Raw genomic sequence first — 72,089 nt, forward strand, 5'->3', positions numbered from 1 at the left:
CTAGAGAAAGTGATGGTTGAACTTGGACTTAAATGATCCTTAAATATATAAGTGATAAACAGCTACTGTTTTTCTGAGTAGATATTGTTGAGGTGTTAGATTGGGAGGTATTCTCTTCTATTACTGATTTCCGTTTTGTGAGCTCATATACTATATTTCTGTATTTCTAGAAAGCAACATAAAAAAATTTCCCCATGATAACAAGCATATCCTCAAATATTTTTCCTTGAAGTGGAACTTAAAATATCTATTTTTTGTCATCAGGTAGTTAAAATTTTACTGTTATTAGTGACCATTGTTTTCAGATATCATTACTGGCTCACAAAACATGATGTTAAAAAGAAACATATAACATACATACCCACATATAGCCACACACATGATGTGTATGTCTATGAGCAAGTGTACATATCACACACACACACAACACACACACACATACCATTTAGAAAAAGCTCTGCATGCAGAAATGAAATTAGTAACCAGCATTTCATGAGTATAATATTCGATTTAAAGCCTAAAAAAGAATGTAATTATCATTAAATGCTGGTTTGAGTTTCTAAAAATCAGCTAAAAATTATGTTTACAAAAGCAGTATTGATGCTTTTCAACTCTGACTTTATTAAAAATATTAATTTTGTTTCATTTTAACTCATCTTCTGTTAATTCAATAACGTGAAGCTTGTTCTCATTTACTCCTTTATTTCCCACTATAGTCTCTGTCCCAGTTCACTGCCTAACAAAAGCATATCATTTGACATAGGGACAGGCAAGAGAGAGTGAATAGCTCATTGAAAATCTATCACAGCTTGCAGGAACAGCTAATCCTCAGGCATGCCCTGCTTTAGGGGGAGGTGTGTCAAGCACTCCAAATATTAAGACTTAAACATAGAGCCAAAAATGACCCAGAAAAAAAAAAAAGCCATGAACCAAAACGTAACTGCAAGTGTTTTTGCAAGAAACAAGCAGGTGAATTAGGAGTGGAAGAAAAAGTCTTCATGACCAAACAGACACCACCATTGGTTTTGCAGCTCTCATCTCTCTTCTTGAGATAAATTTAGGAGTAAATTTGAAGACATTGATCAGAAACTAGATAATTTCTTGTCAGTGTTCAAGAGAGAAGTACCTTCTCCAATTGGCAGAGAGAGCCAATAGGAAAGGTGAGAAAGGCTCTGAAAGAACATTCAGCTCTGGCTTAACCAAGATGGGATTTGTCATTATCTTCAAGACCTGGCCAGTTTACAGTTCACATCTGTTAGGGAACAGACAGCTATACATTTTCTACATAAATTCCAACTGGCCACTGCTTATTTGCGTCCCCTCCTTCAAATCCAGCCATACCAGGTCCTCTGAGGCTAGTTGACCAGTAGCTGAGAAGAGACTTTTTCTCTATCAATGCATAATTGGTCATTGATGAACAAACAAGCAGTCACTCAGACTACTTGAGTCTACCTAGGAAAAAATTTCCTGACCATCTTTCCAGATGTTCATGTCAGTCACCACAATCTCCATATAATTTACAAGGTATTAAATGTCAAATAATGAATCTTTTCAGTTAGCATCTTGGCAGATGATAATAGCAGCACAGTTTATGTGAGAAGCCAGCACAGCCAGCACAGACTCCCACTAAAAGTGCAAACAGAAAACTGTGAGCACTGGCCCCAGATCCTCCTAGAAAAAGGCTGCCATTATACTCCATTACAGTTAAAGCTATGTATGCACTTCCTGGATGGCATCCAATCACATAGCACTTTTCCCTCTGTTACTTTTTTTTACTCTTTTTTAATAAAAACATGCCCTCTTAATGGCTAGGCAGCGGTTTCCAGTAAAGAAATAAACTGAAAGTCAACCAGGGGAATGTGTGCTGAAAGTAATTAGAGATTTTTTAAAATGACGATTAACAAGATAATTCTTTGTAGTCAACTTTATGTGCTATGTGGCATGCCATATGGATCAAAGACTCCAGTCTAATACATAATTCAGAAGTGCCAGAAAGTACAAATTAAATGAGGGGAAACTGCAAAGGAAAGGTGGAGTCATTTATTTAAGACTTGAATATAGCTTACAAATTTTAAACATGTTCAAGATTTGTCTCCTTTCTTTGAGTTCTTCCTTGAATACTTGGAAAGATATTTTGGAACACATAGGTTCTGCACAAACTCAAAAGAAGCAAAAGATAGAGTAATGAAAGGAGTCTCTTTAGGAAATTAGTTATGTACTTTTCCAATTATATTCTAAAATAAAGATGATTTGCTCTTCAATGTTCAAATTTGGAAGAAAGTCAACATAAAGCAATTGGAAAAGATGTTGAGCTTTAGGGAAAAGAGAAGGTTCAAGGAATAATGAAGAGACAGTATAAGAGCAAGAGCCTTGAAGTCAAGCAGACCTGGTTTCCTATCCCAGATCTACCACCTTAATTCATTCAATAATTATTACTTGAATGTCTACTATGTGCTAGATATTGTACTGATAAAAGCAACATGATTGCTGCCCTCATGGAACTTACATTATATGAAGAGTAATGTAGACAGGCACTGAACGAACTAATTAAAAAGAACATCAGTGAATTCTACGAAGAAAATTATAATAGGGTAAACCGACAGGAGTATCTGCAAATCTACTATAGATTGGATGATCAGGGAAGGCCTCTCTGAAGAGGTAACATTTGAACCTGAATGATGAGAAGGAGCCAGCATGTGAAGACCTAGTTAAAAAGTATTTTAAGCAGAGGGAAAAGCAAAGACAAAGGGTCTAAGACAAAAATGAGTTTCACTTATTAAATAATAGAAAGAAGATCAATGTATTTGGAGTTCAAGTATGAAGGATAGAGTAGAAAGATGAGGGTGGGCAATAGATATGAGCTTCATCTGGAGAGGGGCTACCACGGTTAGGTGCTGTATTTCATAAAGACTCATTTGTTATCTATGAGACTTTGGGGAAGTTCCTTATCTCTCTATCTCAGCTCCCTCACTCGTAAAAGAGAGGGATGATAAGAGCATTTACCTCAGAAGATTATTATGAAGATAAAAAGAGATATTTGTAAAGCATCCTAAGGGATTTGATTTAGGTCATACCAGAATAGTCCAGTGGTTTCCCCCACTTTCTTCAATTTAAGTCTGAATATGGCAATAAGGACTTCATGATCTGAGCCACAGTCAGCTCCTGGTCTTGTTTTTGTTGACTGTATAGAGCTTCCCCATCTTTGGCTGAAAAGAATATAATCAATCTGATTTCAGTATTGACTATCTGGTGATGTCCCTGTGTAGAGTCATCCTTTGTGTTGTTGGAAGAAGGTGTTTTCTATGACTGCTGTGTTTTCACGGCAAAACTCTGTCAGCCTTGGCCCTGCTTCATTGTGTACTCCAAGGCCAAACTTCCCTGTTACTCCAAGTATCTCTTAACTTCCCATTTTTGCATTCCAGTCCTCTACAATGAAAAGGACATCTTTTGGGGGTGTTAGTTCTAGAAGGTCTTGTAGGCCTTCAGATGGGTCCAGGGGATTATATCTGATAGACAGAGTGCCTGAAGAACTATGGGAAAAGGTTCATAGCATTGTACAGGAGGTGGTGAAAAAAAAACATCCCCAAGAAAAAGAAATGCAAAAAGGCAAAATGGCTGTCTGAGGAGGCTTTACAAATAGCTGGGAAAAGAAGAGAAGCAAAAGGTAAAGGAGAAAAAGAAAGATATATCCATCTGAATGCAGAATTCCAAAGAATAGCAAGGAGAGATAAGAAAGTCTTCCTCAGTGATCAATGCAAAGAAATAGAGGAGAACAATAGAATGGGAAAGACTAGAGATCTCTTCAAGAAAACTAGACATACCAAAGGAATATTTCTTACAAGATGAGCACAATAAAGGACAGAAATATTATGGACCTAAAAGAAGCTGAAGATATTAAGAAGAGGTGGCAAGCATACACAGAACTATACAAAATAGATCTTCATGACCCAGATAACCATGATGGTGTCATCACTCACCTAGAGCCAGACATCCTGAATGCAAAGTCAAGTGGGCCTTTAGAAACATCAATACAAACAAAGCTGGTGGAGGTGATGGAATTCCAATTGAACTATTTCAAATCCTAAAAGATGACGCTGTGAAAGTGCTGCACTCAATATTAAAGCAAACTTGGAAAACTCAGCAGTGGCCACAGGACTGGAACAAGTCAGTTTTCATTCCAGTCACAAAGAAAGACAATGCCAATGTTCAAACTACTGCACAATTGAACCCATCTCACACACTAGCAAAGTAATGCTCAAAATTCTCCAAGCTAGGTTTCAACAATACTTGAACTGAGAACTTCCAGTTGTTCAAGTTGGATTTAGAAAAGGCAGAGGAACCAGAGATAAAATTGCCATCATCTATTTTATCATAGAAAAAGCACAAGATTCCAAGAAAGCATCTACTTCTGCTTCATGACTATGCTAAAGCCTTTGACTGTATTCAGTTCAGTTCAGCTGCTCAGTCGTGTCCGACTCTTTGTGACCCCATGGACTGCAGCATGCCAGGCTTCCTTGTCTATCACCAACTCCTGGAGCTTACTCAAACTCATGTCTGTCAAGTTGGAGGTGCCATCCAAACATCTCATCCTCTGTTGTCCCCTTCTCCTCCTGCCTTCAACCTTTCCCAGCATCAGGGTCTTTTCCAATGAGTCAGTTCTTCACATCCAGTGGCCAAAGTATTGGAGTTTCAGCTTCAACTCACTCCTTCCAATCAATATTCAGGACTTTTGACTTTGTGGATCACAGAAAACTGGGGAAAATTCTTAAAGTGATGGGAATACCAGACCACCTTACCTCCCTCCTGAGAAATCTGTATGCAGGTCAAGAAGCAACAGTTAGAACCAGACATAGACTAGTTCAAAATTGGGAAAGGAGTATGTCAAGGCTTTACCTTATCACCCTGATTACTTAATATATGCAGAATATGTCATGCAAAATGCTGGGCTGAATGAAGCATAAGCTGGAATTAAGATTGCTGGGAGAAATATGAATAACCTCAGATTATTCATATTTCTCCCAGCAATCTTAATCAGATATACAGATGATACCATCCTTCTGGAAGAAAGTGAAGAACTAAAGAGTCTCTTGATTAAAATGAAAGAGAAGAGTGAAAAAGTTGGCTTAAAATTAACTGATGTATAGAACAGTCTTATGGACTCTGTGGGAGAAGGAGAGGGTGGGAAGATTTGGGAGAGTGACATTGAAACATGTAGAATATCATGTAAGAAACGAGTTGCCAGTCCAGGTTCGATGCGCGATACTGGATGCTTGGGGCTGGTGCACTGGGACGACACAGAGTGATGGTGTGGGGAGGGAGGAGGGAGGAGGGTTCAGGATGGGGAACACATGTATGCCTGTGGCAGATTCATTTTGATATTTGGCAAAACTAATACAATTATGTAAAGTTTTAAAAATAAAATAAAATTTAAAAAAAATCTGAAAAAAATGAATGAATAATAGTAAAAAAAAAAAAAATTCAACATTTAAAGAAAGAAGATAATGGCATCTGGTCCCATCACTACATGACAAATAGATGGAGAAACAGTGGAAACAGTGACAGACTTTATTTTCTTGGGCTCCAAAATTACTGTGGACTGTGACATGAAATTAAAAGATGCTTGCTCCTTGAAGAAAACCAATGACCCATCTAGACAGCATACTAAAAAGCAGAGACATTACTTTGCTGAAAGAGGTCCATATAGTCAAACCTATGGTTTTTCCAGTTGTCATGTATGGATGTGAGCTGGACATCCATAAGAAAGCTGAGCACTGAAGAATTGATGCTTTTGAACAGTGGTGTTGGAAAAGACTCTTGAGAGTCCCTTGGACTGCAAGGAGATCCAACCAGTGAATCTTAAAGGAAATAAATCCTGAATATTGATTGGAAGGACTGAAGCTGAAGCTTCAATACTTTGGGCACCTGATGCAAAGAGCTGACTCATTAGAAAAGACCCTGATGCTGGAAAAGGTTAAAGGCAGGAGGAGAAGGGGATGACAGAGGACAAGATGGTTGGATGGCATCACCAACTAGATGGGCATGAGTTTGAGCAAGCTCTGGGATTTGGTGATGGACAGGGAAGCCTGGCATGCTGCAGTCCATGTGGTCACAAAGAGGCAGACACAACTGAGAGACTGAACTTACAAAGCATAGTGTCTGGCACATAGTAAACATTTGATACTTAGTTATATATTAAAACAAGTTTCTGGAGAGGGTGTGGAGAAAAGGGAACCCTCTTACACTGTTGGTGGGAATGCAAACTAGTACAGCCACTATGGAGAACAGTGTGGAGATTCCTTAAAAAACTGGAAATAGAACTTATGATCCAGCAATCCCACTGCTAGGCATACACACTGAGGAAACCAGAAGGGAAAGAGACACGTGTACCCCAATGTTCATCGCAGCACTGTTTACAATAGCCAGGACATGGAAGCAACCTAGATGCCCATCAGCAGATGAATGGATAAGAAAGCTATGGTACATATACACAATGGAGTATTACTCAGCCATTAAAAAGAATGCGTTTGAATCAGTTCTAATGAGGTGGATGAAACTGGAACCTATTATACAGAGTGAAGTAAGCCAGAAAGAAAAACACCAATACAGTATACTAATGCATATATATGGAATTTAGAAAGATGGTAACAATAACCCTGTGTACGAGACAGCAAAAGAGACACTGATGTATAGATCAGTCTTATGGACTCTGTGGGAGAGGGAGAGGGTGGGGAGATTTGGGAAAATGGCATTGAAACATGTATAATATCATGTATGAAACGAGTTGCCAGTCCAGGTTCGATGCATGATACTGGATGCTTGGGGCTGGTGCACTGGGACGACCCAGAAGGAGGGTATGGGGAGGGAGGAGGGAGGAGGGTTCAGGATGGGGAGCATGGGTATACCTGTGGCGGATTCATTTCAATGTTGGGCAAAACTAATACAATATTGTAAAGTTTAAAAATAAAATAAAATTAAAAAAAAAAAAAGTTTCTCGTCTGCTGATTTTAACTAGCCTGTATAAATACGTAAGTCCTGGTTCTGCCTTTTATTGGCTGTATGACTTTGGGCATGTTAAGATTATGTGTGCTACTTCCTGACACTTATTGAGCATTTGAAATATGTCCATTAATATTGCTATTGTTATTATTTAAACTCATTCTGGCCTCACAGGGGAGTGGTGGTGGTTTATTCACTAAGTCGTGTCTGACTCTTGGGACCCCATGGACTGTAGCCCGCCAGGCTCCTCTGTCCATGTATTTCTCCAGGTGAGAATACTGTAATGGGTTGCCATTTCCTTCTCCAGGGGATCTTTCCCATCCAGGAATCGAACCCAAGTCTCCTGTATTGCAGGCAGAGTCTTTGCTGACTTGCTATGAGGGAACCCCTAAAGTGAAAGTGAAAGTTGCTCAGTCGTGTCTGACTCTTTGCCACTCCATGGACTATATAGTCCATGGAATTCTCCAGGCCAAAATACTGGAGTGGGTAGCCTTTCCCTTCTCCAGGGGATCTTCCCAGCCCAGAGGTCGAACCCAGGTCTCCCACACTGCAGGTGGGTTCTTTACCAGTTTTCCTGAAAAGAATGGTAGAGAGAGAGGGAGTCAGAGGAAGTGGCAGAAACAGAGAGAAAACAAGTGAGCCTCTTGCCCTAGGATGAAGCCTGAGGGAGAGGAGGCTGAGGCCATAACATTATCAGCTTTGATGACTGAAAGTTGCCTATGCCTGGGTTTTCAGTAGCCTTTTGAGGTCTTTGGCTTGGGCAAGAGCATAAACAGCTAAAGGTAGACAGACTAACCACAGAATTTGGACAATTCAGGGCTGCATAACCCCTTTAAAAACAAACATTAGTGATATAATGTTTTAAAGTCAGAACTTTTTTGCACTTCTTTAATTGCATTGCTATATATTGCAAAAATTTAATTAAAATAATTGATTTAGAGAGAGGCATCCTTTTCTTTGTAATGTTTATGATCTCTAACGTTTTAATCCAGTACTGCTGTGGAGCCCAAAATTTGGTTTCAGGCATGTGTTCTCCTTTACTTCACTTTATTCTCTCCATAACACTTATTATAATCTGTCATATTACTTTTTAGCTTTTTTTTGTTTTTAGCTCTCCATGCTCTGAGTCTAGAACATAAGATTTGAAATGCCTTTTTGTCTGTTATTTTCACCACTGCATTCTTAGTGTCTAGAAGAATGTTTGGCCCATGGTTGGTGTTCAAGGAATTTGTTGAAAAAGTAAATGAATGAATTATGAGTTGCTCCCCCAGCCAAACTTTCCCAAGAACCTCAAACTGCCTTGAATCAAGACTAGTCCAGAAGTCCCATAATCTCAACTGAGGAAGACAATGAACTTGAGTGAGGAAGGTAAAAAGCTGAGCAGACAGTTTATCCTAGACTATCAGCGGGAGCAATGAAGGCTCTTTGTAACAAGCTTTTCATCTTTTAGGGCAGAGCTCCACCATGATAAGAAGGAATACAAGGGATGCACAAGTCATCCCAATCTTAGGGCTTGCCTGGTTTCCCGCACTGACACATTTTAGGCTTCACACTGGCTCTACTCCTCTACCCTCCTGGATTCAGTACCTCTCTGGGTGTTTGGGACAGAAGAGCTTTATTCCCAGACACTCAGACAGAGAAAGAAGTGAAGCAGTGGGAAGTACATAGCTATTCAAAACTCTGAATACAGGCAAATTTTTACTCAGTCATCTGTGCTTTGGCTTCTTCATTGAAACAAACCGTTTCATATTTTAAGAACCACTTCACCAATTCCACCAGGATCAGGAGACATTTGAGGGAAATAATCCAAGTATATATGAGATGAGAGCATGTGTTCCTAGTCACCAGTGGGCAATTTTGGAAGAAAAGACTGTCTGGAAGAAGGCGCTGTATATTTTAGACTCAGTAGTACACAGGGTAGTGTCAAGAGAGTGGGAAAAGAGAGTGGCAGTACAGAGGCCTTACCATGAGATGAGGGAAGCTGAAGTTCATGAGATGATTTACCATTTGCAAGGACAGTCATCTCTCCCCATCCCAACCCTGCTTCAGTCATTTGAATTACCCAGACTCCTTTTATAAGATGCAAACACCAAAGTGAGAATTAAAAGCAGTGGGTAGAGGTGTCTTAATGCAAATCTGTTCAATGTCACTGTCTTGGCAGACATTTATGTCATTTATGTCATTTATGTATTGGTTTTGGTCCACAAAGAAGTACTATTTCTGTAAGAGGTGGGGAGAGATGTTAAAGGGCCACAAGAAACATAGGTAAAGATTTTGGTAAATAATAGCAAATATAAACTGCAGGGCTTTGGGGGTACAGACAGAGATGGAAGATGGTTAATAAGGATGTGAAACCAATGGTATATCCCCATTTCTTCTGAGGATCTGGCTTAGAAGGTCACTAATGACAAAGTTCTTATAATTTTAAACATAGCCTAGGGTTGACCATACTGGTCATGATGTTAGAAAAGGCAGTGTTTGCTGTCATCACGTGGGGAACCAATATACAACGTGCTTTATGAAATGCTGACACTGCTTTCCCTGAGAGTTAGAAGGCATAAGGATGACTAGGAATTCCCTGTGCTTCTATCCTGTGACCACCACTTGTTTTAGTTATTGATCAGTCAGCCACCTCTTTCCAAAATCATCTCACTGTTGTTAGATGACTTTTCTCCCTGACTTTCCGCAGGCCTCCCAGTCATCCTAGGGTATTTCAGGAAATCTGAAAAGTCAGATTCAAGCATCAACTTGGCAATAAACTGCAATTAAATCAAAGCCAAGTTGGACAAATCAGCTTAACCTTTCAGTTTGATCCCTGAAAAGTCACCCGGGGATTTTCCTTTTGCAACTGTACATTAGTCTTCAGACAACTTCAAAAACAAGGTATTGGAATTGATTTGAGATCAAATATCCTTTAATAAGTTCTTTTCTGAAGGATGTAGGGAAGATAAAAGAAAATTGTCTCTGGATGCCCACAGATAAAGGCAAGGTTCAGGGATCCCTTTTCTCCATATTCTTGCCAACATTTGTTGTTTCTTGTCTTTTTAATAATAGCCATTCTGACAGATGTGAGGTGGTATCTCATTTTACTTGCATATCCCTGATGATTAGTGATGCTGAGCATCTTTTCATGTGATATGCCTGTTGACCATCTTCCTTGGAAAAATGTCTATTCAGGTCTTCTGCATACCTGAAACTAATATAACATTGTATATCAATTATAGTTGACTAAAATGGGCAAGTTGAATAAATATTTGACCGAAGTATAACTGCTAGATAATCCAAATGTATTTTATTACATTTAATAAGCACTTAAAATCCAAGTTGTAGCTACAGTTGAATGATTGCTTTTGCTTTTAAATGTAAAATAAAAGGTAATTTTATATTTAGCTTACATTACATTTTGTTTGGTTACATTGTTAATATGACAAAAAATTTATCATTAGCAAGCTATATTAACTATAAAATTTGAAATTAAAATAAATTGAAATATGGAAAAGTGAACAAAACTAAATATGGAAATTATACAGTAAGAAATTGGTTTATTGATATATGTCAACTTGGTTAATATATTCTATTAAATGGTTTGGTGTAATAATCCTAAAATTTCATAATTTTGAGAGTAAAGGGCACAAACAAAAGTTCACATATAGTTTATATTTATAAGAAACAGAAGATAAAGAATACTAAAAGAAACAAAAATATTATTCATACTTTGATAACTAATTTGATCTTACAATATAACCTAACAACCAAACTTTACCTAACTTAACCTAATTTCATCTAACTTAATCTAATGTCTTACATATTCTATCTATAACTTGTTTTCATGAGACAATATAATGCCTGATTATTTTTAGGAATTTAGATCGTGAAGAAAAAGTAATACCATTTTAAGAATTCTGTTTTATTATTTTTCTATTGTTTTAGCCTTTTTTTTCAATCAGTTCCTAGTCCAGGCACAGATTTAGCGGTTTTTAAGAGTTACATTATGCTCATGAATTTTTATCTTAAAATTTTAGTATTTTTAATCTACATATATGTGGGATTCCCTGGTGGCTCAGATGGTAAAGCGTCTGCCTGCAATGCAGAAGACCCGGGTTCGATCCCTGGGTCGGGAAGATCCCCTGGAGAAGGAAATGGCAACCGACTCCAGTATTCTTGCCTAGAGAATTCCATGGATGGAGGAGCCTGGTGGGCTACAGTCCATGGGATCACAAAGAGTCAGACACGACTGAGTAACTTCACATATCTGAAAGACAAAGGTTAATAAGAGTTTTAACAATTAGCTTATTGCTTTAAAAGTTTTAATTTTTTGCCAATATTTTATGGTTTTTAATCTTTTTTAAATCACTCCCTGGTGCAAGTTCAGCAACTTACAAAATGTGTTGTTTCTGAAATTTTTACTTAAGAAGTCTTAGCATTTTAAAATTATCACATTTCTAAATAATTTTAAAAATTGATTAAAACATACTTTAAGAATATTTTGGTTTTGTTTTGCAGTGCTTTAATTATGTGTGTATTTGTCTGTAGTATGTATGCAGGATATTTATTTTCACTACTTCTTACCTGAGCATAAATCTTTCAAGCTATACCATGCTCAGAAGTTTTAAGGTTTTAATATTCTTAAATCTATACTTCATTCAATCAATGGTAAGAGATTCTAAAGATGTTTTTGCTGCTTTTGTTGTTTAAATTAGTTACAAAAAGTTTCTTTGTATATACTTTTAAATATTGATTTTAATTGCTCCTGAAGTAGATGCCAGTTTAGTAACTTCCTAGTTGCATTTTAATTCAAAGCATCTTAAGAAAGTTATAGTATCTTTTAAGTCTTAAAAATGCTCAGAAAAGAAAAGTTCTAAGTTTTGTGTGTGTGTGTGTTGTTGTTGTTATTGTTTTCTAAGGAGTTATTTTGTTTTTATTTTTTTCCAATTAGGTCCTGACTTGGGCACAAATGTACTGGATTTCTACTTGTACTCTAAAATTTTATACAAATAATACAGTAATTTAAAATTTACATATACTCAAATAATAAATAAAATATTAATGCAAGTGTTAGGAATATTTTTGTGGTTTTTATTGTTTTACAGGTTTTCTTTTTTGTGTGTGTTTGTTTGTTTGCATTGGTTTAGTTTGGTTTATGTATTTTTTTTTTCAATATGCTCCAAACCTGGGCACAAATTCAGCAGCTCTCTGGCTACATTGTGCTCCAAAATTAATATGAAAGCATAAGTAATTTACAGATCTCTGCTCCCTCCTCAAAAAATGATTGATGCAAGTTTTAAGAAAGTTTTTTGTTTTATTATTATATTTTTGTTATACTTTTGTCCCTTTTTTTTTTCAATTTGCTTCTGACCTGGGCACAAATGCAGAAGCTTTATGGTTGCACTGAGCTTCAAAATTTCACATATGGAATATTTATAAAAATTAGTCTCCCAAAAGAAAAATAATTGAAAATTCTTAGAGAAAATGTTAATTTCTCTTAGTTTTTTATGAACATTTGTTGTTTTATGTGATTTTCCATTTTGCCCTGTTTTGGGCACATATTTAGCAGCTTTCTGGATTTGACATTCCATATAAGAAATTTAATATAGTATAAAAAAGGAAAAGTTTTAAAAGCTGACACTGCTGGTAACTGCAAATATGTAAATCCAGAAATTTTCCATTTCTTCCCAGCAATATTTATACAAACACAATTTATGTTTCTGCTTTTAAAATATATACAATACATTTTACTAACTTTTTAAATTTGATACTTTTTTATTAATAATGTTAAACTAAAGTATGTTCTTGTACTAAAATAAACTCAATGACAATTCAAAAAGCAAAAAAAGACTAGTATATATCAGTAGTAACACAAAAGGTTGTTTAAAAAAAAAATACCTGAATTTGTTCTATATTTATAGGCCCAAACTAATTACCAAATATTGGAATGGAAATATATTTTTTCAAAGTTTTTAAGTAAACTCTATATCACTGAAGTCAAGGCTACTGTTGACTTATATAATGTGGTACAATGAATTTCCAACCCAGAAGAAGAGTTTGGCAATTCCTTCTGGCTGTTGTAATTAGATGTGACCTATAATTATCGAACAAAACAATATATGTATTACAATAAACATTCAAATAAATGTATCTGACTATATTCAGTACATTAATCTATTCTCAATATCATTAGCTTCAAATTTTTTATTCAAAGCATAGGAAAGTCATAGAAGAAACTATATCTGGACCTAAAGGGACTTCTTGTACCTAGAAGGTGGATTCTAGCATTAATTCACCACCATTATGTGTTGTTTGATCGCTAGCTTCCTCTTGAATAGCTGGAAGGGAAGGCTTTGTGGTCAGAGGTGTTTCAGTCTTAAACAGAGACTCCATCTTGATATGGGTATTGATATAGAAGGACTTCTGAAAGGACTCAAGGGTGAAGTAATAGATGAAAGGGTCAAAGCAACAGTTTAGAGTTGCAAGGCACAAGGTGATTGGATACATAATCTTTGCAAATCTTTCCAACAAGCAATTGGTAATGGCTTGGGAGCGCACCAGGGCATACAGGAAGAGAACAGAGTTATAGGGTACAAAGCATACCACAAAGACTGCCATATGCACTGTGATCATCTTCAGCACTTTTTTCTTATTAGTCCCAATTTGAGACAATGTAGCAGGCTTACGGAGGGTTTTTAGCACCACAGAAGAGCAAGAGACATTCAGTATCAAAGGAATGATAAAACCAACAACTTCAATAAATATGGTTATCTTGGACAGATATGTCTTCCATACACGTTTGGAGAAGCCCTCAAAGCAGGTGGTGGTTGCATTGTTGACATTAGTGGTGGAGAATAAAGAGGCTGAAATACCACCACTGAGGACTAGGATCCAGACTCCAGCACATACAATGGCAGAATTCCTCCTGGTCCTAATGGTACGGGATCGGAAGGGATAGACAATGGCCAGGAAACGATCCACGCTAATACAGGTAAGGAAGAGCATGCTCCCATAGATGTTGGTTAGGAATGCAGTCCCAGAGATCTTGCAGAGGGTATCACCAAAAGGCCAGTGGCGGTTGAAATTGTAAAATATTTTGAAAGGTAGAGTGCAGACAAAGAGCAAATCAGAGAGGGCCAGATTGGTGATGAAAATAGCTGTCTCACTTCTCATTTTCATGCGGAAGCAGAAGACGAACAGAGATGCACTGTTGGTTATCAAACCCAGGATGAATACAACACTGTAGACAGCACCATTCAGATTATACTTGAAGGAATCATCAACAATGCAAGTATTATTGGCAGTAGCATTGCCCAACCTGGGTCTGAGGTTTGAATTTAAATCTTGGAATTGGAAGTCAATGAATCTTCTGTCACCCATGGACTTTTATTCAGGAGGCCTGCAGACTGCAGGGTTCAGCACTCTGAGACTAAAGGCTGGTAGGAAATGTTTTCCTCCTATGGGAAATAAGATTAAATGAGTCATCAGATCTACCTTCCATCCATTTTTGTGGAGTAAAAGATATTCTGTTCACACAGACTGGAAATAACATGCACATTCAGTTCAGTTTAACAAGTACCTTTTGAATACCTACCATATGTTAAATGGTACTACAAGAGTATCTTGCGGGAACAGGAGGGACCACACTCAAGACAGTAAGCAAAATACTGTAGCATTGCAATTCACAGGAATAAGGTATTTGTTCCTTGGGAGCCCTAGGCTAGCAGGGGTAGGGATATGGAGGCTCTGATAGTTAAAACAATGCTAATACTTGGAAATTTGTATAATTTTTTAACTTCTAAAACATGTTTTATTTGATTCCCACAAGAACACCATAAGATAGGCAAGGCAGGAATTTAACACCATGTTGCAGAAGCAGAAACTGAGCCTTGTATAATTTAGAAATACAATAATGTCAGAATTGGAAGAACATGTAAATGGCATAGTAAGAACCAGAATTCAGGTGTTCTTTTTAAATTCCTAACCAGAGGATTATTAAGCTTCTCTAAATTAAATTGTCTACTCTCTGGTATTACTAAACTTCATTGTTGAGTATTAGTTCTACTGCACAAGACTAAAGGTGGATATGGGACCTCCAGGAAAACCTCTTTTAAAAGTTACAACTAAACTCCTGAATTAAAATGTTGATTCACCTTTTCTTCTAAAATACAGGTTCAGAGAACAGGAATTCCTCAGTGCATTAAAACTTCTGGCTGAAACTTTTTTCACTCCATTACAATGCCTTTATATAGAGAGAATTCAAATGACAATTGCAGTGTTTCTCTCCTTTAGATTGTGGTCCTTATCAAGGTTCTTTCATGCCATACCCTGAGCCTTGGATATTGTCCTACTCCCTCTCCCACTGCCCATTCCATGAGTTACATTCATGCTTTTAGCTTTTAAAATGGGCCAGGTCAATAAAGCCTTTTCTGGCTAAATACAAATGAATTGAGTTGAACAGCCATTCTTGTACGTGTGGAGGTCACTGACTAATTATCTTTGTTGGATATCTGAACCAATATCGTTCAAAGGTACATATAGAAATCTTACTAACATGCTCCTAGGTCAACAGCTGCCATTGGAAGGCTGTCTTCTGAATGCTCTATAATGCACTATGAATGAGTTGTAGCTGAATGAATTCTTTTCAATGAAGAGGATATGGAGTGAAAGTGGTCTTTGTTCCTGACATACCCAGTAATGAGTTTGCACATGATTATATTTTAAAATGTGAAAGCCATTTCTCTGAATTGATTCCCCCTTATGTAACTCTTTCTTTCCAACTCCTGGAACAGGTCACAGGGCCTCATATATAACAGAAAAGGGAGTGGCAGGAGGAACCTGCCAGAGATATAGAGGTCTTAAGTCACTTCAACCAGTGTTTGGCCTGAAGGAAGAGACCATGATTTGAGAGAGTAAAAAAAAAAAAAAAAAACATTCACTCACTGTAGTGCCTACAATGAGAGCTGACTTTGGAGAAAACAGAGTGCAAAGGAAGTGTTGGCATTTTTAATAGCTAAAGTTTAAAGTTAAAATTGGAAGTGTGCTGTTTCTGAATTCTCATTTCATGAGCTTTATGGTGTGTCTTCCCTGAGTCTGACACTTCTGTAAGATCATATTCCTTCTTGGCCATTTCATCTCATATGAAATGGCTCAACTCAAAAGCCAGCTCAACTTTTGCCAGAAGTGACCTTGATATATGAAAGCAGGGTATAGTAAGAATCTTGACAGAGTAAGGTCCAGGAGGAAAAAAAAGCCAGACAAGGAAGAAATAAAAATAGATGGGGAGAGCAGAAGAGAAGATAGCATAGAAAGTAGCAGAGAAAGAAAAATAGAATTGAGAGAAAAGGAAGAATAAAACACACAAAAAAGAAGACCTTGCTGGAGAGAGGTCACTATTTCCATCTAATTTGTATTAAGGGCTAGGAAGATAATTCCTCTAATTCCATCCTCTCTACCTTGCTTCATCTGACTTCTTCCATTTTTCTCAGAAAAAAAAAACAGTACACAACGACTGCTTAAGGTCAATGAATCTAATCTGAAAAAGAAAAACAAAAAGGCAGGGAAATCTCAGTCAATGTGGTTCAAACCTCACTTTGAGAGCTGTAAATCTAAATTTCTACAGATTGCTTCACCAAGGGGGTGGCAGAAATGAAAACAATGGCAACTTCTCAACTGCTTAAACCACATTACATACTATTTTACACCCAGCATGCTACCCATTAGTCTGGAAGTTTTATTTTATTTTTTTTTTATTGCTGAAAGAAATCAAAATAGTCAAAAATATCCCTCTAACATAATCACATAATCTAAAGAAATTATGGGACTGAAAAACCCCTAATATTAAAATCAATCCTCACTCACTATGATCTGCTTGTATTTGCCTTCTACAATAAGTACTGTCAATAAATTTTATTTGGAAAATGCTTTCATAATAGAAGACTTTCCATATTTGCTCAGAGTCCCTCCAGTCTGCCCACTGGTGATCCCCTTACAGAGTATACTTCTAGCTCACTGGCTCTGTATTATTATGTACTTCCCAAAATGGCATGTTTCAAATAGCTGAGCTTTGCTCCCCAGTTTTCTATTCAGTTTTATATCTCTCAGAACATATATACTATATCCACAGCAAACAGTCTGCAAATGCCTGGCACTTCTGTTCTTCTGCTTTGCATAACCAAATTCTGTGGGAGAGAAAGGACCAAAGACAATAAAGCATTAGAGTCCCAATCCTGAAGAGAGAGCATGGGAAAACTGTCACTAAGGCCCTATTCACAGCTTTCCCTTGCTCAAACACACAGCACCTTTTGCTGTCTGGCAGAGAGGGTGTGGTGCTGGGATTTAACATAGCACTGGAAGCAAGGAGTTCTATTTCTGATTCAGACATTGGTTAGCTCTGTAACTTGGCTATACAGTTTCTCTTCCTTGTATAAACATTACCTCTGAGCCTCACAGCTGAGGCTAGGAAGATTCAATAGGGTTTGTGAGTAGCTTTATGAGCTTGCCCAGCATTCAGTCCTAACCACAAAGAAATATTACAGGAGTTTCTTCATTCCCCTTCATCTAGCACAGCTGGACACCTATGTCTCTGTCTTTCTTGGTATGCTGAACTTCATATTAGTAACACATCTTTCTCCTAACACCTCCTAACACTCTACTTCAGAAATCTTCCCTTGAATTTCAACCTTAACTACACATTTTTATCATAACAGGAAAATACAGGAGTGTGTACCAAAAAGAATATCTTCCCACTGAGCTATGGTTAAAAAAACTCAGAGAGGCATTTGACTCTTAAAACTAATTCTGAAGAAAAAAATCAATGAAAAAGAGAAACAAGATCTCTTTTCTGACTGGCTTTCCTTTCTTTCTGCTGAAATAAACAGTGTTTTTTTAACCACTAGATTTTCCTAAATGGCTAACATACTGTATACTGAATGGAGGCAAAGGGCCAACACTTGACCTTCAGATGAGATGAAGAAGAAACAAAAATTAGACTGACACAGTTAATTACATCTTTGACTGCAAGTAGCATTAGACTATTATCTTGTGAGGACCTTTACAGCCAATTATTCTAAATTAATCACCTAGGGGTTCAGAGTGCTGAGTGGATGTATTTTCAGTGACAACAAGCAGGAAGCAAGTCACCTGGAGGTTAGCCAAAAAGAAATCTGACCTTCATGAATTTTTTAACTTTGACCTACACATATGGAGCCAGTTCAGACAGTTCACAGTAGTGTTCACAATGTTTTTCCTTTATAAAAAATTTCTAATGATAATGAAATATAACATGCTTGGGGTCTTTGGGGCTACTGGAGGAAGTAGAGTTAGCCCTTTTTTCCTGTAAAGATGAATATCTAAATCACTTTACTAAGTGCTAAATTTTCAGATGATATATTGAAAACAAGGGTCTAATTTCTGGCATATTCCCAGTAGCCCAGAAAGGCTGACTTGCTTTTGTTCCTTACAGAAGACAATCCAAAATTCAAGGAGACAAGGCCTTAAAGGAAGAGAATACTCAATTTTCCTTACTTGGCTCCCTTTTTAATGAGCTTGGGTCAGATCAGAGTGCTTCTGATCCCCAGAGTCATTTCCTCTTTCTACTCTGGTCGAAGCTTAGGAACACTGCCACAATAGTTTTCAGAGGAAGCTGAAACTTATTGGGTCTTTGTCTATAAATATTTAGCAGTGACACAAACTAAAAAATACAAAAATGTTGCAAAAATATAGATTAAAACTATCCCACTGGAGTAATAGGGAATATATCCAGATTGCCATTCCTCAGATGAGTGGCTGCTAACAGAGAAGACTCCTTAAGGAAATCTTCTAGGCCAAGTCACAAGCACAGGTCACAATCAAACACATGGTTCCAAATGATGTTTCTGTGCACTGGTTACTGTTTCATAATAGTTTTCAAAACACAATCTAGCCATATAAAATTACATATGGAGGAAACCATTGGTAAATGTTTCACTCCATAACTGAGCTGAGAAATTCATCTATATCAGGTCTTATCTCAAACAAGCCTCTCTCTGTGTCAAATGTTTAGATTAATAAGCCTCATTTATTTTTTATCCTTATTTATTGTTTATTTAAGAAATATCCTTTTGAAGAAATCTCTTTATGTTAAATTTGGTTCACACTAAGATTGTTATGACTGTTTTGTCCTCCTGCTTTATTTGAAATGAGCAGGACATTGACATATATCCTAATCTGAGCAGTTCTATCCTTAGTGATTAACTTAATTTTTTTTCACCAAAAAATTATTCTAGTCTCTCACTAACCCTTCATCTGAAAACACAGTCTAACATTTGAAAAATAATGTGATATAGTGCTCAACATGATGGGGTCAAAGACCTCATCATTCCTACTAAAGCAGAATTTTCCTTATCAGTAAGATATAGAGTAAGACAACTGTAGATAAATTGTTCAACCTAATATTATGAAATTGTCTAGAGTCTTGAAACTTAATATCTGGTCTTAGCAGAAGCCCCAGACATTTTGAGGAAATTTTTAGGTATTCTTAAAAGAACCTATTTCCAAATCCTATGAGGTTCATAAATGCCAGCTAGGAATCTGAATTTATTTCTCATATTTGAACAAGTAAATTAGTTACCAATTTGCATATCAATTCATCTGATATACTTGAATACTGATCCTGATAATGTGAACAAAAGTCATGCCTCCCATTGCTAAAGGTATATACCAGTGGCAGAGAAGGCTTAAACCAAAGAATCAATATTTTTCCACCCCAAATCTGCCTGGATTACAATAAACAAATGAAACTCTTCCATACATTCTGGATTTTTTAAATCGTATAATCTGTAATAAACTGGAAACACTGGCTAGAAAAAAAGTTGGAGAATAAAATTAAGAATTTTAGAGAGAGTTATTACCAGGACAGTGGTACTCACCACATTAGTTCAAACCAAATTCTGGCACTAATTTTATCCAAGACTTGGTTGATCAATGAACTTTCTGGAGGTACTGTGGTTAGAGATTTCCTCCAATGGATGCTGTGAAATAGAAATGATCACAATAGCATGTCATGGAGAGAATTTTTCAATAAAATGTATACCAAAATCATAAGGTAAAAAAAATGATTATATGATATGCTGCTGCTGCTAAGTCGCTTCAGTCGTGTCTGACTCTGTGCAACCCCATAGATGGCAGCCCACCAGGCTCCGCCATCCCCGGGATTCTCCAGGCAAGAACACTGGAGTGGGTTGCCATTTCCTTCTCCAATGCATGAAAATGAAAAGTGAAAGTGAAGTCTCTCAGTCGTTCTGACTCTTTGCAATGCCATGGACTACAGCCTACTGGGCTCCTCTGTCCATGGGATTTTCCAGGCAAGAGTACTGGAGTGGGTTGCCATTGCCTTCTCCAATTATATGACATAAATCAGAGTAAATGAGAGCCAACACATTTAAAAATGGTATATAAATGCTTTTGGTTTCATTATTACAGAGTTGCTGATAACATTTTATTTTCGAAACTTGTTACTTCTATGTCATATTTTATTAGTTATATTAACACACACAATGTCCATGAGTTTATGTAACTTATAATCATTTAAGGATAACTAGTGACAAAAGGCATAAAATACTTCTTCCACTTTATAAGGTAATTGTTTTTGTTGTTGTTATTCAGTCACTAAGATGTGTCTGACTCTTTGTGACACCATGGACTACAGCATGCCGGGCTCCCCTGTCCTTCACTATTTTCTGGAGTTTACTCAGATTACTTTATATTAAAAATAATTGAACAAAGGAGATTCCTTTATTTTGATTGAAGTTGTATTGGTTCTTTGGGTTTTGTTGTTGTTGTTTTTCTCCTTTCTTTTTCCCTGGCAATGACTATTACTATTGAGCAGAAGCCTTCATAGGGGAAGAGAAAAGAAGACTGGAACAACATGTGGATACCTTACTGCCTTGTCTCTAACCTGCATCCCTAGTCCAGCTGGATTTCTTCCTTCTCTGAACTGTAGTCATATGAGCAAATCTTCAATTACTGGATATTAGCATACTGACAGTTACCACTGCCTCTACTAGAATGTCCTAGGCCAACCTAATATAGCTTGTCTGTAACATCTTCAAATCACAATTCTACCTAAAATAACTGTATAGAACCAGAAATATTCTGCAATAGTATTCTTACAAGTAGCAGTTACTACCTGTAAAGTGGCAAACTTATACTATCATCACATTTCACTCCCTTCTGAAGGTGGCCTAAACAAAACAAAGTAGACTGCTATGCTTGAACTCTCCGGAAATAAATTTTCTCTAATCTAAAGGAATCAAAACTTAAAAATAAAATCATGAGACAATTTTAAATATATTTGAGATCACCTTAACATTAAGGAGAATTGATTTTCACACTCCTCCAGAGACCAGTATTCCTGGAAAGAAATTAATATTATTTTATTGGTTTATCTTAAAGAAAGAACCATTAACATTTCTTTTATGGCTTTCACAATTGACACAGATTATAAATAAAAAACTTCTTTTTGTTTAGAATCAAAGAAAACTAAGAAATTCAAATACCTAGAAGTTTTCATATTTGGTATTAATTCAATGTAGCCACATCCAGCCCCATCACTAGCTAACTTTGTGAGACCAAGTCACAGTCCCCTTCTGGTCCTCGGTTTCTCATTTTCCTCCATCTTTGCCTTGATTATTAGCAGCCTTCAACTGGCGTCATGGCAGTGTGACTTTACTGGCTATTCCCTCCTATCAGTTGTTTTCACCTGTTCCCATTTGTCACCGCAAAAAAAAAAAAAATTTAATCCCTCAAAGTCTGAGATAAGGGGAATTAATTTTTATTAGACTCAGTAAAACTACTGCTAATTTATTTTATTTTTAATTGAGGTATAATTGACATGTTATTAGTTTAAAGTATATATTATAATGATGATTTGATTGATATTTGTATGCATTGTGAAATGATCATCAAGGTAAGTCTAGTCAACATCCATTACTATATATAGTTTAGATTTAACACCAGAAGTAAATATTATTAATTTTTATCAGAACCTAAGAATCACAGATCAAGCTGGCATTTATATGGTAAAGTCTCCCTGATACCCTCATTTTCCTCCTCTTCTTTCCTCATGCTCATATCAGCTCTAATTGTCTAGGTCTTAATCCTTGACCTATTCTACCTGTTCCCCAGTCACCTCTCTCCTCAAAATATAAGGTTATTGAAATACTTTAGAACATAACTATAAGGAATCAGTAAACTACCTATCCTATGCTTTGCTCTAATAACCAATCATTTATCTACTAAAAGTGGGACTGGATAACCAATGGTAGGTGAATTCCTATTAAGCTACCAATTTTTAGTACTAATATTCAGAAGTACATTAAGCTTTCTCCTCTCCCTTAAAAAGGCCAAGAGTACACAATGACCATATAGACAGAAAAAAGGCAACTACACAATTTATCTTTGACCACACCACAGTAAGGGCAACAATTTTCATTACAGTTTCTGTCAGATGGAATTGAATAAATTAAGCTTTAGCTAAACTTAGCCTATCTCTGTAAGTCATATTCCTAGTCCTCTTTTTAACTTTTGTGAAAGGCTGGTCTGCTTGTTCCAATAAGGTTTTCATTTGCATCTCCGATTAGCAGGAGATGCTTTAGAGTATAGCAGCCATCAAGTGTATTAGCTGAACTCATCTTTTTCAGCAAGAGCACATTTCATCTGTGACAAGGCAAAATAATTTACAGTCTATGTCGATGAGATATGTTATTTGAAATTCTGTTCTGAAAAATAAATGTTTCAAAGCCACTGAATAATTTGGAGCTTAGGTTATTATTGCTGTCTTCTTCATATTAGCTAAGGAAAAAGAAAGTTGGTATAATTTGGTAAGGTGGCAAAGTGAACAACCCAACTAAGCTCTGAAATATTCTAATCTTAGAATTTGCCTGGTCCTTTCCATAGTGGAATAATAAATTACAGTGCTCAATTTCCTAAAACAAAGTAACTAAAATACAATATCAATTCAACAAAATCATGTAAGTAAAAAGAAAAATCTTAAAAATATTCAGGATATACAAGAAGAGAATTTTAAATGTCACATTATTGCATTTGTTTGGAAAATGGTAATTAATTTCACATATAAGAGCAAATTCCATTTATGCCAGAATTAGTTTCCATTAAACTATTTCTTCCTTTATGGATTATTCATGAATTATTTAATAAAGCAAATGTCACATTCTCCACAAATCAATTAGGCATCAAAGGCATGCTGCTGTATAGTTTTACTAGAAGAAACCTCATCATAATAGAAGCCACATTAGCTCACAATCAATTGCAAACCAAAGAAATATAAAGCTAGCCAAAGAAATTTATAAATTGCTTTACTCTGTGATTTTAAATCAGCTTTTTAGGACAACTGTGTTAACATGAAAAAGCCTGAAAATATTGTATATCTTCCACTAAAACAGTATTATTGCCAAAACAATAGAAATCCTCTTTTGTAACCATTCAACATGAAGATCCCTGTTCAGCACTTCAGAGTTGAAATCTAATTTCTTTCCCCAAACCCTCAAAGCCTCAGTGCTTCCACTGAAGTTTGTTACGCCATCCCCCACCCCCAAACGCCCGAATCAAATCTTTCTCAAAGAGACTTACCCCAAGAAAGAGTGTGCTAGATGACAGAGTGTGCTCATGCCTGTAGACAATTAGGTAATAAACATGTAAACGGGAAACTCGCACTTTAGAAGTGCATATTTTGATCTATTACTATTTTTTACAGGGAAAGTTTATCCCAGCCCAAAGTAGCAGACTCTGGCTGCTGAAGCTTCTTACAGCAAACTGCTCCTTCTGAAAATGTGAGCTTATTTACATTTATCTCTTTCCTTTTGTTAAAGAACGGCCCTCTCGAATGCTGTAGCTGGCATGCCTTTACAACCGAGACACAAGAAAAGGCCCAAAGTCCGGGCCTGAGCGGAGGGCCTGGGGAACTCTTGGGGGTCTCAATAGGAAATGCTTTTCATTGGATAAGAAGGCATTATTAGGAGCCAAGATCCCGCCCAATCCTCTGTGCTCCACGGTTCCCTCAGTCACCAATCACTGGACTGAAGAAGTTTTTCCTTAAAGAGCATTGCCCAGGAAAAGCAGTTTTCACAGTCAAGAACTGGCGGCTTAAGTGCCACTTCACAATATAAAATAATGTCTTCTCTGGGCAATAAATCCTCTGAGAAAGCCTGTGTGCCTGTCTTTGCTGCAGGACTGCTATCTTCCCCCATCCCTTACAATTCTAATGAGGAGGATTAGACGAAACTCCAGACTGGGAGGAGTGTTTCACTTTTGAGCAGCCCATATTTGTTCCAACTTGTTTAAAATAATTGCAATAATAATATTAATAATAATATGGACAGAGAAAGGCAAAGTGATTGGTACCATAAATACACTCCTATGCAAAATACACTCCTACCTATGCAAAATTAAATCTCCTACCACCACAACAAAATGAAATTTAATACTATACTCACTTACTTAAACCAGTGAAGTGCCCTCAGATGGAGATGTGCTGGGGTCCCAGAGCTTTAGTACCCACCTTCCATGTACTAGAGAGTGTTCTGTGGCAAAAGGAGGGTCTACACTTTGCTTAAATAACTTCCTGGAAGGACATCTAGTTACCATGAGATTTTTTAGAGTTTTGCTAAAAACCAAATAAATAGTACAGATGCAATTTGTTTATAATAGGAACTTATCTTCAACTGAATACCTACTTCCCCCTGGGCAAGTTCTTTTCCCATAGGTTTACCACCTTGGTTGCTCACACTGTTTTGTTTTGTTTTTTCCTCCCTCTCTTTCATTTGAATTTGTTGCAGAAATTCATTCACCCATCTGTAACTTCTCTCTAATTCTTCCCCTCTGTCAGCTCCCTTCATCCTTCTCTCCTCTATCTCCACTCACTGCCAATGCTACCACCAGCAGCCACCCCTCCCCCTTCTCTGGAATGAAACTCTTGGGCCAGGGATAAGATGCTTACTTACTCTGGGCAGAGTGGTGTTCCTGGAGAACTGAGGGATTCTCTGACTGCTTTAAAACTTTGGTCTATATAATTAAGCTTCCTCACAAATAAGGCATGCTTCATCTTTAGTAATTCTCCCTCTTTCTATAGCTCTATTGTGACTTTTCACTAAGAGTCAAGATGAGCAAGCAAGTGTGAAGGTGATACTAGCCTTATTATTTGTGACTGATTCTAAAAAGCACTTTCTCTGTTGTTTTCCTTCTCCCCCACTCCCAGTCTCTGCTCCTTCTGTTCCCCTCTCCACTTATCTCAGGTATGTCTATTTCTGTCAGTTGCAGAATTGGTTATGTCTCCACAAATGGTCATTCACCTACTCTGAGCCTGGATCAGTCCTTGGCATATTTATCAAACTACAAGAGAAAGACATAGTCACTGTCCTGCAGTGCCTCACAGTCTAGCTGGGGACACAAGACACATGAAAGGGTGAGATACCAAAGGAAATTTCAAAAAAAAAATATTAAACCCATTATATGGAGAGTAAGTTCTGTAGTGGATCAGAGGATGGAGATGACATCCCATTGATAAGGCCAGAAGGGCTTCCCAGAAGAAGTGGAATTCAAACTGGACTTTGATAGAAAATTAGTGTTTAAATAAGCCAAGAAAACAAGGAAAAATCTTTTCAGGGGGCCAGATAATAAATGATCAGATGCAGTAGGTGTAGAATGAGATGAGGGGAAAATGAAACTGGTTTGTGAAGAGGAGAAAAAAAGTATGATAAGAGCTTTTTTGCCAGAGGGCTCAATTGTAGCAACTCAGTGAACCACAATGATTAAAGTCAAATTTTAGTCATAGAAAGTAAAAGTGAAAGTGCAAGTCACTCAGTCGTGTCCAACTCTTTGCAACCCCATGGACTATATAGTCCATGGAATTCCCCAGGCCAGAATACTGGAGTGGGTAGCCCTTCCCTTCTCCAGGGGATCTTCCCAACCCAGGGATCAAACCCAGGTCTCCTGCATTGCAGGCGGATTCTTTACCAACTGAGCCACAAGGAAATTTTAGTCATGGTCACTGTCTATTTGTCTGTATGATCAGCTCATTGTCTTTCTCCTCGTTGGATCAATATTCCTCAGTCTTTCAACTCATCTGCCTTCATTTCTCCTTAAGGTACCCAAGTACCTTTCTGATTAATCTCACAAATGACTCCTAGATTATTTACCATTTCACTGGGTCACATGGCCTTCTTGCATCACTTCTTCTCTGAACTCTAGCCTAACTGACCTACTTCAGCTTCCTAGAATGATATATTATCCTTCACACCATATCCCTTTCCACACATTAGTCCCCTTGCCTGTAACACTCTCCCTTTCTCTAGCTTCCCCTTCACCAAGGTAATTCCTACTTCTCCTTTGGAATTTATGACAGTAATCATGTCTTCAGGGAACCTTTCCTTATCCCTAGTTCAGGTTACATACACTTATTATATGTTCTTACAGCATTATGGATCTTTGGTTCAGTGTATTCATCACAGGTATAAGTTTATAAGATGTGGCAATTTTTTTTTACTTATATGATAAGTTGATTGTCAGTCTCTCCCAACTGCAAACTCTAAGATGATAGGGTCTATATCTGCTTAATTCAAAATTAATATTAATAATGTTCTCAAAAACTCTTAAGTAGAGTAGCAACATTTCTTTTATTTTATTTTGTCTTATTTTACTCATTAGCTGAAAACCTGTGTCATTTCATCCTTTACAAACAAGTCCACATCAAGGTGTAATTTTACAACAAAGGGTACAAACATATAAATAAAAAGTCCTATTAACAAGAAAGTATTAAAGCTTATCCACTACCATCTCCTTTGGCTTGCATCTCAAAATCCTCACTGTGAACATTCTGGTTCTGCTTTCTCTAATATTTGTAAGGTGGAAGGGAGAAAATTAAAGCTTTCCAAGGTGTTTTCCAAACAACCAGTTTATAGCCCACACAACTTAACCCAAAATGTCCTTTTAAAAATGCCTTCATTGAGTTGCTGATGTCTTTGCTACTGGGAGGTAAGGGATGAATATGCAGCTGAAAAAAGTGCTTTCAGAACTACCTGGGAGGGTGTAAATTTCATTTTAACTGAATAGAGAGTGACAAAATATGACAAACTTCCAACTGGGAATTTACACACTAGGGAAAGAACAGTCAGATGCTTAAGATCTAAATATCTCAAACCCAAATCCCCCTTTTTTTTTCTGCCAACAATATCAAACGACTGGTTGAATTCATCCCAAATTCTAAGACTCAAAACTATGCTAGTTTCCTTAGAAACAGTACAGATGTAACCAAAGGATTTTTACTATGCCTATGGCTTAGGGTCCCACTAACAATTTTGATGACTCTTAAGTTCTCTAAATGAACAAAGTGCCTTTATAAACCTGGGCAGTGTTCCAAGAAGAGAGGTCATTTAATTACTTATTTTGCATTACTTAACAAATACCTTGAAACCTTTAATAAAACAAAGGCAAGATCCTGAATCTTACAGACTTTCTTCTTAATACAGTCTTTTTTGCTTCAGTGGGAGGAAAGGACCACTGGTTAAGTTCCAGACCAGTTCCTAACACTGGACACTACATGACTGAAAAAGCAGAAAATATTTCTTTCAGTCATAGTCCCTAGAAGATTTTTTAGCTCATCCTTCACACTGGAGCACCATGACCTCTTACCACTTGCTCTGGCAACTAGGATTTCCTTCTCATTTAACTGAAAAGGCTTAGATGATAGCAAGGTTCCATTGCTATAGGCAGGATTGATGGTTGAAGAAAAGGAACGTTTTAACCAGTGAGCTTTGTAAAGCACCCAGAAGCCTTGAATACTCAGTATGGGTTAGAAAAACGTCAGGGTAATAATAATAATGATAATAACAATAGAAAACTATTCTTGAACATTACTATACCCCTGGTAATATTCTAAATGCTTTTCCCATATTCATTTACCTAATTACATAATCTGCACAACAATGCCATGTTGCAGTTACAGTTATTATTCTTCCTTTATACTTAAAAATTAGGCGCAGAAAGGTTAAGAGACTTACCCAAAGCCATACATCTAGTAATTCTTCCAGTAATTCTGCCAATTTTCAGGCTAATAATCATAATCACATATTTTTTTGATAGAGCACTTACAACTCTGCTCCAAATATATTGTTCATGAGCAAGCATAAGGATGTATGTTTTGTAATGCAAATTGATCACCAAAAGCTGACAAATTCCACTAATAGAATGTATGGTTTTTTAATCTTTCTAAGGTTTAAAATTTTCTTTTTAAAATTCATTTATTTTTAATAGGAGGATAATTGTTTTACAATATTGGTTTCTGTCATATATCAACATGCATCAGCCATAGGTATATATATATATATATATATATATCCCCTCCCTCTTGAACCTCCTTCCCATGTCTCACCCCATCCCACCCTCTAGGTTGTCATTCACAGAGCACCGGGTTTGAACACCCCAAGTCATATAGCAAATTCCCACTGGCTATCTATTTTACATATGGTAATATATATGCTTCAGTGCTTCTTTTTAATGATGTACCCATTACTTTTTAATGGTATTGATGAACCTACTCACAGGTTTAAAAATTTATGGATCTAGATCTGCCAGTATGAGACCTTAAAGGAGGGAGGTGGGAGGAAGGTTGAGAATGGGGGGCACATGTATACCCATGGTCGATTCATGTTAATGTATGGCAAAAACCACTACAATACTGTAAAGTAATTAACCTCCAATTAAAATAAATTAATTAATTTTTAAAAATCACAGGCTAACTCAAAGGCATAAGGAAAAAATTGACTTACCTAAGACAAAAAAGCTAACAAATAGCAAAGCCAAATTAAAATACAAGTTTTGGTTTTTTTTTTTTCAGTCACTCAATGGTGTCCAACTCTTTAGGACCCCATAGATCGTAGCACGCCAGGCCTCCCTGTCTATCACCAACTCCCGGAGTTCACTCAGACTCATGTCCATCGAGTCAGTATGTTAGAGTAAATCTGAAGTAGATTTGATAAATTAATCTAAATATTGGAAACCCAGGAACAACCACTAAGAAAACTCTCAAAAATATTGCAAAACTATTTAAAACAATTGGGAAAGATATACTAGAAAATAACCATTCAAAACAAAGAGAAATAGTAAATAAGGAACACAAGACAAACATATTCATGAGCTGTAAGAAAACAAAAAGCAAAATAGTATCAAAATTCAACTGTAACAATAATAACATTAAGTAGAATAGATTAAACAATCCAACCATAAGGCAAAGAAAAGATTATTATAAAACTGTATTTAAAAATAAGATCCAACAATATGCTGTCTATAAAGCATACACTTTACATCAAAAACATAAAGAGCTTGATGGTAGCTTAGGTTGTTTCTATATCATGGAAATTGTAAGTAATGTTGCTATGAACATTAAGGTGTATGTATCTTTTCAAATTAGTGTTTTTGTTTTCTTTAGATATTGTTAAATCATATGAGGTAGAATTGCTGGATTATATGGGAGTTATAATTTTAGTTTTTTGTAGACCCTTCATACTGTTTTCCATGGTGGCTGCACCAATTTTCATTCTCACTAATTGTGCATTAGGATTCCCTTTTCACCACATCCTTGACAACATTTGTTATTTGTAGCCTTTTTAATGATACTCATTCTAAGAAGTGTGAGGTGATGGCTCATTGTGGGTTTGTTTGTTTGTTTAATTTATTTATTTTTCATTGAAGGATAATTGCTTTACAGAATTTTGCTGTTTTCTGTCAAACCTCAACATGAATCAGCCATAGGTATACATATATCACCTCCTTTTGAAGTTCTCTCCCATGTCCCTCCCCATCCCGCCCCTCTAGGTTGATACTGAGCCCCTGTTTGAGTTTCCTGAACCATACAGCAAATTCCCATTGGCTATCTATTTTACATATGGTTATGTAAGTTTCCATGTTATTCTTTCCATACATCTCACCCTCTCCTCCCCTCTCCCCATGTCCATAAGTCTATTCTCTATGTCTGCTTCTCCACTGTTGCCCTGTAAGTAAATTCTTCAGTACCATTTTTCTAGGTTCTGTATATAAGTGTTAGAATACAGTATTTATCTTTCTCTTTCTGACTCACTTCACTCTGAATAATAGGTTCTAGGTTCATCCACCTCAGTATGGAGATTCCTTAAAAAAAAAAAAAAAAAAAACTAGGAATAAAACCACCATATGACCCAGCAACCCCACTTCTAGGCATAAACCCTGAGGAAACCAAAATTGAAAGAGACACATGTATCCCATTGTTCATTGCAGCACTATTTACAATAGCTAGAACATGGAAGGAATGATGCTAAAGCTGAAACTCCAGTACTTTGGCTACCTCATGTGAAGAGTTGTCTCATTGGAAAAGACTTCGATGCTGGGAGGGATTGGGGGCAAGAGGAGATGGGGACGACAAAGGATGAGATGGCTGGATGGCATCACTGACTTGATGGATGTGAGTTTGAGTGAACTCGGAGTTGGTGATGGACAGGGAGGCCTGGCGTGCTGCGATTCATGGGGTCTCAAAGAGTCGGACACAACTGAGCGACTGAACTGAACTGAGAACATGGAAGCAACCTAGATGTTCATTGACAGATGAGTGGATAAAGAAGTTGTGGTATATATACACAATTGAAAATTACTCAGCCATAAAAAGGAATACATTTGAGTCATTGTGGTTTTGATTTGTGTTTCTCTGATGATTAGTGATGTTGAATATACTTTCATGTGCCCATGGCCAACAGTATGTCTTCTTCTGAAAAATTACTATTTAGATCTTTTGCCTATTTTTTAATTGGGTTGTTTGTTTGGGTTTATTTTTTTTATATTGTTTTGTGAGCTGATTATATATGTTAACCCCTTTTTTGTCACATGATTTGCAAACATCTTTTCTCATTCAGTATGTTGCCTTTCAGTATTGTTGATAATTTCCTTTGCTGTGCAAAAACTTTTAAGTTTAGTTAGGTCCCATTTGTTCATTTTTGCTTTTGTTTCCTTTGTCTAAGGAGACAGATGCAAAAAAAAGTACTGCTATGACTTATATAAAAGTGTTCTGCCTATGTTCCCTTCTAGGAGTTTTATGGCTTCGAGTCTCACATTAAGGTTTTATTCCACTTTTTAATTTTGTATGTGGTGTCAGAGAATGTTCTAATTTCATTTTTTTTAACATGTAACTGTCCACTTTTCCCAGTATCACTTAATGAACAAATTATCTTTTCTCCATTATATGTTCTTACCTCCTTCACAACATACCAAAACCTACATGATACAACAAAAGTTGTTCTCAGAAAGAAATTTATAGCTGAAAATAACTGTATTTTTTGTAAATCTCAAAGTACTGTTCTATCTTTTAACATTAAGGAACTTAAAATAAAAGGCAATCTAAACCCAAAGTAACCACAAGGAAGAAAATAAAAATCACTAGAGCAAACATTAATGAATTCAGTAATAGAAAAATAATATTGGAAAATCAATGAAACCAAAAGTTAGTTCTTTGACTAGATCTACAAAACTGACAAACCTGCAGCTAGACTGACCAAGAAAAAAATATATAGGATGCAAGTTACTAAAATTGGGAATGAAATAGCAAACATTACTGCTGACCTTACAGAAATAAAAAGTATTATAAGGAACAATATGAATAATTGTATACTAACAAATTTGATGACATAAATGAAATGGACAAGTTCCTAGAAACATACAAACTACCAAAATTGATTCAAAATAATGGAAAATGTGAGAAGTATAATAACAGAGTGAATCAGTATTTCTAAACCTTTCAACAAAGAAAATTACAGGAGTAGATAGCTTCACTGTTGAATTTTGCCAATCATTTAGGGAAGAATTAACACCCATTTTCCACAAACATTCCTTAAGAATAGAAGAAAAACACTCCATAATTTATTTTATGAGGCCAATAATACCCTGACACTAAACAGAAATAAGGATCACAGGAAAAGGAATCTACAGACCACTATCCATCGAGTCGGAGATGCCATCCAGCCATCTCATCCTCTGTCGTCCCCTTCTCCTCCTGCCCCCAATCCTTCCCAGCATCAGGGTCTTTTCCAATGAATCAACGCTTCGCATGAGGTGGCCAAAGTACTGGAGTTTCAACTTCAGCATCAGTCCCTCCAATGAACACCTAGGACTGATCTGCTTTAGGATGGACTGGTTGGATCTTCTTGCAGTCAAAGGGACTCTCAAGAGTCTTCTCCAACACCACAGTTAAAAAGCATCAATTCTTCAGCACTCAGCTTTCTTGACAGTCCAATTCTCACATCCATTCATGACCACTGGAAAAACCATAGCCTTGGCTAGACATGAGTTTGAGTGAACTCTGGGAGTTGGTGATGGACAAGGAGGCCTGGCATGCTGTGATTCATGGGGTGCCAAACAGTCGGACACAACTGAGCGACTGAACTGAACCGATCCTTCTTGAATACACATGCAAAAACCTTTCAAAAATACTAGTGAATCTAATCTAGCAACATATAAAGAGGATTTATATATCACAACCAAGTAGAACTTGCCCCAGGAATATAAAGTTGTTTCAATATATTTGAAAATATTTGAATATTTTCAATATTTGAAAAATCAAATTAATTTATCATTTAAATAGAAAAAAGGACAAACCACATGATCATCTCAACATATGTTACAAAAGCATTTTACAAAATACAATACCCTTTCAAAGTAAAATCACTGAAAAAACTAGGATAGAAGGGAAACTCTTTAACATGATAAAGGACAGCTATGTAAAACCTGTTAACATCATACTCAATGGTGAAAGAATAAAAATTTTCTCACTAAGATTAGAAAAAAATCAAAGATGCTAGATTTTTGCCACTTTTATTAAATATAATACTGGAAATTCTAACCAGAGCACTTAGACAAGAAAAACAAACCAAAGGCATCCAAATTGGAAAGGAAGAAGTAAAACTGTCTCTGTTCACAGATGATGTGATGTTATATATAAAAAAAATCCCAAGGAGTCCAAAATATAGGTATTAAATATAATAAATAAGGTCAGCAAGGTTGCAGAATATACAATCAATATACAAAATCAGTTGAGTTGTTATACACCAGTAATGAACAATATGAAAAAGAAATGAAAATAATCCCATTTATAATACCAACAAAATCAATAAAACACTTGAGAATAAATATAACAGAAATGCAAGACTTACATACTGATAAATATATTTGTATATTATTATAAATATATATGATAGTATGTAAATAATGGAAAGAGAGTTATGTTTATGGTTTGGATGACAATATTTTTAGGATAGTAATATTCCTCAAATTGAGCTATAGATTCAAAGCATTTTCTATCAAAATTCCAGTTGGCCTCTTTGCAGAAAATGATAAATTAAAAATCATATGAAAACGCAAGGTACTCAAAATAGCCAAAATAATCTTTTAAAAAATAACAAAATTTGCAGACTCATATTTAACCAATTTTAAAGCTTAATACAGAGCTAGATTAAATCAATATTATGTGGTATTGGCATAAGAATAGACAGACACATAGATCAATAAAATAGAAGAGAGAATCCAGAAATAAACTCACATCATTATGTCAATTGATATTTTGAAAGGGCACTAAGACAATTAAATGGAGAAAGAATTTGTTTTCACATATGGTAATAGGCCAATTGGATATAAGGATGGCTCTCAAAAGAATGGCTTTGGACTTCTACCTCACACCAAACACAATGCAAAAATTAACCTAAAGTGAGCCACCTACCTAAAATTAAGAGTAAAGTTAGAAAACTCTTAGAAAAATAAGCGTAAATCTTCAAGATGAGGGGTTAGCCAAAGATATATTAGCTAAAATATAAAACTCAAGACCTATAACAGATTGAGAATTTCAGTCCAGTTCAGTCATCCAGTCATGCCTGACTCTTTGTGACGCCATGGTCTGCAGCATGCCAGGCTTCCCTGCCAGTCACCAACTCCCAGAGCTTGCTTAAACTCATGTTCATTGAGTCGGTGATGCCATCGAACCATCTCATCCTCTGTTGTCCACTTGTCCTCCTGCCTTCAGTCTTTCCCAGCATCAGGGTCTTTTCCAGTGAGTCAGTTCTTTGCATCAGGTGGCCAAAGTATTGGAGCTTCAGCAGCTCTCCTGCCAATGAATATTCAGGACTGGTTTCCTTTAGGATTGACTGGTTTGATCTCCTTGCAGACCAAGGGACTCTCAAGAGTCTTCTCCAACAACACAGTTCAAAAGCATCAATTCTTCAGTGCTCAGTCTTCTTTATAGTCAAACAATCACATCCATACATGACTACTGGAAAAACCATAGATAGCCTGGACTAGATGGACATTTGTTGGCAAAGTAATATCTCTGCTTTTTATTATGCTGTCTAGGTTGGTCATAACTTTTCTTCCAAGGAGCAAGTGTCTTTTAATTTCATGGCTGCAGTCACCATCTGCACAGATTTTGCAGCCCCCCAAAATAAAGTCTGTCACTGTTTCCATTGTTTCCCATCTATTTGCCATGGAGTGATGAGACCAGATGCCATGATCTTAGTTTTATGAATGTTGAGTTTTAAGCCAACGTATTCATGCTCCTCTTTCACTTGCATCAAGAGGCTTTTTAGTTCTTCTTCACTGTCTGCTATAAGGGTGGTGTCATCTACATATCTGAGGTTATTGATATTTCTCCCAGTAATCTTAATTCCAGCTTGTGCTTCATCCAGCCTGGCATTTTGCATAATGTATTCTGCACATAAATTAAATAAGCAGGGTGACAATATACAGCCTTGACGTACTCCTTTCCCAGTTTTGAACCAGTCTGTTGTTTCATGTCCAGTTTTAACTGTTGCTCTTGACCTGTATACAGATTTCTCAGGAGGCAGATCAGGTGGTCTGGTATTCCCATCTCTTTAAGCAGTTTCCAGTTTGTTGTGATCTATACAGTCAAAGGCTTTGGCATAGTCAATAAAGCAGAAGTAGATATTTTTCTGGAACTCTTGTTTTTTTGATGATCCAATGGATTTTGGCAATTCACAATTTGAGAATTTGCACTTACTCAAAATCAGAACTTTTGATAAAAAAAAAATCTACAGAATAAGAGAAAATATTTCCTGATTATATATCTCATGTGAGGTTAGTATGAAGAGAACAGAATGAACTCTTATAATTCAAGAGGAAACAAGACAAACAGCTCAATTTAAAAACTGGGTAAATTATAGGAATAGATGTTCATCCAAAGAAGATAACTAAATGGCCAATAAGCACATGAAAATGTGCTCACATCACTATTTATGCAAGTCAAACCCATAATGAGATATCACCTTACAACTGTTAGGATGGCTCTTATGAGAAGAAAAAAAAAAGTATTGGACAGGATGTAGAGAAATTGCAACACTTGCACAAATTTCATAGGAATGTAAAATGATGCAGCCAGTATGGGATACAGTATGGAAGTTCTTTATAATGCTTAAAAAAGAACTATCATTGTTGTTAGGGATCCCCTGGTGGCTCAGACAGTAAAGAATCCACCTGCAATGTGGGAGACCTGGGTTCAATCCCAGGTTTGGGAAGATCCCCTGGAGGAAGACATGGGAACCCACTCCAGTATTGTTGCCTGGAGAATCCCCATGGACAGAGGAGCCTGGCGGGCTACAATCCGTGGGGTCTCAAAGAGTTGGACACTACTGAGCAACTAAACACATCATTGTTGTTTTTCAGTCCCTCAGATGTATCCAAATCTCTGAAACCCCATGGACGTCAGGCTTCCTTGCCCCTCAACACTTACTGGATTTTCCTCAAACTCATGTCCATTGAGTCAGTGATGCCATCCAACCATCTCATCCTCTGTCATTCCCTTCTCCTCCTGCCTTCAATATTTCCCAGAATCAGGGTCTTTTTCAATGAGTCAGCTCTTCCCATTAGGTGGCCAAAGTATTGGAGCTTCAGCTTCAGCATCAGTCCTTCCAATGAATATTCAGGATTTATTTCCTTTAGGATTAATTGGTTTTATCTCCTTGCAGTCCAAGGGACTCTCCAGCACCACAGTCTTCTCCAGCCCCACAGTTCAAAGGCATCAATTCCTTGGCGCTTAGCCTTTTTTATTGTCCAGCTCTCAAATCCGTACGAGGCTACTGTAAAAATCAAAGGTTTGACTATACGGACCTTTGTTGGTAAAGTAATGTCTCTGCATTTTAATGTTTTGTCTAGGTTTGTCATTGCCTTTATTCCAAGGAGCAAGTGTCTTTTAATCTAATGGCTGCAGTCACCATCCACAGTAATTTTGGAGCCCAAGAAAATAAAGTCTGTCACTGTTCCATTGTTTCTCATCTATTTGACATGAAGCGATGGGACCAGCTGCTGTGATCTTTGCTTTTTTAATATTAAGGGTTTTTATTTATTTATTTATTTTAATTGGAGGCTAATTACTTTATAATATTATATTGGTTTTGCCATACATTGACATGAATTCACCACGGGTGTACATGTGTTCCCCATCCTGAACCCCCCTCCCACATCCCTCCCCATCCCACACCTCTGGGTCATCCCAGTGAACCAGCCCCAAGAATCCTGTATCATGCTTCAAACCTGGACTGGCGATTCATTTCCCATATGATAATACACATGTTTTGAAGCCATTCTTCCAAATAATCCCACCCTTGCCCTCTCCCACGGAGTCCGTAAGACTGTTCTATACATCCGTGTATCTTTCGCTGTCTCGCATACAGGGTTATCGTCACCATCTTTCTAAATTCGATATATATGTATTAGTACACTGTATTGGTGTTTTTCTTTCTGGCTTACTTCACTCTTAAAGCCAAAAGCTGGTTCTTTGAAAGGATAAATAAAATTGATAAGCCATTAGCCAGACTCATCAAGAAACAAAGGGAGAAAAATCAAATCAATAAAATTAGAAACGAAAATGGAGAGATCACAACAGACAACACAGAAATACAAAGGATCATAAGAGACTACTATCAACAATTATATGCCAATAAAATGGACAAAATTTTAGAAAAGTACAACTTTCCAAAACTCGACCAGGAAGAAATAGAAAACCTTAACAGACCCATCACAAGCACGGAAATTGAAACTGTAATCAAAAATCTTCCAGCAAACAAAAGCCCAGGTCCAGACGGCTTCACAGCTGAATTCTACCAAAAATTTAGAGAAGAGCTAACACCTATCCTGCTCAAACTCTTCCAGAAAATTGCAGAGGAAGGTAAACTTCCAAACTCATTCTATGAGGCCACCATCACCCTAATACCAAAACCTGACAAAGATCCCACAAAAAAGAAAACTACAGGCCAATATCACTGATGAACATAGATGCAAAAATCCTAAACAAAATTCTAGCAATCAGAATCCAACAACACATTAAAAGATCATACACCATGACCAAGTGGGCTTTATCCCAGAGATGCAAGGATTCTTCAATATCCGCAAATCAATCAATGTAATACACCACATTAACAAATTGAAAACAAAAACCATATGATTATCTCAATAGATGCAGAGAAAGCCTTTGACAAAATTCAACATCCATTTATGATAAAACTCTCCAGAAAGCAGGAATAGAAGGAACATACCTCAACATAATAAAAGCTATATATGACAAACCCACAGCAAACATTATCCTCAATGGTGAAAAATTGAAAGCATTTCCTCTAAAGTCAGGAACAAGACAAGGGTGCCCACTTTCACCATTACTATTCAACATAGTTTTGGAAGTTTTGGCCACAGCAATCAGAGCAGAAAAAGAAATAAAAGGAATCCAAATTGGAAAAGAAGAAGTAAAACTCTCACTATTTGCAGATGACACGATCCTCTACATAGAAAACCCTAAAGACTCCACCAGAAAATTACTAGAACTAATCAATGATTATAGTAAAGTTGCAGGATATAAAATCAACACACAGAAATCCCTTGCATTCCTATACACTAATAATGAGAAAACAGAAAGAGAAATTAAGGAAACAATTCCATTCACCATTGCAACGGAAAGAATAAAATACTTAGGAATATACCTACCTAAAGAAACTAAAGACCTATATATAGAAAACTATAAAACACTGGTGAAAGAAATCAAAGTGGACACTAATAGATGGAGAAATATACCATGTTCATGGATTGGAAGAATCAATATAGTGAAAATGAGTATACTACCCAAAGCAATTTATAGATTCAATGCAATCCCTATCAAGCTACCAACAGTATTCTTCACAGAGCTAGAACAAATAATTTCACAATTTGTATGGAAATACAAAAAACCTCGAATAGCCAAAGCGATCTTGAGAAAGAAAAATGGAACTGGAGGAATCAACCTACCTGACTTCAGGCTCTACTACAAAGCCACAGTTATCAAGACAGTGTGGTACTGGCACAAAGACAGAAATATAGATCAATGGAACAAAATAGAAAGCCCAGAGATAAATCCACGCACATATGGACACCTTATCTTTGACAAAGGAGGCAAGAATATACAATGGATTAAAGACAATCTCTTTAACAAGTGGTGCTGGGAAATCTGGTCAACCACCTGTAAAAAGAATGAAACTAGAACACTTTCTAACACCATATACAAAAATAAACTCAAAATGGATTAAAGATCTCAACGTAAGACCAGAAACTATAAAACTCCTAGAGGAGAACATAGGCAAAACACTCTCTGACATATATCACAGCAGCATCCTCTATGACCCACCTCCCAGAATATTGGAAATAAAAGCAAAAATAAACAAATGAGACCTAATTAAACTTAAAAGCTTCTGCACATCAAAGGAAACTATTAGCAAGGTGAAAAGACAGCCTTCAGAATGGGAGAAAATAATAGCAAATGAAGCAACCGACAAACAACTAATCTCAAAAATATACAAGCAACTCCTACAGCTCAACTCCAGAAAAATAAATGACCCAATCAAAAAATGGGCCAAAGATCTAAATAGACATTTCTCCAAAGAAGACATACAGATGGCTAACAAACACATGAAAAGATGCTCAACATAATAGGCTCCACTTTCATCCACCTCATTAGAACTGATTTAAAATATTTGCTTTACATTTACGTATATTTTTACATTTACATATATTTTTACATATATGTGGTACATATACCACAGCTTTCTTATCCATTCGTTTGCTAATGAGCACCTAGGTTACTTTCATGTCCTGGCTAGTATAAACAGTGCTGCGATGAACATTGAGTACACGTGTCTCTTTTAATTCTGGTTTCCTCGGTGTGTATGCCCAGCAGTGGGATTGCTGGATCGTATGGCAATTCTATTTCCAGTTTTTTAAGGAATCTCCACACTGTTCTCCATAGTGGCTGTACTAGTTTGCATTCCCACCAACAGAGTAAAAGGGTTCCCTTTTCTCCACACCCTCTCCAGCATTTATTGCTTGTAGACTTTTGGATCACAGCCATTCTGACTGGCGTGAAATGGTACCTCATTGTGGTTTTGATTTGCATTTCTCTGATAATGAGTGATTTTGAGCATATTTTCATGTGTTTGTTAGCCATCTGTATGTCTTCTTTGGAGAAATGTCTGTTTAGTTCTTTGGCCCATTTTTAGATTGGGTCATATATTTTTCTGGAATTGAGCTGCAGGAGTTGATTCTATATATTTGAGATTAATTCTTTGTCAGTTGCTTCATTTGCTATTATTTTCTCCCATTTTGAAGGCTGTCTTTTCACCTTGCTTATAGTTTCCTTTGTTGTGCAGAAGCTTTTAATTTTAATTAGGTCCCATTTGTTTATTTTTGCTTTTATTTCCAATATTCTGGGAGGTGGGTCATAGAGGATCCTGCTGTGATATATGTCGGAGAATGTTTTGCCTATGTTCTCCTCTAGGAGTTTTATAGTTTCAGGTCTTTGTTTAAATCTTTAATCCATTTTGAGTTTATTTTTGTGTATGGTGTTAGCAAGTGTTCTAGTTTCATTCTTTTACAAGTGGTTGACCAGTTTTCCCAGCACCACTTGTTAAAGAGATTGTCTTTTCTCCACTGTATATTCTTGCCTCCTTTGTCAAAGATAAGGTGTCCATAGGTGTGTGGATTTATCTCTGGGCTTTCTATTTTATTTTATTGATCAATATTTCTGTCTTTGTGCCAGTACCATACTGTCTTGATGACTGTGGCTTTGTAGTAGAGCCTGAAGTCAGGCAGGTTGATTCCTCCCGTTTCATTCTTCTTTCTCAAGACTGCTTTGGCTATTCGAAGTTTTTTGTATTTCCGTAGAAATTGTGAAATTGTTTGCTCTAGTTCTGTGAGAAATACCATTGGTAGCTTGATAGGGATTGCACTGAATCTATAGATTGCTTTGGGTAGTATACTTATTTTCACTATATTGATTCTGCCAATCCATGAGCATGGTATATTTCTGCATTTATTAGTGTCCTCTTTGATTTCTTTGACTAGTGTTTTATAGCTTTCTATATATAGGTATTTTGTTTCTTTAGGTAGATATATTCCTAAGTATTTTATTCTTTTCGTTGCAATGGTGAATGGAATTGTTTCCTTAATTTCTCTTTCTGTTTTCTCATTATTTGTGTATAGTAATTCAAGGGATTTCTGTGTGTTGATTTTATATCCTGCAAATTTACTATATTCATTGATTAGCTCTAGTAATTTTCTGGTGGAATCTTTAGGGTTTCTATGTAGAGGATCAAGTCATCTGCAAAGAGTGAGAATTTTACTTCTTCTTTTCCAATTTGGATTCCTTTTATTTATCTGCTCTGATTGCTGTGGCCAAAACTATGTTGAATAGTAGTGGTGAGAGTGGGCATCCTTGTCTTGTTCCTGACTTTAGGGGGAATGCTTTCAATTTTTCACCACTGAGGATAATGTTTCCTATGGGTTTGTCATGCTGTTGCTGCTGCTACTGCTGCTGCTAAGTTGCTTCAGTTGGGTCTGACTCTGTGCGACCCCATAGACTGCAGCCCACCAGGCTCCCCCATCCCTGGGACTCTCCAAGCAAGAACAATGGAGTGGGTTTCCTTTTCCTTCTCCAGTGCATGAAAATGAAAAGTGAAAGTGAAGTCGATCAGTCGTGTCTGACTCTTCGGGACCCCATGGACTGTAGCCTACCAGATTCCTCCGTCCATGGCGTTTCCAGACAAGAGTACTGGAGTGGGTTACCATTTCCTTCTCCAGTGGGTTTGTCATATATAGCTTTTATTATGTTTAGTTATGTTCCTTCTATTCCTGCTTTCTGCGGGGGTTTATCATAAATGGATGTTGAATTTTGTCAAATTTTTGTCAAATTTGCATCTATTGAGATAATCATATGATTTTATTTTTCAACTTGTTAATGTGGTGTATTGCATTGATTAATTTGTGGATATTGAAGAATCCTTGCATCCCTGGGATAAAGCCCACTTGGTCATGATGTATGATCTTTTAAATATGTTGTTAGATTCTGATTGCTAGAATTTTGTTAAGGATTTTTGCATCTATGTTCATCAGTGATATTGGCCTGTAGTTTTCTTTTTTTGTGGCATCTTTGTCAGGTTTTGGTATTAGGGTGATGGTGGCCTCATACAATGAGTTTGGAAGTTCACTTTCCTCTGAAATTTTCTGCAAGACTTTGAGTAGGATAGGTGTTAGCTCTTCTCTCAATTTTTGGTCGAATTCAGCTGTGAAGCCATCTGGTCCTGGGCTTTTGTTTGCTGGAAGATTTCTGATTACTGTTTCAATTTCTGTGCTTGTGATGGGTCCCTTAAGATTTTCTACTTCTTCCTGGTTCAGTTATGAAAAGTTGCACTTTTCTAAGAATTTGTGCATTTCTTCCAAGTTGTCCATTTTATTGGCATATAATTGTTGATAGTAGTCTCTTATGATCCTTTGTATTTCTGTGTTGTCCATTGTGATCTCGCCATTTTAATTTATAATTTTATAGATTTGATTTTTCTCCCTTTGTTTCTTGATGAGTCTGGCTAATGGTTTGTCAATTTTATTTATCCTCTCAAAGAACCAGCTTTTGGCTTTGTTGATTTTTGCTATGGTCCCTTTTGTTTCTTTCCCACTTATTTCTGCCCTAATTTTTAAGATTTCTTTCATTCAGCTAAACCTGGAGTTCTTCAGTTCTTCCTCTTATACTTGCTTTAGGTGTCAATTCATTTCAGTTGCTCAGTCATGTCCGACTCTTTGCGACCCTATGAATTGCAGCACGCCAGGCCGCCCTGTCCATCACCAACTCCCGGAGTTCACTCAGACTCACGTCCATCGAGTCAGTGATGCCATCCAGCCATCTCATCCTCTGTCGTCCCCTTCTCCTCCTGCCCCCAATCCCTCCCAGCATCAGAGTCTTTTCCAATGAGTCAACTCTTCGCATGAGGTAGCCAAAGTACTGGAGTGAGTATCAGCTTTAGCATTATTCTTTCCAAAGAAATCCCAGGACTGATGTCCTTCAGAATGGACTGGTTGGATCTCGTTGCAGCCCACGGGACCCTGCAGAGTCTTCTCCAACACCACAGTTCAAAAGCATCAATTCTTTGGCACTCAGCTTTCTTCACAGTCCAATTCTCACATCCACACATGACCACTGGAAAAAAAGTAGCCTTGACTAGACGGACCTTTGTTGGCAAAGTAATGTCTCTGCTTTCAATATGCTATCTAGGTTGGTCATAACTTTTCGCCCAAGGAGTAAGCATCTTTTAATTCCATGGCTGAAGTCACCATTTGCACTGATTATGCAGACCCAAAAAATAAAGTCTGGCACTGTTTCCAGTTTCCCCATCTATTTCCCATGAAGTGATGGGACCACATGCCATGATCTTCGTTTTCTGAATGTTGAGCTTTAAGCCAACTTTTTCACTCTCGTCTTTCACTTTCATCAAGAGGCTTTTTAGTTCCTCTTCACTTTCTGCCATAAGGGTGGTGTCATCTGCATATCTGAGGTTATTGAGAATTCTCCTGGAAATATTTATTCCAGCTTGTGCTTTTTCCAGCCCAGCATTTCTCATGATGTACTCTGCATAGAAGTTAAATAAGCAGGGTGACAATATATAGCCTTGACTTACTCCTTTTCCTTTTTGGAACCAGTCTGTTGTTCCATGTCCAGTTCTAACTGTTGCTTCCTGACCTGCATATAGGTTTCTCAAGAGGCAGGTCAGGTGGTCTGGTATTCCCATCTCTTTCAGAATTTTCCACTTTATTGTGATCCACACAGTCAAAGGCTTTGGCATAGTCAATAAAGCAGAAATAGGTGTTTTTCTGGAACTCTCTTGCTTTTTCCATGATCCAGCAGATGTTGGCAATTTGATCTGTGGTTCCTCTGCATTTTCTGAAACCAGCTTGAACATCTGGAAGCTCATGGTTCACATATTGCTGAAGCCTGGCTTGAAGAATTTTGAGCATTACTTTACTAGCGTGTGAGATGAGTGCAATTGTGTGGTAGTTTGAGCATTCTTTGGCATTGCCTTTCTTTGTGATCAGAATGAAAACTGATCTTTTCCAGTCCTGTGGCCACTGCTGAGTTTTCCAAATTTGCTCACATATTGAGTGCAGCACTTTCACAGCATCATCTTTCAGGATTTGAAATAGCTCAACTGGAATTCCATCACCTCCACTAGCTTTGTTCGTAGTGATGCTTTCTAAGGCCCACTTGACTTCACATTCCTGGATGTCTGGCTCTAGGTGAGTGATCACACCATCATGATTATCTTAGTCATGAAGATCTTTTTGTACAGTTCTTCTGTGTATTCCTGCCACCTCTTCTTAATATCTTCTGCTTCTGTTAGGTCCATACCATTTCTGTCCTTTATCGAGCCCATCTTTGCATGAAATGTTCCCTTGGTATCTCTAATTTTCTTGAAGAGATCTCTACTATTTCCCATTCTGTTGTCTTCTTCTATTTCTTTGCACTGATCGCTGAGGAAGGCTTTCTTATGTCTTCTTGGTATTCTTTGGACCTCTGCATTCAGATGTTTATATCTTTCCTTTTCTCCTTTGCTTTTCACTTCTCTTCTTTTCACAGCTATTTGTAAGGCCTCCTCAGACAGCCATTTTGCCCTTTGGCGTTTCTTTTCCATGGGAATGGTCTTGATCCCTGTCTCCTGTACAATGTCATGAACCTCTGTCCATAGTTCATCAGGCACTCTATCTATCAGATCTAGTCCCTTAAATCTATTTCTCACTTCCACTGTATAATCATAAGGGATTTGATTTAGGTCATACATGAATAGTCTAGTGGTTTCACCCACTTTCTTTAATTTAAATCTGAACTTGGCAGTAAGAGTTCATGATCTGAGTCATAGTCAGCTTCCGGTCTTGTTTTTGCTGACTGTAATAAGCTTCTCCATCTTTGGCTGCAAAGAATACAATCAATCTGATTTCGGTGTTGACCATCTGGTGATGTCCATGTGTAGAGTCTTCTCTTGTTTTGTTGGAAGAGGGTGTTTGTTATGACCAGTGCATTTTCTTGGCAAATCTCTATTAGCTTTTGCCCTGCTTCATTCTGTACTCCAAGGCCAAATTTGCCTGTTACTCCAGGTGTTTCTTGACTTCTTACTTTTGCTTTGCAGTCCCCTAAAATGAAAAGGACATCTTTTTTGGGTGTTAGTTCTAAAAGGTCTTGTAGGTCTTCATAGAACCATTCAACTTCAGCTTCTTCAGTGTTGCTGGTTGGGGCATAGATTTGGATTACCGTGATATTGAATGGTTTGCCTTGGAAACGAACAGAGATTATTCTGTCGTTTTTGAGATTGTATCCAAGTACTGCATTTCAGACTCTTTTGTTGACCATGATGGCTACTCCATTTCTTCTAAGGGATTCCTGCCTGCAGTAGTAGATATAATGGTCATCTGAGTTAAATTCACCCATTCCAGTCCATTTTAGTTCGCTGATTCCTAGAATGTCGACGTTCACTCTTGCCGTCTCCTGTTTGACCACTTCCAATTTGCCTTAATTCATGGACCTGACATTCCAGGTTCCTATGCAATATTGCTTTTTACAGCATTGGACCTTGCTTCTATCACCAGTCACATCCACAAATGGGTATTGTTTTTGCTTTGGCTCTATCCCTTCATTCTTTCTGGAGTTATTTCTCCACTGATCTCCAGCAGCATATTGGCCACCTACTGACCTGGGGAGTTCCTCTTTCAGTGTCCTATCATTGTGCCTTTTCATACTGTTCATGGGGTTCTCAAGGCAAGAATACTTAAGTGGTGTGCTATTCCCTTTTCCAGTGGACCACATTCTGTCAGCCCTGTCCACCATGACCCGCCCATCTTGTGCTGACCCATGGGCATGGCTTAGTTTCATTAAGTTAGACAAGGCTGTGGTCCTAGTGTGATTAGATTGACTACTTTTCTGTAATTACGGTTTCTGTGTGTCTTCCCTCTGATGCCCTCTTGCAACACCTATCATCTTACTTGGCTTTCTCTTACCTTGGGCGTGGGGTATCTCTTCTCGGCTTCTCCAGCAAAGTGCAGCCGCTGCTCCTTACCTTGGATGAGGAGTACCTCCTCACTGCCACCCCTCCTGACCTTGAACGTGGAATAGCTCCTCTAGACCTTCCTGTGCCCGCGCAGCCACCACTCCTTGGACGTGGGGTTGCTCCTCCCGGCCGCCGCCCCTGGCCTCAGGCATGGGGTAGCTCCTCTTGGCCGTTCCTGCAATGTCAACAGCCTGGCACTCTCAGCCGCTGCCCCTGACCTCAGACGTGGGGTAACTCCTCTTGGCTGCCGCCCCTCGGGCATGGCGTCCTCCTGGCTTCTGCCCCTGACCTTGGATGTGGGGTAGCTCCTCTAAGCTGTGCTATGTGCACCGTCTCAGCTGCCTGCACTATGTGCACCATAGAGTTAGGTTATTTATTTGACTTTTTTCTTGTTCCTTGAGGTATGCCTGTATTGCTATGAACCTTCCCCTTAGCACTGCTTTTACAGTGTCCCACAGGTTTGGGGTTGTTGTGTTTTCATTTTCATTCATTTCTATGCATATTTTGATTTATTTTTTGATTTATTCTGTGATTTGTTGGTTATTCAGCAGCATGTTGTTCAGCCTCCATATGTTGGAATTTTAATAGTTTTTTTCCTGTAATTGAGATCTAATCTCACTGCATTTTGGTCAGAAAAGATGCTTGGAATTATTTCAATTTTTTTGAATTTACCAAGGCTAGGTTTATGGCCCAGGATGTTATCTATTCTGGAGAAGGTTCTGTGTGCACTTGAGAAAAAGGTGAAATTCATTGTTTTGGGGTTAAATGTCCTATAGATATGAACTAGGTCTAACTGGTACATTGTATCATTTAAAGTTTGCATTTCCTTGTTAATTTTCTGTTTAGTTGATCTATCCATAGGTGTGAGCAGGGTATTAAAGTCTCCCACTATTATTGTGTTATTGTTAATTTCCCCTTTCATACTTGTTAGCATTTGTCTTACATATTGCAGTGCTCCTATGTTGGATGCATATATATTTATAATTGTTATATCTTCTTCTTGGATTGATTCTTTGATCATTATGTAGTGTCCTTCTTTGTCTCTTTTCACAGCCTTTGTTTTAAAGTCTATTTTATCTGATATGAGTATTGCTACTCCTGCTTTCTTTTGGTGTCTATTTGCATGGAATATCTTTTTCCAGCCCTTCACTTTCCGTCTGTATGTGTCCCTTGTTTCAAGGTGGGTTTCCTGGAGACAACATATATACGGTTTTTGTTTTGTATCCATTCAGCCAGTCTTTGTCTTTTGGTTGGGGCATTTAACCAATTTATATTTAAGGTAAGTATTGATAAGTATGCCATTTACTTTATTGTTTTAGGTTTGAGTTTATACACCCTTTCTGTGTTTCCTGTCTAGAAAAGATCCTTTAGCATTTATTGGAGAGCTGGTTTAGTGGTGCTGAATAGTCTCAGCTTTTGCTTGTCTGTAAAGCTTTTGATTTCTCCTTAAAATTTGAATGAGATCCTTGCTGGGTACAGTAATCTGGGCTGTAGGTTATTTTCTTTCTCATTTTAATTATGTCCTGCCATTTCCTCTTCGCCTGAAGAGTTTCTATTGAAAGGTCAGCTGTTATTGTTATGGGAATCCCGTTGTGTGTTATTTGTTGTTTTCCATTCCATTTGTTATTTTTCCATTCCTGCTTTTAATATTTGTTCTTTGTGTTTGATCTTTGTTAATTTGATTAATATGTGTCTTGGGGTGTTTTGCCTTGGGTTTATCCTGTTTGGGACTCTCTGGGTTTCTTGGTCTTGGGTGATTATTTCCTTCCCCCTTTTAGGGAAGTTTTCAACTATTATCTCCTCAAATATTTCCTCATGTTCTTTCTTTGTGTCTTCTTTTTTCTGGGATCTTATGATTTGATGTTGGGGTGTTTAACATTGTCCCAGAGGTCTCTGAGATTGTCCTCATTTCTTTTAATTCATTTTTCTTTTTCCCTCTCTGTTTCATTTATTTCTACCATTCTATCTTCTACCTCACTTATCCTATCTTCTGCCTCCGTTATTCTACTCTTGGTTCCCTCCAGAGTGTTTTTGATCTCATTTATTGCATTATTCATTACATATTGACTCTTTTTTATTTCTTCTATGTCCTTGGTAAACCTTTCTTGCATCTTCTAAGTCCTTGTCTCCAGGCTATTTATCTGTAACTCCATTTTGTTTTCAAGATTTTGGATCATTTTCACTATCATTATGTGGAATTCTTTATCAGGTAGATTTCCTATCTCTTCCTCTTTGGTTTGGTTTGGTGGGCATTTATCCTGTTCCTTTGCCTGCTGAGTATTTCTCTGCCTCTTCATCTTGTTTATATTGGTGTGTTTGGGGTGGCCTTTCCGTATTCTGGTAGTTTGTGGAGTTCTCTTTATTGTGGAGTTTCCTCTTGGTGAGTGGGATTGGACGAGTGGCTTGTCAAGGTTTCCTGGTAAGGAAAGCTTGTGTCGGTGTTCTGGTGGATGGAGCTGGATTTCTTTTCTCTGGAGTGCAATGAAGTGTCCAGTACTGAGTTATGAGATGTCAGCGTGTTTGGTGTGACTTTGGGCAGCCTGTATATTGAAGCTCAGGGCTATGTTCCTGTACTGCTGGAGAATTTGCATGGTATGTCTTGCTCTGGAACTTGTTGGCCCTTGGGTGGTTCTTGGTTTCAGTATAGGTATGGAGGCATTTGATGAGCTCCTATCAATTAATGTGCCCTGAAGATGGGAGTTCTCTGGTGTTCTCACGTTTTGGACTTAAGACTCCTGCCTCTAGTTTTCAGTCTTATTCTTACAGTAGTCTCAAGACTTCTCCATCTATACAGCACCGATGATAAGACATCTAGGTTAATGATGAAAAGATTCTCTACAGTAAGGGGCACTCAGAGAAGTTCACAGAGTTACGTGGAGAAGAGAAGAGGGAGGAGGAAGATAGAAGTGACCAGGAGGAGAAGAGGAGGAATAAGAAGAGAAGAGAGCAAGCTCGCCAGTACTTTCTTATGTGTACTCCACAGTCTGGACCGCTCAGAGATGTTCACGAAGTTATATAGAGAAAAGGGAAGAAGGAGACAGAAGTGGCCAGGAGGATAAAGGGGGGAATCAAAAGGAGAGAGATGGATCCAGCCAGTAATCAGTTCCCTAATTGTTCTCCAAAGTCCAGAACACACAAATAAACACACTGAGTTGGGTAGAGAAGAGAAGGGGGAGGGAGGAGATAGAGGCCACCTGGTGGAGAAAAAAGAGAGTCCAAAGGGGGAGAGAGCAGTCAAGTCAGTTATCTACTCCCAAGTAAATATGGGTACTGAAGATTTGGTTCTTAAAGGTAAAAAAAATGATAACAAATACCAAAGATTAAAAATCTAGAGTAGAAGTTGGATTCCCAAAAATACAATATTAAAGAAAAAAAACAAAGTTACAAAAATTATAAGATATATAGATATGAAGTTTGATTTAAAAAATAGGGTCTTTTTTTGCAAAGTAATAGTATGTTACAAAAATGAAAATTAAAGTAGTAATAGAGGACTTAAAATATTTTTTTAATTTAAAAAATGATAATTTCAAAACTGTGTCTAGGACTTTCTCTGGTGTTGTTGTGGACAGTGTGGGGTCAGTTCATTTTCATATAGTTCCTTGATCTGGCTTATACTTCTCAAGACCTATAGGCCCTTCCTATGTAGTCGGTGCTAACTACAGGATTTTAATCTATTGCACCTGTCATTTCCAAGGCGGTCCCCTCTGTTTTAGCTTCTTCTTTGCTGGTCTCTTTAGTGTCTCATTTCTGCCCATTCACAAGGCAGTGATGGTGGTCACTTTTTTAGGCTCCCTTGTTCAGTCGTGCCTTAGGGAGGGAGGAACACTGCAGACAAATAACACTGGTATGTGCTCGCAGTGTCTCGGGCACATTGGGTTTGCCCCCACTCACGGTGTGTGTGCTTTCCCTGTCTACACTGCTTAGGCTCTAGGTTTCTCTGTCGGGATCTGTCTGAGGCCAGCCCGGGGTTGTATGCACTTCCCAGGTCTAAGTCACTAAGGTTCAAGTACTTGGGTACTCCACAATGGTGCAGACTCAGTTGAGCCTGCGTTTTGTGTTCTTCCCAGGTCCGAGCAGCTCAGGAGACCAGGTGCTTGGTGAGCGCTTTCATCCACAATTGAAGGCTCCAATGTATCACCCCTCCCGTCACTGCTGCTCAGTTTTCTGGGTGTACAACCAGCACACCTGTGCCGTGTGTCTCTTCTAGGGAGTTGATCTCTGGCTGCGACCCTCCCGGTGGATGTCAACCATCCAGAATCCTTGCTGTTTGGTAGATGATGCCTCTCTGGGGCTGCAGTTGCCCCCTTCCAGCTGTGGCTGCCCTAACCTGCCTGTCTCCAGTGGGACATGGGCCAGTCCGCAGCTGGCTAGCTCTGCTCAGTTCTTTGTTCTGTGAGCAGGCCTGGTGATGTCTTAGGTTAGGGATTTTCGTGGGATAGCTATCCCACAGTCTGGTTTGCTATCTCAAGTTAGTTCCCTCAGATTGCCCTTGGGGCATTCAGGCCCAGTCCTTACCCTAAGAAATGCAGCCCGCGCCTCCCTTCCCAGTCCCTGCTTGCTAGTGGTGGATACAGGCGTTGCACTGATTCTCCACTGGGATTTAACTTTGGGCATGTAATCTGTGGGTTTTAATTATTTATTTATTTTTCCTCCCAGTTATGTTGCCCTCTGAGGTTCCAAGGTTCACCACAGACTTGCCAGTGAGAGTGTTTCCTGGTGTTTGGAAACCTCTCTTTTTTTAAGACTCCCTTCCCAGGACAGATCTCTGTCCCTATCTCTTTTTTCTCTCTTTTTATCTTTTATATTTTTTTCCTACCTCCTTACGAAGACAATGGGCTGCTTTTCTTGGTGCCTGATGTCCTCTGCCAGCATTCAGAAGTTGTTTTGTGGAATTTACTCAGTGTTCGAATGTTCTTTTGATGAATTTGTGAGGGAGAAAATGGTCTCCCCATCCTATTCCTCTGCCATATTAGGACCACCCCCTTTTCCTAATTTTGAACCAGGCTGTTGTTCCATTTCCGGTTCTAACTGTTGCTTCTTGACCTGCATACACATTTCTCAGGAGGCAGTTAAAGTGGTCTGGTTTTCCCATCACTTTAAGAGTTTTCCACAGTTGGCTGTGATCCACACATTCAAGTGTTTTACTGCAGTCAGTGAAGCATAAGCACATGTTTTTCTGGAACTCTCTTGCTTTTTCAATGATCCAACAGATGTTGGCAATTTGATCTCTGGTTCCTCTACCTTTTCTAAATGCAGCTTGAACACCTGAAAGTTCACGGTTCTTGTATTGTTGAAGCCTCCATTGAGGAATTTTGAGCATTTCTGTGCCAGCATGTGAGATGAGTGCAATTGTGTGGTAGTTTGAACATTCTTTGGCATTGCCTTTCTTTGGAATTAGAATGAAAATTGACTTTTTCCAGTCCTGTGGCCACTGCTGAGTTTTCCAAATTTGCTGTCATAGTGAGTAAAGCACTTTCACAGCAACATCTTTTAGGATTTGAAATAGCTCAGCTGGAATTCCATCATCTCCACTAGCTTTCTTCATAGGTTATGTTTCCTAAAGCATACTTGACTTCCCACTCTAGGATTCTGCCTCTAGGTGAGTGATGACATCATCATGGTTATCTGGGTCATGAAGATCTTTTTTGTATGGTTCTTCCATGTGTTCTTGCCACCTTTTCTTAATGTCTTCTGCTTCTGTTAGGTCCATACCATTTCTGTCCTTTATTGTGCCCACCTTTGTATGAAATGTTCCCTTAGTATCTCTAATTTTCTTGACGAGATCTCTAGTCTTGCCCATTCTATTGTTTTCCTCTGTTTCTTTGATCATGGTGAAAGGCTTTCTTAACTCTCTTCCTGTTCTTTGCAACTCTGCATTCAGATGGGTATAGATTTCCATTTCTCCTTTGTGTTTAGCTTTCCTTTCCTCAGCTATTTGTAAGGCTTCCCCCGACAACCACTTTGTCTTTTTGCATTTCTTTTTCTTGGGGATGGTCTTGATCACTGCTTCTTGTACAATGTCATGACCCTTGTCCATAGTTCTTCAGGCATTCTATCAGATCTAATCCCTTGAATCTATTTATCATTTCCACTGTATAATTGTGAGGGATTTGATTTAGGTCATATGTGAAATGGTTCTAGTGGTTTATCCTACTTCCTTTAACTTAAGTCCAAATTTTGCAATAAGGAGTTCATGATTTGAGCCACAGTCAGCTCCCTGTCTTGTTTTTGCTGACTGTATAGAGCTTCTCCATCTTTGGCTGCAAAGGATATAATCAATCTGTTTTTGGTATTGACCATCAAGTCGTCCTTTGTGTTGTTGGAAGAGGGTGTTTGCTATGATCAGTGTGTTCTCTTGGTAAAACTATGTTAGCCTTTGTCCTGCTTCATTTTGTACTCCAAGGCCTAGTTTGTCTGTTGCTCCAGGTATTCCTGACTTCCTACTTTTGTGTTCCAGTCCCCTATGTTGAAAAGGACATCTCTTTGGGGTATTAGTTTTAGAAGATCTTGTAGGTCTTCATAGAACCATTCAACTTCAGCTTCTTTGGCATTAGTAGTTGGGGCATAGACTTGGATTACTGTGATACTGAATGTCTTGCCTTGGAAACAAACAGAGATTATTCTGTTGTTTTTGAGATTACACACAAGTACTACATTTTAGACTCTTTTATTGACTATGAGAGCTACTTCATTTCTTCTAAGGGATTCATGCCCACAGTAGTAGATATAACGGTCATATGAATTAAATTCTCCCATTCCAGTCCATTTTAGTTCACTGATTCCTAAAATGTTGATGTTCACTCTTGCCATCTCCTGTTTGACCACTTCCAATTTGCCTTGATTCATGGATCTAACATTCCAGGTTCCTATACAATATTTTTCTTTACAGCATAGAACTTTACTTCCATCACCAGTCACATCTACATGTGGGCATTCTTTTTGCTTTTGCTCCATTACTTCACTTTTTCTGGAGTTATTTCTCCACTCTTCTCCAATAGTATACTGGGCTACTACCGACCTGGGGAGTTCATCTTTCAGTGTCAAATCTATTTGCCTTTTTATACTGTTCACTGGGCTCTGAAAGCAACAATAATGAAGTGGTTTGCCATTCCTTTCTCTAGTGGACCACGTTTTGTCAGAACTCTCCACTATGACCTGTCCATCTTGGTTGGCCCTACGTGGCATGGCTCATAGTTTCACTGAGTTGGACAAGGCTGTGCTTCATGTGATCAGTTTGGTTAGTTTTCTGTGTTTGTGGTTTTCATTCTCTCTGCCCTCTGATGAATAAGGATAAGAGGTTTATGGAACTTCCTGATGGGAGAGACTGTGGGGAAAACTGGGTCTTGTTCGGATGAGATGGGCCATGCTTAATAAATCTTTAATCCAATTTGATGGGCAGGGCTGTGTTCCCTCCCTGTTGTTTGGCCTGAGGTCAAAGTGTTGACCCATGCCTGCACTGGAGACTCCTGGACACTCATATGCAAGTTTGACTCAGTCTTTTGTGGGGATACTGTTGCTTTCTCCTGGTTCCTGGTATGCACAAGGTTTTGTTTGTGTCCCCCAAGAGTCTGTTTCCCTAGTCCTGTGGAAGTTCTGTAATCAAGTCCCACTGGCCTGCAACGTCAAATTCCCTGGGGGTTCTTGTCTGCTTGGCAGCTGTATGGTGGGGCTAATGGCAAACTCCTCCAAGAGGGCTTATGCTGCATGCTGTGTGACCCAGGTCTGCTGCAGTCAGAGCCACTGTCCCCGCTGCAGGCCACTGCTACCTCTTCCTCCACAGGAGACACTCCAAGGCAGGCCTGGCTCAGTCTCTGTGGGGCTTTGGGTCGTGGTGTACACAAGGTTTTGTTTGAACTCTCTGAGTGTCTCTGGTTGTTATGGGGTTTGATTCTAAATGTGATTTTGCCTGTCCTACCATCTTGTTTATACAGTGGAAGTGAGAAATAGACTTAATGGCCTAGATCTGATAAATAGAGTGCCTGATGAACTATGGAATGATGTTTGTGACATTGTACAGGAGACAGGGATCAAGACCATCCCCATGGTAAAGAAATGCCAAAAATCAAAATGGCTGTCTGGGGAGGCCTTACAAATAGTTGTGAAAAGAAGAGAAGCGAAAACCTAAGGAGAAAAGGAAGGATATAAACATCAGAATGCAGTGTTCCAAAGAATACCAAGACGAGGTAACAAAGCCTTCTTAAGCGATCAATGCAAAGAAATAGAGGAAAACAACAAAATGGGAAAGACTAGAGATCTCTTCAAGAAAATTAGAGATACCAAGGGAACATTTCATGCAAAGATAGGCTCGATAAAGGACAGAAATGGTATGGACCTAACAGAAGCAGAAGATATTAAGAAGAGATGGCAAGAATACACAGAAGAACTGTACAAAGATCTTCACGACCCAGATACTCACGATGGTGTGATCACTCACCTAGAGCCAGACATCCTGGAATGTGAAGTCAAGTGGGCCTTAGAAAGCATCACTACGAACAAAGCTAGTGGAGGTGATGGAATTCCAGTTGAGCTATTTCAAATACTGAAAGATGCTGCTGTGAAAGTGCTGCACAAAATATGCCAGCAAATTTGGAAAACTCAGCAGTGGCCACAGGACTGGTAAAGGTCAGTTTTCATTCCAATCCCAAAGAAAGGCAATGCCAAAGAATGCTCACACTACCACACAATTGCACTCATCTCACACGCTAGTAAAGTAATGCTCAAAATTCTCCAAGCCAAGCTCCAGCAATATGTGAACCATGAACTTCCTGCTGTTAAAGCTGGTTTTGGAAAAGCAGAGTAACCAGAGATCAAATTGCCAACATCCACTGGATCATGGAAAAAGCAAGAGAGTTCCAGAAAAACACCTATTTCTTCTTTATTGACTATGCCAAAGCCTTTGACTGTGTGGATCACAATAAACTGTGGGAAATTCTGAAAGAGATGGGAATACCAGACCACCTGACCTGCCTCTTGAGAAACCTATATGCAGGTCAGAAAGCAACAGTGAGAACTGGACATGGAACAAAAAGACTGGTTGCAAATAGGAAAAGGAGTACGTCAATGCTGTATATTGTCACCCTGCTTACTTAACTTCTATGCAGAGTACATCATGAGAAACGCTGGGCTGGAAGAAGCACAAGCTGGAATCAAGATTGCCGGGAGAAATATCAATAACCTCAGATATGGAGATGACATCACCCTTATGGCAGAAAGTGAAGAGGAACTAAAAAGCCTCTTGATGAAAGTGAAAGAGGAGAGTGAAAAAGTTGGCTTAAAGCTCAACATTCAGAAAATGAAGATCATGGCATCTGGTCCCATCACTTCATGGGAAATAGATGGGGAAACAGTGGAAACAGTGGCTGACTTTATTTTTCTGGGCTCCAAAATCACTGCAGATGGTGACTGCAGCCATGAAATTAAAAGATGATTACTCCTTGGAAGGAAAGTTATAACCAACATAGATAGCATATTCAAAAGCAGAGACATTACTTTGCCAACAAAGGTTCATCTAGTCAAGGCTATGGTTTTTCCTGTGGTCATGTATGGATGTGAGAGTTGGACTGTGAAGAAGGCTGACACCGAAGAATTGATGCTTTTGAACTATGGTGTTGGAGAAGACTCTTGAGAATCCTTTGGTCTGCAAGGAGATCTAACCAGTCCATTCTGAAGGAGATCAGCCCTGGGATTTCTTTGGAAGGAATGATGCTAAAGTTGAAACTCCAGTACTTTGGCCACCTCATGCGAAGAGTTGACTCATTGGAAAAGACTCTGAAGCTGGGAGGGATTGGGGGCAGGAGGAGAAGGGGACGATAGAGGATGAGATGGCTGGATGGCATCACTGACTCGATGGACATGAGTCTGAGTGAACTCTGGGAGTTGGTGATGGACAGGGAGGCCTGGTGTGGAGCAATTCATGGGGTCGCAAAGAGTGGGACATGACTGAGCGACTGAACTGAACTGAACCGTCTTGTTTGTGGCCAAACTGGTAAAGAATCCGCCTGCAATGTGGGAGACCTGGGTTCAATCCCTGGGTTGGGGAGATCCCCTGGAGAAAGGAAAGGCTACCCACTCCAGTATTCTGGCCTAGAGAATTCCATGGACTGTATAGTCCATCGGGTTGCAAAGAGTTGGACATGACTAAGTGGCTTTCAATTTCACCATCTTCTTGGGGCTTCTCCTTTACTTTCGGGTGTGGGGTACCTTTTTTTGGTGAGATCCAACATTCTCCTGTTGATGGTTGTTCAGCAGCGAGCTTCAATTTCGGAGTTCTTACTGGAGAAGATGACCACACGTCCTTCTACTCCACCATCTTGAATATTATGGAACCCACAAGGGATTTCTGAAGCAAGGTCCTGGAGCAGCTCATTACCATGTGCAACAGGCAGAGCTATACCTGGCAGCAAGTTTCACCCTGAGGTGAAGAATATAATCAATCCGATTTCAATATTGACCATCTGGTAATGTCCATGTGTAGAGTCATCTCTTGCATTGTTGATAGAGGATGTTTGCTGTGACCAGTGTGTTCTCTTGGCAAAACTCTGTTACTCTCTTCCCTGTTTCATTTTGTACTCCAAGGCCAAACTTTCCTGTTACTCCAGGTATTTCTTGACTACCAGATTTTGCATTCCAGTCCCCTATGAAGAAAAGGACATCTTTTTTGGGTGTTAGTTCTAGATCTTCACTGAACTGTTCAGCTTCATCTTCTCTGGCATCAGTAGTTGGTACATAGACTTGGATTACTGTGATATTGTATGATTTTCCTTGGAACTAAACAGAGATCATTCTGTCATTTTTGAGATTGCACCCAAGTACTTCATTTTGGACTCTTTTGTTGACTATGAAAGCTACTCCATTTCTTCTAAGGGATTCTTGCCCACAGTAGTAGATATAATGGTCATCCGAATTAAATTCGCCCATGCCCGTCCTTTTAAGTTCACTGATTCTTAAAATGTTGATGTTCATTCTTGCCATCTCCTGTTTGACAAGTTCTGATTTACCTTGATTCATGGACCTGACATTCCAGGTTCCTATGCAATATTGTTCTTTACAGCTTCAGACTTTACTTCCATGACCAGTCACATCCACAACTGGGTGCTGTTTTCACTTTGACTCAGGCTCTTCATTCTTTCTGGAGCTCTTTATCCCTTTCTACTTCAGTCTTTTTCTGTTTATGGGGTGGCTCAGACGTTAAAGTGTCTGCCTACAATGTGGGAGACCCGGGTTCAGTCCCTGGGTCAGGAATATCTCCTGAAGAAGGAAATGACAACCCTCTCCAGTATTCTTGCCTGGAAAATCCCATGGATGGAGGAGCCTTGTAGGCTACAATCCATGGAGTCACAGAGTCAGACACGACTGAGTGACTTCACTTTCACTTTCTGTTCTCCCTTTACTGAAAACTATTTTCCTTTTTCTCCACTATATATTATTTTTGCTCTCTCAAAAGTTCAGTTTAAGGATCATCTTTTATGATTGATTCTTGGCTAATGTAGCTAAAGGTTTGTTTTTTGGCTTACTATGCTTCAGTCCCATGGCTATTTAGTGTAGTAGTTAAGGCATAGACTCTTAATCCAGACTGCTTAAGTTTCAGTCTTAACTCTGCCACTTACTACCTATGTGTATTTGAGCATGTTACTTAGCCTCTCTGTGATTTCACTTCCTTATTTATTAAAATATATTAATAATAATTGAATCTATAGTTTGTTGGAGGTTGAATGAGTTAATATTTTCCAAGTACATATAGTATGTGCTACATGAGCATTTGCTATCATTAATATGGCAGTTCTCAAAGCATACTTTGTGATTTTTTTCATGAGATGTTAAATCGTATAAATTCTAACTTCAAAAGAAACTGGTGGAAGGGGGTTCAGGAAGAGTTCAGGAAGAGAGAAGGGAAAAGTTAGGAGAGGCAGTATACCATGTATCAAGATACAAAAATAGTATGCTTTTTTTTTTTTTTTAACCAATAAGAAAGCACTTGCTTTAGATATATTTAGTTGGCAATAGAACCTCCAAGTGGAAATTTCTGGAGACAGTTTGAGAAACTGATTTGGAGCTCAGATGCAATTTCAGGACTAGAATACAGATTTGAGAATTATTCTACAGAGAAAATGCCTGAAGTATTGAGATTTCACCAAGGGAAATCACAGGGCACTAAGACTGACTTCTGGTAATTGCCTGCATTTAAGAAGTGGGAGAAAGAAAAGAGAAAGAAGGAGTCATTGAAAAGATCAAGGAACATGCTGTGACCCCATATTCACCAAATAGTTCTAAGAAAGCAAGGACAACCAGCAGTTCTTGTTAAATGCTTAAGAACACTCTTGTTTTGCTTGAGTTTGGCAGTTAGGGCTAGTGAATAAGAGATCACTGATGATCTCCAGAGAACAAATTAGGTAAAGCCACAGGATATAAAGAATGCAGGGGGTCATGAGGCAAGAAGTTTGGCAAATGAAATAACTAAGGAAGATAACGTTAGGAGAGTGACAGAGTCAAGTAAAAGATCTCCTGAATTCACACCCAAAATGGATAAGACCTATGGAGCTTTCATCAATTAGCATTTCATCCTGTTGCAAAAAAATCTAATTATTTTCATTTACATTAGTTGTAGTAAAAGTAGCATTAGTTACCCGTATTTCAAGAAACTGATTGGAAATTATATATGAATAGCCTATTGGATAGCTATTTAATATCATGAAACTTTGTGTATATATGTGTGTCTCTGTGTGTGAGTGTGCATGTGCACTCAAAATATAAAATCTTTTTATTATTTTTATTAAGGTATATTTTATATACATTATATAAGTTTTAGGTATAAACATAATGATTCATATTTTTAAAGATTATATTCAATTTACAGTTACTACAATATATTGGATATATTCCTTGTGTTGTGTACTATATCCTTATAACTTATTGATTTTACACATATTAATTAATACCTCTTAATTCCTAGGTTTATCTGGCCCCTCTCCCTTTCTCTCTTCCAATTGGTAACCACTAGTTCATTCTCTATATCTGTGAGCTTGCTTCTTTTTTGTTGTATTCATTACTTTGTTTGTTTTTAGATTTCACATTTAAGTGTAACATAAGGCATTTGTTTTCATTTCTCTGGTTTATTTCATTTAGTATAATACCATAAAGGTCATCATGTTACTGCAAATGGCAAAATTTATTTTGTTTTATGGCTGAATAATATTCTAATATATATATTTATATATATACACACCAAATCTTCTTTATCCATTCATCTGTCTATGGACATTTAGGTTGTTTCTATATATTGGCAATTGTAAATAATGCTGTCATGAATATTGGGATGCACAAATAGATTAGTCTTTTTTTTTTCAGTTATATACACAGAAGTGAAATAGCTGGGACATATGATATTCTATTTTTAGCTTTTCGAGGGGCCTACATAATGCTTTTAACAGTGCCTTCACCAATTTACATTCTCACCAACAGCATACAAGCATTCATTTTTCTCCACAACCTCACCAACATTTGTTATTTGTGGGAGTTTTATATGAAAAATGTGAGGTGATATCTCATTGCTTCAATTAGCATTTCTCTAATTTTTAATAGTGTTAATCATCTTTTCTTGTGCCTGTTGGCCATCTGTATATCTTCTTTAGAAACATGTCTATTCAGAACTTCCACCCATTTTTTTGTTGGGCTGTTTTTTCTTTTAAAAACTTTTTTTTACTGGAGGATAATTGCTTTGCCATGATATTGAATGGTTTGCCTTAGAAATGAACAGAGATCATTCTGTCATTTTTGAGATTGCATCCAAGTACTGCATTTCAGACTCTTTTGTTGACTGTGGTGGCTACTCCATTTCTTCTAAGGGATTCCTGCTCACAGTAGTAGATATAATGATCATCTGAGTTAAATTCACCCATTCCAGCCCATCTTAGCTCACTGATTCCTAGAATGTCGATGTTCATTCTTGCCATCTCCTGTTTGACCACTTCCAATTTACCTTGATTCATGGACTTAACATTCCAGGTTCCTATGCAATACTGCTCTTTACAGCATCGAACCCTGCTTCCATCATCAGTCCTATTCACAACTGGGTGTCGTTTTTGCTTTGGCACCATCCCTTCATTCTTTCTGGAGTTATGTCTCCACTGATCTCCAGTAGCATATTGGGCACCTATCAACCTAGGGAGTTCATCTTTCAGTGTCCTATCTGTTTGCCTCTTCATACTGTTCATGGGGTTCTCAAGGCAAGAATACTGAACTGGTTTGCCATTCCCTTCTCCAGTGGACCACATTCTGTCAGACCTCTTCACCATGACCCATCCATCTTGGGTGGCCCCACAAGGCATGTCTTAGTTTCAGTGAGTTAGAAAAGGCTGTGGTCCATGTGATCAGATTGGCTAGCTGTCTGTGACTGTAGTTTAAGTCTGTCTGCCCTCTGATTCCCTCTCTCAGTGCCTACCATCTTAATTTCTGCGGAGGCAGAAAGTAAAGAAGAACTAAAAAGCCTCTTGATGAAAGTGAAAGTGGAGAGTGAAAAAGTTGGCTTAAAGCTCAACATTCAGAAAACGAAGATCATGGCATCCGGTCCCATCACTTCATGGAAAATAGATGGGGAAACAGTGGAAACAGTGGCTGACTTTATTTTTCTGGGCTCCAAAATCACTCCAGATGGTGACTGCAGCCATGAAATTAAAAGATGCTTACTCCTTGGAAGGAAAGTTATGACCAACCTAGACAGTATATGAGAAAGCAGAGACATTCTTTTGCCAATAAAGATGCATCTAGTCAAGGCTATGGTTTTTCCAGTAGTCATGTACGGATGTGGGAGATGAACTATAAAGAAAGCTGAGTGCAGAAGAATTGATACTTTTGAACTGTGGTGTTGGAGAAGACTCTTGAGAGTCCCTTGGTCTGCACGGAGCTCCAACCAGTCCATCCTAAAGAAGATAAGTCCTGGGTGTGCATTGGAAGGACTGATGCTGAAGCTGAAACTCCAGTACTTTGGCCACCTGATGAGAAGAGCTGACTCATTGGAAAAGACCCTGATGCTGGGAAAGATTGGGGGTGGGACGAGAAGGGGATGACAGAGGATGAGATGGTTGGATGGCATCACCAACTCAATGGACATGGGTTTGGGTGAACTCCGGGTGTTGGTGATGGACAGGGAGGCCTGGCTTACTGTGATTCATGGGGTCGCAAATAGTCAGACACGACTGAGTGACTGAACTGAACTGAACTGAACTGAATTGTGGAAGTGCTGTAATCAAGTCTTTCTGGCCTTCAAGCCAGCTTCCCTGGGGCTTTCCAGTCCCTTTGCAGAATCCCCAGGCTGGGAAACCTGACATGGGGCTCAGAACCTTCACAACAATGGGAGGACTTCTTTGGTATTATTGTTCTCCAGTCTGTGGTCCACACACTCAGAAAGCATGGGATTTGGTTTTATCATGTTACACCCCTCCTACCATCTTGCTGTGGCTTCTTCTTTGCTTTTGGATATAGGGTATCATTTTTAGTTGGTTCCAGAGTCCTCCTGTAGATAGTTGTTCAACACCTAGTTGTGATTTTGTTGCTCTCGCCCTGAGGGTTGTCTTTTAATATTGTTTGTTTCCTTTGATGTGCCAAAGTTTTTAAGTTTAATTAGGTCTCATTTGTTTATTTTTGTTTTTATTTCCACTATTCTAGGAGGTGGGTCAAAAAGAATCTTGCTTTGATTTGTGTCAAAGTGTGCACTGCCTATGTTTTCCTCTAAGAGCTTTACAGTTTCTGGCCTTTCATTTAAGTCTTTAATACATTTTTAGTTTATTTTGAAGTATAATGTTAGACAGGGTTCTAATGTTGGGAATTCCCTAGAGGTCCAGTGGTTAGGACTTAGCATTTTCATTGTCATGGCCTATGCTCAATCCCTGGTTGGAGACGTAAGATCCTGCAAGCTGCAAGGTGTTGCTGAAGAAAAAAAAGCAGAGATGCTTTCTAACATGTGCTTTTCATTTAAAAATGGTGTCCCTTGCCTGAAAAAATGACCAACTTCTCTGTCCTATCATTTTTCCAGTTTTATTGAGGTATGATTAATGAATAAAAATTATGTATATTTAGGTTCTAAAATGCAATGCTTTTTAAAATATAAATTTATTTATTTTAATTGGAGGCTAATTACTTAACAATATTGTATTGGCTTTGCCATACATTAACATGAATCCGCCACGGGTGTACATGTGTTCCCCATCCTGAAACCCCCTTCCACTTCCCTCCCCATCCCATCCCTCTGGGTCATCCCAGTGCACCAGCCCTGAGCATCCTGTATCATGCATCAAACCTGGACTGGCGATTCATTTCACATATGATATTATACATGTTTCAATGACATTCTCCCAAATCATCCAGCCCTCACCCTCTCCCACAGAGTCCATAAGACTGTTCTATACATCTGTGTCTCTTTTGCTGTCTTGCATACAAGGTTATCATTACCATCTTTCTAAATTCCATATATATGCATTAGTATACTGTATTGGTGTTTTTCTTTCTGGCTTACTTCACTCTGTATAATAGGCTCCAGTTTCATCCACCTCATTAGAACTGATTCAAATGTATTGTTTTTATTGGCTGAGTAATATTCCATTGTGCATATGTACCACAGTTTTCTTATCCATTCGTCTGCATGGAATGCAATGCTTTTTAAAGTTGTACAACATGATTACATATATAGAGTTAAATGTTTACCACAATCAAGTTAATTAACACATCTATTACCACACATGCTATTTGACATCACTAATCATCAGGAAAATGCAAATCAAAATCACAATGAGATTCCACCTCACAAATGTTAGAATATCTATTATTAAAAAGACAAGTGATAACAAATTTTTATGAGGATGTGGGAAAAAAGTAATTTTTATACATCATTGATGGAAATGTGAATTGGCACATCCATAATGGAAAACAGTATAGACATTTCTTTACTATAGTTTAAAATTTATTGTTGACACAACACAGAAGTACCCTAATACCAGTTCTCACAGGGACAACAATGATTTCCCTGGGTGGCCACTATTTATCCAGCATGCCAGACTCCACTCTGGCAATGTAGAATGTAGGCTTGACTGTGAAATGGCTCCTTAGACATTTTCTCCCTGGGTAGTGTATTTGCAAGAGCCTGTTCTCAGCTTCAAGTGTGATGATCTTAATTTCTCAAATAACAGAAACTATGCTGTACTAGTTATGTGGCCTCAGACAAATCGTTTCCCCTCTCTGGGCTTTAGAACTTCCATCTATAAAACAAAATGCTTAGACTAGATGAACACTAATGTATCCTTAATTTCTATCAATTTCTCCATCAATGGCATTTTTTGGTATCAACTCTCTGTGTCTCTACACACACACACACACACAGACACACACACATGCATCCCACTCTTATTTTATAAAGTTGAAACAATATGGTAATAAGGAAAGAACATCAGATTTGTCCTCAAAATAATTCAGTTTCTGTCTTATCTCTGCTATCAAGTAACCCCAGAAAGATGACATCATATCGTATACCTATATTCAATGATTCAATCTGTAAAATGGATGGAAAAAGAGATTTCAGCTAAATAAATTTATAAAGGTATTTCCCTTCTAGCTCTGAGGATCAAACATCTCAACAGTGTGGTACTTTATAGGGATCGTTCTGAAGTTCTTAGCTTATTTATTCAAAGAACCATTTCCATGATTCCCCAGGCTCTCTACAATTCCTTGTATCCAATCAATAACTAAATCTCCCCAAATAGCTCCTGCAAAAAAAAAAAAAAAATCTCCTTCTCTTCATTCTCACATTTACCATCCAACTTGAGTTCACCAATGTTGCCAAAGTTATCTTTCTGGAGGATGTCCTGGAACATGTTATTCTAAGGCTCAAAATCCTTCAATAGTTTTCCATTGCCTCTAATAAAATATTCAAATATTTTAATCTTGTCATTTAAAGTCCTCCATGCTACCACTCCACTTATGTGTTCACTCTTTCAGACTATGTCTTGCATTTTCCCATTTCCATGCATGTATGCAATGATGTTCCAGCAGCATCCTCCCTGTAGCAACCCTTTTTGCTTACTGGATTCTGTACATATTTTAAGATTCAGCTTACATTCTTATTGCCTTCAGGAAGTATTCTTTGATTTCCCAAATAGATAAAGTATCTTCCAGTACCGCAATCCCATAATACTTCTTCTGAATCTCTTTAATGGTACACATTATACTCTGCTATGTATCAACTCACTTATGTATATAATACTGAATGTCACTGAACTACAACTTCATTGAGACCCAGGGTCCATGTTTTACTTACTCCTGTTACTGCTCAGCTCAACATAGCTTGACACAGGGTCCTGCTATTCTGCACTTAATTAGCACACAAAGACATTAAAAAGTCATGGAGTGAGTACAAATCTGCCTACCAAACCTGGATGGTGGATGAATTATCTCAGGACTCAGAGGAAAGAAAACTCAGATATGCCATGTCTATACAAAATCCAAGATATGCACTGTGGGAGCCCTAAAATGTAGACTAATGTATTTAGACCTCATGAGCTAGGAGGTTTACACATTTATAAGATACCCAAAAAGTAAATAACAAATGTAGAAATTGAATATCATTCCCATCAAAATTAGTAAGATATCACCTGATAGTTATCTTCTGATTGGTAAGGTCCAGATGCCACATCAATCACTTGATTACACCTGAAGCAAAATTGAACCATAAGCAATCAGGAACATAGGATACTAACCAAAAACACACTGTACCAGACCAACTTAATTTTACATTGGAACAAATTAGAATCATTATAAAACAAAGGCCCTCATCAGGTATGCTTGATTTCAGGAAAAGCAGACAACAGATGCTTTCTGGGTTGTTGGTTGAGACACACTTGGCCTCAGGGATGATTTGCGTGCATAGAAGAATTTGAAGGGATGTTCAGCTGATGATTTCAGAAAGCACAGGGTCAAATAATGGACAGGAATAATTGTCTACTTATAAAGAAATGTATAAACCTTTAGTGCACAAAAGATTTCTTCAAATCCCAATATGATCATATTAGTTGAAGGTGACAACAAATGAAGGCATTCAAAGACCACTGCTGCCTAGGACCAGAGCTGTGGAGTTCACTGAGTTTGTATTCATTGGCCATGCAATATTATTTTCTATGTCTCTCTCTTTTTGTGCTATCTGTCCCTTTTCCACAGCTCTTCATGTGCTTTATGGCTTCACACTGTCTCATGGTGGCCCAGGATTCCCTTCTGTGACCTTTCCCCTAAGAGCAGGAGCCGTGGACTTCCCTATTCCCCCTCTGAACGCTAAAGTTCTTCTGCTCTGCCTCCTTCTCACCACAGTACCCAGCTCTCTAATGGCTCCATCCATCTGACAGGACAAAATGAGAGGCTAAGAATTTACAACAGCATGAGTTAGTTACCTCTTCCAAGATGATCAGCATGTTAACACAAATAACTAAATCCAAAAATGTGAACCTCTAGTGGTTGTGGATTTTTCAAGCACGTCAGGAAGCTAGAAGAATGATTTTTCCTTTTAAAACAAGAGAACTTAAAATACAGACATAAATCCTGATGCTGGCTCTGCTGCTAGTTGACAACGTGGTTTTGTACAAGTCATTTGGTTTCTATGAGTGTCAGGTTTCCTCTCTGAAAATTGAAGTGGATTATCTAGATTCTTTTCAATTCTAATGATCTGTACTCAATAAATCTCAGTACATTTACTACTCCATTTATTCTACCTCTCCATACACTTTGTCCTAGTTGTCACCAAACACACTAATAGAGAGAGAAGCCTGTGTTTTCTACATTTCATGTTACTGCTACCAAACATAATTGACTCAAGAGAACCAAATTCACTATAATGGACACTAAGCAAAGGTGTTGGCAAAAGTGGTATGAGATTTCTTTTGCACAATAGGTGGACATACTTACAAAAGGGTACATGTAGAATAAGATGTTTATGACCTATAATGGGAAGAATATTGAACTTAAAGTCAAGCAAAAAAAAAAAGTTCAGTCACTCAGTCGTGTCCGACTCTGTGACCCCATGGACTGCAGCACACCAGGCTTCCCTGTCCATCACCAACTCCAGGAGCTTACTCAAACTCATGTCCATCGAGTCAGTGATGCCATCCAACCATCTAATCCTCTGTTGTTCCCTTCTCCTTGGAATAAAATCCTAGATCTATTGCTTAGTAGCTCTAGGAAAGCCTTTTAGTTTCTTGAACACCCATTTCCCTGTTTTCTAAACCAAAATCTCTTCAGACTTTCTAAGTCTGAAGGTTGCTGTAAAGGTTAAAAGAGAAAGTGCATGTGGAGTATTTGACAGACAGTCTGGAAAATAGTAGGGTTTCTGTTCACATTACTGAAGTCTGGGTTAGAAATAGGAATTTCTCAAGCTTTCACCTGAGAAAAACTTTTATGCCAATTAGATAGGTATAATGTCCTCAAGGTTCATGCATGTTGTCTCATAGGGCAGAATTTCTTTCCTTTTTAAGGCTGAATAATATTTCATTCTATGTGTATACCATGTTCTCTTTATTCATCCATTTGCCAATGAAAATTTAGGCTATTTCCACTTCTTGGAATAATTCCACTTACAGGAGGTGTTTAAAATAATCAAACTCATAGAAGCAGACAGTAGAATGGTAGTTACCAGGGGTTGGAGATGTGAAATGGGGAAGTGATTTTTAGTGGGTATAAAATTTCAGTTATGAAAGGTGTAAAAGTTCTACAGACCTGTTGTACAACACTGTGCTAATAGTTCACACCTGAAGCAAAACTGAATTATATGCAATACTATATTGTACACTTAAAATGTGCTAATAAGGTTAATCTCAAGTGTTCTTACCATGATTTAAGAATCGATGGTATATGGACTAGACACACGATGGTAAGGAGTAGGTGGACACGGAGTACACCTTCACGGATGTATCAGAAATACACCTTCGACACAGAAGATCTCTAAGAACATTAGCTGAGAGTGGGCAGAGTCCCTGACCACTGGAAAGGAATACATATATTCACGCAAAACTCAGTAGGACAAAGGAAGTTGGAGAAAAAGAGGAGAGTGAGCAGGACTGAACATGCCCTCAGAGATTGGGGTACTGAGGCCGAGGCAAAACCCCTAAATTGGGGCAATTGTTTGGGACAGTGGAGAAGCACTTGAGGCTGTTACAGAGTGCAGCAGCTGATCTATGACAGTCTCTATGGAATGAGAACCACACAAAAAATCCCTGCCACAGTCCTATGTACCCTGGACAGGGATACAAGTCTCCTGGAATGTGCAATGGCTGGGAGCTGGATCATAGGCATTGGAGAACAAGCCCAGGGTGAAGTCTGTTGCTGACTGATGGGCGACAGCCCAAGGAAACATGAGGGAATAGAGCACAGTGGGAAATGCCTTTGGAAGAAAGTTGATCTGGCATGGAGGCAAGGCATACAGCTGAGTCATGTGCAGGGTGTGGAGTCATCACTTTAGCCTCTCCTCACATGCCAGCAGGGGCAGTTGACTAATAGAGAAGTGCCATAGCCAGGGTGGTCATTTAAGTGCCTGATGTGCCGAGGAATACAGAAGGACCCTAACCAAGGTGGTCATTTAAGTGCCTGATACACCGGGTAGCAGAGAAGGACCAGCCAAGGAGGCCCTTTGAATGCCATCTGTCAGAGGCTAGAAAGACTCTAATAGCAACATAGCTCCTGTGGTTGAGATTACTGGTATCCCTATGCACTGGGTGCCAGCAGGGTCCCTGCGATCCAAGCTGTCATGCCACTTCCATACTTGATCCCCACTGGGACAGAGCTGCCAGAGGCTAGAAAAAACCCTAAGAGCACCACCTCTCCTGTTCCCCTGACCACAGGCTTCCCTATGTACCTGACACTGCCAGTGTCCCTGTGATCCAACCAGCTGCATCATCTCTACAACCGAACTTCACTAGGGCAGACCCAAGTCCTCCAGGGCAGCCTCAGGATCAAACTCCTGTGGATGACCCACATGCAGAGGAGGAGATAAAAACACAATTGAACTGCAGGGGCAATGTGGCTAAACCAGCTATGCAAGTTACAGATGAAATCCATGTGATTAAAAGGCAAACTCTTTGTCTACAGAATATATAAAAGGACAATGAGAGTTTCCACAATAGAAAATGCACTCTGGTAGTTGTGGACATTGGAGGCAAGTACATGCAGGAGTAGGGCCAGATTACAGTTTGAGATGTCCCCACAGCAAGTTCAGACCCCAGCCTATTATTGGAAGGCATTCTAGGGAGGTGGAGGTGGACTGTGACTTAAAGCGAGGGAAAGGATGCTGACAGCTGAGATCCAAGAAAAACATTTATTACTATTCTTAGATTTTGATTTGTTCTGTAATTGGTTCTGGAAGTTTTTTTCTTCTTTTCTTTCTTTTCTCATCTGTTGCTAAGGCTGTTGATTTTATTATTATTATTAACTCTAAGCTTTTGAGAACTTTTTAAATAACATTTTTAAGTTCCTTTATATACTTCTACATCTATGTTGACATTTTACTGTTCTGTGGGGGTTTTTGTCCTTTGTTGTTGTTGTTGTTTTGTTTTGTAAGTTTGATTGTTTTTCTTAGTGCTCATTTCCAGCTGTAGTTATTTTTTAATATATGTAAATCTCTTATATACTTTTATTTAACTTTGCTTTTATATTTTTTATTTTTTCTATTTTTATTACTTTTCTTTCTCTTTTTCAAGAGAGAGAATTTTTCAAATTCGTTTACCCTATTTTTTTGTTTTGTTTTGTTTTGTTCCCCAGATGTCACTTTGCTTTGGTTTTGTTTTCCATTTTATGTTTTGGTTAGTTTTGTTTTTAATTGGTTGATATCATTTTTAGTTTCCTTTGCTCACCAGGGCACTTTCTCATACTTACTTTTCTTTAAACAGTTGTGGTTTTGTGTGTGTGTGTGTGTGTGTGTGTGTGTTCCACTCTTTTTCTTATTACCAGTCTGATTCTAAATATAACATTTATTTGGGTTCATCTTTTGTTTCTTACTATGTTTTGCTTACTGATTTTAGGTGCTTGTTTTAATCTCCTTTAACACCAAAAAAATTTTTAAAAAAATCAGAATCTCAGTTACCTGGCTAGAGATCAGGCCTTGCCACTTGGAGTGGGAGCACTGAGTCCAGGACCCTAGACTGCCAGAAAACTCCTAACCCCAGAGTGTATTCCCACATGAAAACTCCCATGAAGGCCTCCACCTATATACAAGACCTGGCATCACCCAACTGCAGGCAGCATCCAGTTCAGGACTCCTCACTCAAATAACGAGCAAGACAAAAACACAAACACACACATCAGCAAACATGATTACAACAGACACCCCAAAACATACCAGCTCATGCAGCCCTGCCCATCCAAGAGGAAAAAACCCACCTCCTCCTAGCAGAATGCAGGTGCAAGTCACTCCCAACACAAAGCCTACACAAATGAATGGACCAACTTTATACACCAAAGGCAAAGGCCAAAAGAAACAAGTAATATGACCCTAAGTCGGTAAAGGAGACCTCAAGCACAGTAATTAGGAAAAAATGAAAAAAACAGAGAAATATTGTGAAAATGTAGAAACAATGTAGAAATTCACAAGACTGAACAAAAGAAGAGGAAATAGGCAAACCACTTGAAAAAGAAATCAGGGTAATGATAGTAAAGATGTTCCAAAAACCTCAAAAATAAAATGGAGAAAGTGGAAGAATCAATCAACACACTTACCAAGGAACTAAAAGAAATGAAGAATAAACAAACAGAGGTGAACAATTACTGAAATTAAGAATTTCAGTATTCTTAATTACTGAAATTAAGAATGCTCTAGAAGGAAACAATGGCAGAATAACTGAGGCAGAAGAAAAATAACTGGCATGGAACATAGAATGGTGGAAATAATTTCTGAAGAGTAGAATAATGGAAAAAGAATTAAAAGAATTGAGGATAGTCTCAGAGACCTCTGGTAAAATATTAAATGCACTATCATTTGCATTATATGTATCCAGGGAGAAGCAGAGGGGGGAAAAAGGGTCTGAGAAAAATTTTGAAGAGATTACAGTTGAAAATTTTCCCAACATGGGAAAGGAAATAGTTAATCAACTCCAAGAAGTGAAGATAGTCCTATACAGGATCAACCTAGTGAATAAACATGAATCCACCACAGGTATACACATGTTCCCCATCCTGAACCCTCCTCCCTCCTCCCTCCCTGTACCATCCCTCTAGGTCACGATACTGGCAAGGATTTCATTCAAAATTGATGGAGAAATAAAATGCTTTACAGATAAGCAAAGGTTAAGAGAATTTAGCACTACAAAACCAGCTTTACAACAAATGTTAAAGGGGCTTCTATAGAAAGAAAACATAAGAGAAGGAAAAGACCTACAATAACAAACCCAAAACAATTGAGAAAGTCAATAAGAACATATATATCAATAATTATTTTAACTGTAAATGGATTAAATGTTCCAACAAAAAGATACAGACTGGCTGAGTTGATACATAAACAAGATCCACAAGTATGTTGTCTACAAGAGATCCACTTCAGACGTAGAGAACACACACAGACTGAAAGTGAGAGGACAGAAAAAGATATTCCATACAAATGCAAATCAAAAAAAAAAAAAAAAACTGGAGTGGCAAACCTCATATCTGACAAAATAGACCTTAAAATAAAGAATATTACAAGAGATAAAAGACAATACATAATAATCAAGGGATTAATCCAAGAAGAAGACATAACAATGGTAAAATTTATGCAACCAACATAGGAGCACCTCAATACATAAGGCAAATACTAACATACATAAAAAGGGAAATTGACATTAACACAAAAATAGTAGGGGACCTTTAACACCCCACTTACACCAATGGAAAGATCATCAAAGTGGAAAATGAATTAGGAAACACAAGCCTTAAATGAAACATTAGACCAAATGGAACTAATTGATATTTTTAGGACATTCCGTCTGAATGGAGAAGAATAAACTTTTTCTCAAGTGCACATGCAACATTATCCAGGCTACACCACACATTATCAAGGCTCAGTAAATTTAAGAAAACTGAAATTGCATCAAGCATCTTGTCTGAATACAATGCTATGGGACCAGATATAAATCACAGGGAAAAAAAAAACTATTAAAAAACACGAACACATGGAGATTAAACAATGTTTCTAAATAACAAACAGGTTATTGAAGAAATAAAAGGGGAAATCAAAAATTTCCCTGAAAAAAATGACAATGAAAACATGATGACCCAAAAATTATGGGAGGCAGCAAATGCAGTTCTAAGAAGAAAGTTCACAGTAATACAATTCTACTTTAAAAAACTAGAAAAACATTGAATAGACAACTTGACTTTATACCTAAAACAGCTGGGAAAATGAGAACAAAAAAAAAAAGTTAGTAGAAGGAAAATAATCATAAAAATCAGAGCTGAAATGAGAAAGAAATGAAGGAAACAGCAGTACAGATTAACAAAATTAAAAGCTATTTCTTTCAGAAGATTAAAAAAATTGACAAACCATTACGTAAGAGATTATTACAATCAACTATATGCCAAAAAAGTTGACAACCTGGAGGAAATGGACAGATTCTTAGAAAAGTTCAACCTTTTAAGCCTGAACCAGGAAGAAGTAGAATCTATGAGCCAGCCAATTACAAGCACTGAAATCCAAACTGTGATCAAAAGTCTCCCAAAAAAGCAAAATCCCAGGGCCAGATATTTTAACAGGGAATTCTATCAAGCATTTAGAGAAGAGTTAATGCCCATCCTTCTGAAAGTCTTTCAGAAAATTGCGGATGAAGGAACACTTCCAAACTACAAGACAACTATCACCTTAATACCAAAATCAGACAAAATATAACCAAACAAAAGGGAATTTCAGGCCAATATTTCTAATGAACATAGATATGAAAATAATCAACAAAATTTTAGCAAACAGAATTCAACAGCACATTAAAAAGATCATACATCATGATCATGTTGGGTTTATCCCAGGGATGCAAGGAATCTTCAATATAAGCAAATCAATCAATGTGATGACCATATTAACAAATTGAAAGGGAAAAACCATATGATAATCTCAATAGATACAGAAAAAACTTTTGACAAAACTCAGCACACATTTATGATTTAAAAAACTCTTGAAAAAATGGGCATAGAAGAAACCTACTTCCACATAATAAAAGTCATATACAACAAATCCACACCAAACATTATTCTCAAAGGTGAAAAACTGAAAACATTCCCTCCAAGATCAGGAATAAGACAAGGGTGCCCACTCTCACCATTATTATTCACCATGGTTTTAGAAGTCCCAGGTACAGCAATCAGAGATGAAAAAGAAAGAAAAAAAAATGCAGGTTGGAAAAGAAGAAATAAAACTCTCAATGCTTGCAGGTGGCATGGTACTATACATAGAAAACCCTACAGGTACTATCACAAAATTACTAGAGCAATCAGTGAATTTAATAAAGTCATAGAATACAAAATCAATACACAGAAATCACTTACATTCATATACACTAACAAAATAATAGCAAATGAAACAACTGACAAAGGATTAATTTCCACAATATATGTGCAGCTCTTACAACTCAATTCTAGGGAAAAAAAATCAAAAAGTGGGTAAAAGACATAAACAGA

The 72,089-nt window shown here is 38.0% G+C and overlaps 1 protein-coding gene and 1 non-coding gene across 4 annotated transcripts; one reads left to right on the forward strand and one right to left on the reverse strand.

The window, feature by feature from the left end:
• Positions 1–10,519: 10,519 nt before the first annotated feature.
• On the reverse strand, positions 10,520–23,943 carry LPAR4 (lysophosphatidic acid receptor 4). 3 transcript variants are annotated; one of them, XR_011463146.1, is made up of 5 exons: positions 23,611–23,943; positions 21,324–21,373; positions 19,890–19,991; positions 14,300–14,438; positions 10,520–11,248 (listed from the first exon to the last, which is right to left on the reverse strand). XR_011463146.1 is itself a non-coding variant. In XM_005889457.2 (4 exons), the coding sequence occupies exon 4, from the start codon at positions 14,359–14,361 to the stop codon at positions 13,249–13,251; it is 1,113 nt and encodes a 370-aa protein (XP_005889519.1). In that variant the 5' UTR covers positions 14,362–14,438; positions 19,890–19,991; positions 21,324–21,373; positions 23,611–23,943; the 3' UTR covers positions 10,520–13,248. The 3 variants fall into 3 exon arrangements, 2 of the variants coding, with proteins under 2 accessions (XP_005889519.1, XP_070221465.1); XM_005889457.2 differs by having other exon boundaries at positions 10,520–14,438; XM_070365364.1 differs by lacking the exon at positions 21,324–21,373 and having other exon boundaries at positions 10,520–14,438.
• TRNAC-GCA (transfer RNA cysteine (anticodon GCA)) lies at positions 11,046–11,117 on the forward strand. The gene has a single exon. It is a non-coding gene; the product is annotated as a tRNA-Cys (tRNA).
• Positions 23,944–72,089: the final 48,146 nt, after the last annotated feature.

Source organism: Bos mutus, chromosome X, assembly GCF_027580195.1.
Source record: "Bos mutus isolate GX-2022 chromosome X, NWIPB_WYAK_1.1, whole genome shotgun sequence".
NCBI lineage: Eukaryota > Metazoa > Chordata > Mammalia > Artiodactyla > Bovidae > Bos > Bos mutus.

What these genes read in the sequence shown, in the direction of transcription:
- LPAR4 (XM_070365364.1), bottom strand. Translation starts at nt 14,361, where the DNA reads ATGGGTGACAGAAGATTCATTGACTTCCAATTCCAAGATTTAAATTCA.